At 33.8% G+C, this 72,089-nt stretch overlaps 4 protein-coding genes across 6 annotated transcripts; all 4 read left to right on the top strand.

Moving 5' to 3' along the window:
• Nucleotides 1–12,780: 12,780 nt before the first annotated feature.
• On the top strand, nt 12,781–27,056 carry LOC133307348 (protein ACTIVITY OF BC1 COMPLEX KINASE 3, chloroplastic-like). Of its 3 annotated transcripts, XR_009751024.1 has the most exons (9): nt 12,781–13,326; nt 13,425–13,652; nt 13,995–14,330; nt 14,633–15,188; nt 15,365–15,551; nt 15,656–16,022; nt 16,453–16,596; nt 16,738–16,952; nt 26,970–27,056. XR_009751024.1 is itself a non-coding variant. In XM_061507848.1 (8 exons), the coding sequence occupies exons 1-7, from the start codon at nt 12,961–12,963 to the stop codon at nt 16,570–16,572; spliced, it is 2,115 nt and encodes a 704-aa protein (XP_061363832.1). In that variant the 5' UTR covers nt 12,781–12,960; the 3' UTR covers nt 16,573–16,596; nt 16,738–17,101. The 3 variants fall into 3 exon arrangements, 2 of the variants coding, with proteins under 2 accessions (XP_061363832.1, XP_061363831.1); XM_061507848.1 differs by lacking the exon at nt 26,970–27,056 and having other exon boundaries at nt 15,410–15,551; nt 16,738–17,101; XM_061507847.1 differs by lacking the exon at nt 26,970–27,056 and having other exon boundaries at nt 16,738–17,101.
• A 6,138-nt stretch (nt 27,057–33,194) lies between these two features.
• LOC133307340 (root meristem growth factor 10) lies at nt 33,195–33,883 on the top strand. The gene is made up of 2 exons (XM_061507838.1): nt 33,195–33,311; nt 33,602–33,883. The coding sequence occupies exons 1-2, from the start codon at nt 33,195–33,197 to the stop codon at nt 33,881–33,883; spliced, it is 399 nt and encodes a 132-aa protein (XP_061363822.1).
• Nucleotides 33,884–52,518: 18,635 nt separating this feature from the next.
• LOC133307351 (spindle and kinetochore-associated protein 1 homolog) lies at nt 52,519–56,419 on the top strand. Its single transcript, XM_061507855.1, has 9 exons — nt 52,519–52,615; nt 52,718–52,842; nt 53,316–53,428; nt 53,533–53,614; nt 54,052–54,119; nt 54,605–54,710; nt 54,805–54,834; nt 54,968–55,081; nt 56,342–56,419. Exons 1-9 carry the CDS (start codon nt 52,519–52,521, stop codon nt 56,417–56,419), a joined length of 813 nt encoding a protein of 270 aa, XP_061363839.1.
• A 13,088-nt stretch (nt 56,420–69,507) lies between these two features.
• On the top strand, nt 69,508–71,330 carry LOC133307339 (2-oxoglutarate-dependent dioxygenase 19-like). Its single transcript, XM_061507837.1, has 4 exons — nt 69,508–69,753; nt 70,272–70,495; nt 70,615–70,945; nt 71,061–71,330. The coding sequence occupies exons 1-4, from the start codon at nt 69,508–69,510 to the stop codon at nt 71,328–71,330; spliced, it is 1,071 nt and encodes a 356-aa protein (XP_061363821.1).
• Nucleotides 71,331–72,089: the final 759 nt, after the last annotated feature.

Genomic DNA, 72,089 nt, shown 5'->3' with positions numbered 1-72,089 from the left:
TAATATATATATAGGGTTTATTTTTTCTCCAGTAAGTTAATACGACGTCGTTTTGGAGCGAAAATCATGGTGTTTTTGTAGTTTTAATTTATTTCAGGGTTATAATAGTCTTTATATTTATAATTTTTTGAGATTTTAATACCAAAACGACGTCGTTTTGGTATTAAAATCTCAAAAAATTATAAATATAAAGACTATTTTAACCCTGAAATAAATTAAAATTACATAAACACCATGATTTTTGTCCCAAAACGACGTCGTATTGGGCTTACTGCAGATAACTTATCTGCAGTAACTGCATAAAAAGTGAACTCATATATATATATATATATATATATATATATATATATATATAAAAGATGGTTGAAGCTATTTTAAGTATGTTTGGAAATAATTTATTTGATTTAGAAATAAAATAGTGTTTAAATAGTCCATATATTTCTACTAAGCTAATGATTTTAATTTCTACTAATATATTTCTACTTTCTAATGATTTCAAATATAAACTTTGCATACTGTTATTTGTCGATAAATCTCACGTTCTAAACCGCAAACGGCTTTGCACTGTTGGGGCCAAAAGGTTTTTTATTCAAATTCTAGGTGAAATAACTTGGAATTAATAAAAAAAATAAATTCATATTCTATCCGACGAGAGGATTAGTTTCGTACAAATAAATGAAGACACTTGTAATCGTGACCTGCGTCATTAGGAAGCAGCAGCTCAATGGCCCACAAATATTATAGTGATCATGGAAGATAGCAGCAGAAATTGAGCAGTACTGTACATTATGTCTTTTCTTTTCACTGTTTTCTGTGCCTGTAGCTGGTGTAGCATGGTGACAAAATTCAAAGACAAAGGTCTACTGATTTATTGCAATTTGTCCCTATCCCAATGTCATTCCAGTTGAGCTGTCCTCTGCTGTGTAATTTTTCTTTTGTGATACGGGAGTAAAGAAAAATTTTATTCCTATTTAAATCAATATTTTTATCTTTATTTTTTCTAAATTCCAATTTTTTATCCTTTTTAAAAAGACGTGGGGGCATAGAGATATAAATGGACTGAGTCTATATAAATTAGATAAAGAAAGTTATACTTGCAATTTTGTTTTACAACCATATATCATAATCGTTGATTTCCGTCAATCAACGGTTGTCATTTATTATGAATTAATAATTAATTAATGAGTTTAATTTGCGAAAATCATAACCGTTGATTGACGGAAATCAATTATTATGAAATATGGTTGTAAGATATAAAAAAAAAGTTGTAACTATAACTTCTCTCAAATTAGATTTATGTAAAATATTTTATGTCTAACTTAATCTGTTAATTTTGTGTAGACTCAAATTATATATATAATATGACCTGTATTTAAAAAATAAAAATATTGGCCTAAGTCTGTCAACTTGTTTAACTCTATTATGTATTTAATAATTAAAATAATATTGCTTTATTATTCAAAATTATTAATATAATAATTTTATTTAAAATAAATAATATAATATAGGCAGACCTGAAGGCTTATAGGTCCAACACGTAAAAAAAAAACTTATGACCTATTTTCTAAATATGTTATTTTAAAAGCCTGAGCCATTCAATTTGATTATATGTAACAGTCCAAATCTGGTATGATATAGGCTGGTCCGTAGGCCCTTGTTAGGCCGCCTGACTCATTTATACCCCTAGCGGTACAATAGTAGCACTAAAGATTGCAAGTTTTTTTGGTTAAATCACATGTATCCTTCGTGAGAGACAATCTTGTTCGAGACGGATCTAGGATTAAGACTTTAAGGGTATGTTTGATGCACTGTATAAGATAAGGTCTCATAGTATAAGACTTGATTGTATAAAACCTTATTAAGTTTTAATACTATCTAACGTTTGACATAATATTATATAAGATAATATCATTTAGTGTTTGGTAATACACTGTTTAATACTAGATAGGATAATAAATATTCTTTGATAAAAGTGTTTATATAATTCTTCTAAATATGTCATACGATATTAATTTTTGTTAAAATCTATTAGTCAGTGTGTCCAACAAATATATTATTTTTTATTAAAATAAAAGTATCCAATATTTTAAAAATTATAATGTTGAAAAATTAATGTTTATTTTAAAATATTAATATTAAAATAATATATTAATTATTGAGAGTTTGATTGGCCAGCGATGTTAATACATTAATCTCTTATCATGTCTAATCTCACCCCGTTAGGCTTGATTAAGTTATACATTATTTGATGTATTAAGGGACTCTGCTATATAAGCTTATATTATACGATGGTCACACCAAACAACTAAAAATGTTATAACGTATATTATAAACTTATATTATCAAGCCTTATACATCACACCAAACAACAACTAAACCCCTCCCAAAGATGGTACTTGAGAGTATCGCACACATGCTCTTACCCTATGTAACACCGATACTGACACTGGACACGTGACACGACACGACACGATACTCTGACACATTAATTCTAAAAAATGTTAGATTTTGACACATTAGGACACGTTTTAATATTAAATAATATTTTTAATTTATATAGTGTATATTATATTTAATATTCACTAATTTAACAAAAAAATGAAACTAAACTTACAATATTCATCTATTTTGCAAAGAAACATAAGATATCTCAAATATTTATATTAAATTCAATAAAATAGTAATCGTAATCCAACGAATCTAATAGTTGGAACTAAAAACTCAACGCAATGCAACCTTTGAACTTTTTTTGAATTTATATAATGCGTGTTGGAGTGTCGGAGTGTCGAAGAGTGTCGTGAAGTGTCGGACACGACATGTCAAAATTTTTGAAGTGTCGGTGCTTCATAGCTCTTACCCCTCACCTGCTCAGCTCCCATGTGCCAACTGATCCACCATCATTTGTTAAGATTGCAAGTTTTTTATTTAATGTAGGTGTTTCTTATACGGAGGAGGTTATACGTATTACCTTTTTTTCTTACTGCCTATTACTATTAAATTGTAACCGTTAATTTCTGTCAATCTAATAATTATAATTTATTGGGTCACACTTATTAATTAAATATTCTTTTCAATAAATTATAACAGTTAGATTAATGTTATCAACTGTTAAAATTTGATAGTAAGAAATAGTAAGAAAATAATAATAAATATAATCATTTCCTTCTTATATTGTAGTAGATACTTTTTTTTTTCCTTCACATATTGAAGTATATGAGACTAATTTTTTTTTTATCTTCTCTTGATATAATTTTATGTGAGTCTCACATATTTTTATGTGTATATAAAATAAAAAATATTAATCCCTACATAAAATCCTAATATTTATGTTTATTTACGGAGTTTGAAAACAATATTATCTCATGGCAAATCATTATATAATGAAAAGGGGTAGAAGAAAATTAGTATAGCCATGAGTTAACTTAAAACTCCATTAAAGGTAAGGGAAAAATGTTTTTGCAGTTACTGCAGATAAATTATCTGCATTTATTCTCATTTATTTTCAAAACGACGTCGTTTTAGTATTGAAATATTAAAAAATTATAAATATAAAGATCATTATAACCCTGAAATAAATTAAAATTACATAAACACCATGATTTCCGCTTCAAAACGATGTTGTATTGGACTTACTGCAGATAACTTATTTGCAGTAACTGCAGAAAAAGCGAACCTAAAGATAATTATAAGGGTTTTATAAGAGTTATGTTGTAGGAAAAGTGATTGTGTTATGTTATAGAGATTCGTTTTGCGTGCCAGAGTTTTTTTTTTGCTGCGGGCCCCACAAAATATTGTGTGTGTAGAAAATCTTTGTGATCATGTTAAATGATAAATGATAAACCCTAATTATAAACAGATTTTATAGATAATAATAGAAGAATTAATGATAAGATAATTGACAGAAGCATCAAATTTGGCTATAAACAAAAAGGTTTGATTTTCTCGTTTTACATGATAATTGAATTCTTATGTTGTGACTCAATTAATAGTGGGTCTCACATTTATTAAAAAGAGAAAAAGTAAAGAAAAATTTTATATGCAAATCAAAGAATCACAACATAACAATTGAATTCTTATGCAACACAACAGAAATATTTTTCCATAAATAAATCATAAAAATATTAAAATATTCCGCCAAATGAGAGAAAGTATGCAAATCTTTTATTTATTGGCTGTTAAGTCAAGTCTATTTGACCTGAGCAAAGGCTGCACATACATGTCCTTTTCAATTTCTGGGAATTGGGTAACTCTTCATGTAACAAATCTCGTTGCGTATCATACAGCATAAAAGCATAAATTGACATGACAACTTAGAACCGTTTATTTAAGTTACTTTGTTGAAAATTGAAATCATCCACGTAGCTCCCATACCACAATCTCCATCTCGGAAAAATCTTCACCGTTATCGATGCACCCAATTTCAGTGGATCGATATTTCATTTATTTTGAAATCTATAGATAAATTTTGTGCAAATTTTAAAAATATGAGAATCAGTCTATGCTAGTATAAATCAACTGCACTGCACAGTGAGCTGTTTGGCAAGGCGACCGTGTTATTAAACTTGACTCGGGCATTGAAATATTGAGTTACTGGGTCACTGATCGGACCGGTTGATCCGAATATATATATATATATATATATATATATAAAATATATATAAATATGAACATATAAATTCAATTATATTTTTAATATCTAAAATGAATTAAATAAGGTTATTAAATAAGATAAAAAACATGAAGCATAAATAAATAAAAATGCATATTATTACTATGTCAATTTAGATTGCAACTCATAATCCGCATAAACATACCTCTTAATGACATTGAACTCATATTTTTCAAATTCAACTATATTAAAAATGACATATGTTACAATCTCTTAATTTATTATTCCGCAAATTACTTCAGTATTGATAGCTGAAATTTGAGATCATTGTAGAAGAGTATACTAACAAATAAAATTACAAAAAAAAATTAAAATGAGTTCTACATTTTTTTGACAAGATGAAACAATTTTAATTTTTTGGTTTTTTTTAAATACATGACCCGACCGGGTCACTAGGTCACCGGGTCACCAGTTTTGACCGGGTTTGACCGGGTCGATGCATGACTGGTCCAATGTTTGACCCGAACCGGTCTGATCACCGGGTTCCGGGTCGGGTCGGGTCGAGTTTTACAATAATGATGACGACTTTTTTAAAAATTATGGGAAAATAGGATGGGATAAATTTATTTTCAATATTAGAAAATTGAAAATAATCTGATGAAACATTTTTTCTTATTATTCTATTTTATATATCATATTTTCACACACAAATACCATCGGATACATAGTATTTTTATTTTTCCATAGTATCAGTATAATTTTGGACCTGTTCCGGATGCCCCAACAACACAGCGGCCCAAAGGTCCAAGCCCAATCTCAACCCCCTATCCACGTCAGCCCTACCAACTCTCAGCCCCCAACCCCCAACGCGACGACACTCCCTAGGGGAAATACCAAAATGTCTCGTCTTGGGACCCCAACCCCCAAAGGTGACCTTCCCATATACCATAAGAAGAAACTGCCCTTTGTCACCCGCGGACACCACCAAGCACAGGGGGTGCATCGCCTGCTATCCTAGCAGCGCCTGCCACGCCCATCAGCGTCTGCCACCCTTAGCAGATCCCAAGGAAGGTTGAACCGCTCCTCACCAACCCACACAAGATTCACATCACCTTCCCCTATAAATAGCCCCCTTGGCACACTAAGAAGGTATCTTATGTATCGTTATTCTGCCCATTTATATTGAGTCACACATACACACACCTATCCTCATTGTTGACTGCTTACTTCATACTTGGAACAGTGCCTCTTAACTTGGTCTCTACCTATGCTAAGGGTATCATCCATATAGATCCCAACGGTACAGGACGTAACAAACAATTTTTCGTAATTTACATGAAAAAAAAATTTCTCACCATATTTCTAAAAATATTTTTTTCCAGATAAAAAATATCTCTTCTATCAAATACCCCCTAAAAATTTACTCCTCCATCTCTAGTTATTAAACAGAACCCATCGTACTATAAGGAACTTGTTTGTCCTTTTACTCAAACTCTATAAATGTGTATTATTAAGTTTTCAATATTATAATGAAAAATATATTTATCACGTTACATACAAAAATATAATTTTGTCTAATAATGCACACATAAAAAATGAGTAAAATTTATTTTTTATTCTCTTCTTCATAATAGATTCTATCCAGTTTTTATATATTGTATGAGATAAAATTATCTCATACAACATAAAAAAATATATAATAGTTGCCAACTTTGTCTCTTTCAGCCGAATTACGCCGTGTTTGGATAGGTGTTCGTGAAAAAAAAATGTTGAAATCATCTGAACTTCTTATTTTAATGTTATCATATAATATGATTTTTTATATACTTATGATTTTATCCATTATTTGATTAAATTAACAGTCAATAATTTAAAATTTTACTAATTTAATACGAGTTATAAGAAGTATATTTTTAAAAGGTAAGAAATTTAACTGCATATACATAAATTATTAAGAATGTGAAAATCTCTACTCTTATTCCCAATAAATCGCAAATATATTTTTTAAAATTAAAATATAATCATATATTCTTACAAAGCTTTCACATCTGCCACAAAATTTCTCAAGCGGTATCATAAGAACAAGCTAGAGTAGGGGTGTTCATCAACCGATCCAAACCGATTCAAGCCGCGAAAACCGATAACCGAATAAACCGAAAATCGAAAAATTGAAAACCGAAAGAAAATCGCAAATTTTAATTGGATTTGATCAGTTTTCGGATGGATTGATGAAAACCGATCCAATCCAATATATTAATTATCCTCTACCTACTTGTCCTTTCTCCAATCATAGCCCAAAAATTTCTAAACTCAAGACCCATTAACTCATCAACTAAATAAAAAAAAAAAAACTTAGTCATGTCTCATCAACTATAGTATTGTTTACTGATATTTTTGTATTTTTTTTTTTTTACAAAGTCAATATATACAAAAGATGTTATTTACACAATAATCATGAAACTAATTTTAGGATATTCAAAAAATCGAAAATCGATCCAATCCAAACCGAAAAAAATTAGATAGGATCGGATCGGATTTGAAAAAAAATCTAAACCGAATGGATGATTACATGATCAAACCGAAAGGATTGGATCAGATGAATTTTGCTTCCAAAATCGATCCAATCCAGACCGCGAACACCCCTAAACTAGAGTGCAATTATTGTGGCTGAAGGCCACGGTCAAAGAGAGTATATCCAAAACAATTCCTGATAGCTTGTTTGCTTTTTTTTTTTTTAAGGTGAACGTTAATTTTAAGTTAAATCTGAAAAAAAAAAATTAAAAATGAAACTAATTTTTTTTTTGGTGATTATATAAAATTATTAATTGTTACGAAGATTTTAAAGGAGGGTAGAAAAAATAATTTATTATTAGAATACATAATTATGATAAGATAAAAGTTATAAATACAAATTTAAAATAAAGGTAAAATTATAAAATAAATGAGGAATAAAAAAACTGACATGCATCTTAAAAAAAACTTCTTTTAAAAGCTTTTAACTTTTAATTTTTTCTTCATTATAAAAGGGGAAAAATTCAAAAACCCGGTTTCCCTTTGATCACTTAGCACAATATGCTTTTTTTTTTAATTACTTATACCCCTGCGATTTTTTTTTATCCAGATCCTTACTTAACATTGTTAAAAATTTGATAAATTTGCCTATTCTACCCTTTATATCATTTTGTTCCTCTAGCTTTGCAAGGTTTCTAATAATACAACTAAATTTTCTTTCATTATTTAGTTTCTGAAAAAATTTGTGAAGTGTCACATAACTAGTGATAGGAACATAAAAAGCTGTTGCAATGTGATTTAGTGATATAAACATAAAAAGCAGTTGCAACTTGCAATGAGATTTTAATCAAAGTGATTTTTATTAAAAATCAAATTTATAAAAAGAGTCAAATGCCAAAGCCTAAAGCCAAATTTTAACCAAAGTGTTGTTTAAACAATTTTAAATTACGAAATGCAATTTTTTTTCCTTTTCTCTTTCTATGTACGGTTCTCCCCTCCCCGTGCAAAATTTGAAGTTATTATTTTATTGTTTGCTTGAGCAGTAAGATAAATGCGAGTATGGAATTGTGCTTGTTGTCTTTCAATGCTTGCAATAGAAAGAACCCACGGGTAAACTTTTAAATGAGATGATGTGACCGATTGTTATTTTAATTTGATTTTGTGTATGCCTGAATCACTAGATCCCTTTTAAAATATGCTTGATAATGAAATTTACTATCAATCTCTTATTGGAGAGTTGGGTAGAGGAAAAAAAAATTTTAACCGAAAATCTCAATTTTTAAAAATATAATTTTTATATTTAATTTGCAATAATATTCAAAAATTAAAATTTTTAAAAAATTCAGTTTCTGAAAAATCTTAAACGCGGATAAGTGTTCTGTTGTGATGACATTCAGACTTGTTGCCTCTTTGCCAATTGAGAAGGTAACAAAGTGGTGTAAAATATGTAGGATTAGAGGTTGCACTTTGGTACTTCACGCAAAAATAGAGAATATAAACTATAAAGGGAGTTCATAAATTTTGTCTTAAACTAGAGAAATTTTAAATGGTAAAAAACACTTGTAAAATTTGGGAAAGAAAATGATATAAGGTAGCTAAAATATATTTTTGTAAAAATAACATAATAGTCATATTAATTATAAACTTTAACATTGTAAAGGAGAGACTTGGATAGAAAAAATATAGGAAGGTAAATAATAATAAAAAAATATAGGGGGTAAGTGATTTAAAGAAAAATCACAAGAGGTATTTGAATTTTTTTTTATAATAAATCTTTTTATAAAATCTATTTGACCTGATTTGAAAAACTGAAAAATTATCTCCCGACAGACATAATTTTCGAATAAGAGGTTGTGATGATCTTGGCGATACCACAGTCCACAGGTGTACACGACTCTAATTATTTGTAAATTAAACACGTTAGAGACACAAAAAATTAGAAAAAAATGTAAAGAAGATAGTGGATTTCTCCGAAACTGAAATTGACTTGTGACAGCAAAATTATCAAGAGAAAAAAATAAAATACATCTGACTTGAAAGTTAAATATGTTACCATTTTTTGTGTGTGGCTATTTTCGTTTTTGGTTCGTTTTTTATTTTATTAGAAAAGAAAACTTATTATGATCTCCTTTTATTTAATTCAAGTGCACAAAGCTAAACATTTCAAATTATTCAAAGTTTCCCTGGAATTATCAATTTTAAAACAAGAGAAAAGTGTTTATTCTTTTAAATGACACAACTTATATCTTTTCACTCTTACAAAGAAGTGGAATCCACACCTTTATTTTTTTTATTAACTTTTTCTCTTTCTCTCTCTTAAAATGACACAACTTTACATCATTTATCATTTAAAATGACACACACTTTTCCCTTGAAACAAAGTGGAAACTGCAACAGTTCGGATAATTTTTCATTTCAAAAATGATTTTTTCATTTTTTTTATATAGACCTTAATTATTTCTTTGAGTTGAGTCTCCCTTTAGATATTCTCATAAATTTTAACTCTTTAGACGAGACTAATCCCGATTTCCCCGTTTTAGTTTTTTTTTTTTGTGAAATAGTTTATTATTAGTTAAATTACCCGTGCTTTACTAGAATTTTTAGGTTTATAATTGATGACAATATGTTTTTATTTAATCAATAAAACATTTAAATTAATAACTTTAATAAAAGAGTACAGTGTAAAAATTTGAAATAATCTTTATTATTCATAAAAAAAAAAAATTAAATCTACTTACAATCTAATAAGGTATCATAGGAGGATTCATATTCAAAATTTCAAAATCATATAAATTAATTTAATTTAATACATTTGTAATAGCATTTAAATGCACTTTTTAATTGTATGTAAGCTATTTTAATATATTGAGTAACTGAATTTCATCTATTTGTTTAAAATAATATTCATATGCGTTTATAGCTATTATAATTTATGTTAACTAAGTGAATTTTTTATAACATATAATATCTATAAATTTCACTCTTTGTTTTTTTAAATATAATTTAATTTAATCTTAATTATTTTTTGATTATTTTTCTTATAATTTTAAATAAAATACTCTCATATAATATTAATATTTAATAGTTCATTTTTTACTTTTTACTTGACACGTTATTTTGTGTGAAAAAATAAGTGTCGGATACGTGTCCTGACACCGACAAGTCGGACACGAATCAAAGTTTTTCGACACACGGCCAACGCTTTGACATCTTCTGACACACTTTACCACATTCGGTCAACGTTCATATAGATCCAATTTTTTTTTTTTTAACTAAACATGAAAAATTAATTTATAAATTAAATATTTTTTGTTATGGAATTTGACATGGAAAATTAACAATAAATAAAAAATTATATTTTCTTTTATATTTATATTATGAAATTTCAATATTTAATCTGTTATATGATTATTATGGGTTGCTATATGTATTAAATATAAATTATATTATATATATTAAAAATATTTTTTGAAATCTAATATTTTTTAAAGTAAAAAAAATATTAATTAATATAAAAATGTATTGAAATTTAATATTTTTTAAAATTAATATATCAAAATATTGTGTCGTGTCGTATTCCGTGTCAGTGTCGATGCAACATAGCTTTTATATATACCTATAAAATATTGATAAACAAGTGATTCTCAATTCAAACCAAGGTAATATGATTTTATTTTAAAATTTATTCGACTTGTTTAAATTTCTAAGCAAAACTATATGAATAATCACTTTAAAACTTTATTGGTTAAACAAATACAAATATTTATAGCTGTTAGTGCAATTAAATTTTAAGACTCAAACTTTTCCACTTTTGAAATATTTGATTAGAAAATTTATTTTCCAACCAATTAAGTAATTCAACCTCTATTGAAAGTTTTGAAATTAGTTAAAAAAAATCTCATCTCTTACTAAGTAAGATTTCTAATTAATATGTTATATCATATAATCATAGAACTCTCGTATAAATAAAATTGAAATATGTTATTTATTGTAATAAAATATATATTATTTAAATGTTATTTTATTAAAATTTATAAGAGTAATATCAAAGGATAGTAGAATTTACAAGTAAGTCTAAGAATAATATTTAAAAGGTTCTTTATTAATATATATATATATATATATATATATATATATATATTTCTCCATTATAGATTAATGTATATATCAAAACATTTTTAATTTATTAAAAATTAATGCACTTTGATTATTATTATTTTGTTGGTGAAACATTATGAGTTTATTTATTGCCAAATAAAGTAGTTCTCTCAGACAGAAAATAAAAAGTAAACTTTTTTTTTTACCAAGAGTTAGGTGGAGTGGTAAGTGAGTCACGTCACATTCTTAATAGAACTCTCGGTGTGTTTGGTACACGAGAAATTTTTTGGTGACGGGGAATCATGATTAATGAGAATTCAGTAGAAATTGAGTTTACTTGGAATCTTACGAAAGATGTGTTTGGTTCGCCAAAATATTACCGGGAATATTGGATAAAAATTAATGATTCCATATTTGGTTTAGAACGAAATATGACTTGGAATATGAGGTTATTTTACAAAAATAACCCCAAACTATTTTTACTTTTGTAATTGATAGATTGGGTCTAGATTTTTATGTGTATTGGAGTATTTTTGTCTCAAGATTTAGTGTTGTGCTTTCCCTTTACTTGGTATTCTGATTGGTATTCCGAATTACCATATTATTTTTGGTAATCTGAATAGTGACTTTTCTTTATAAATCAAATTACCGGTAATCCTTGGATATCCGTGAATCGTAATTTATTCCTTCTACCAAACGTGATAATTACATTTACCAAAGAAGGATTACCGGTAATCCTCTCCAAAAACTTGAACCAAACACCCCCTCAATTTGAAGCGCTATATTCAAATTTCCTGGCTCTTAATCGATAATAGTATATGAAGGATAAGTCTCACAATAGTTTTTTTTTTTTTTTTGATAACATCACAATAGTTTTTTAATAGTTAATATTTGTGTACAATATGATCCCCATTATCTTAAGCTATATGTCAAGAAATAAAAAAATATTTAATAAAAATATAAATATTTAATATATTAAAACTTAAAAAAAGTCAAGACTTATTTTTTTAAGTAATTAAAATAAATAATAAATAATATTTCTATTTCTTAACTTATGTCTTACTTGATAGAAAAATATTAGATCCAAATTTAATGAATTTAATGTTTGTGTTTTTCTCATGGATATTTTTGTTGCCGCACTTGTATAAAAATGAGTGAGTTTCATTAATATTTTTATTTTCTTATAATAGGACAAACTCATTTTTATATATAAGCTTTTTATGCAGCAAAAGAAGATATATTTTTTCAATTTAATACTTTAAAATAAGAAAAGTGTTCAAAATTTCCTTTATTAAATACTAAAAATTCAAAACTTTTAATCCATGCAATATTTGATTTTAGGATTTTCTTATCTTGCTCAAAGTCAATAATTTTTTTTTGATAAATAATGTCAATAAAATTAATTAACGAGAGCATACGTTCAATAATCAAATTTAAAATAAATAAATAAATTAATGTAGACATTTAACGACAATTTTATCTGTAGTTTTTCTATCAATCCAAGGAAAATTAACATTGTTACTTGTCACAGACTCACAAGATCTTTCCACTTTCCAGTTTCAATTTCCATGCCGACAAGTCCCAACTCCCAGGCTTCGATTTTGTTTTGTGCCTAATTCTGAATGCATAAGGTTGTCCAAATTCATTGTTTCTTTTTGGTTTCTTAGTACATCATTTCCAATTATCCCAAAAAATTTCAGTTTTGGCTATATATCCACTGTGGTGTAAGGAACCAAACAACCATGTCTACAGTAGTAGCTATGGTATCTTCTTCCACCACGGTTCAACCCTGTTCTTCCTGGACCTGTGGCTCCTTTCCCATTTCAAAGCTCGCTCCATCACTCTATTTCAAAGCCAGAACCAGAACCAGAACAAGAACCAGCTTAACATGGTTGAATACACAACCTCGTGCTGCTTTGGCTGAGGCAGCAACACCAAGTTCAGCTCCTTCACCTGCACTCAGAAATGGGTCCCTCAAGGTGCTTGCTCTTCCAGGGGATCGTGCTGATGACCTGCAAGCTGAGGCTAGAGCCATGGTTCGTGCTGCCAATGCTTCTGTCTACACCCCTCAACTTGTTGCTTCCAAATATGGTTCTCAACCCTTCAAGGTCCTTCAATTTCTTCCAAGTTTGACTCTTTATGTCAATATCTTTTGTGGGCATGATTTGTTTTTGTGAATTGATTCGACCCTTTGTTTATTGATTAGGTGGTGGGAAGGACCCTTCAGATTCTGAGTGCATTAGGTTCATTTTGGTTGAAGTTATTGTTGGACCAAAGAAATGGAGTGCTTGATCAGAATAGAAAGATTCGTGCAATTGAGCTCAGAACTATATTCACTCGGTTGGGACCAACTTTTATCAAATTGGGTCAGGGATTGTCTACCAGGCCTGATATATGTCCACCTGAGTATCTAGAGGAGCTCTCTGAACTTCAAGTATTGAATTCTTCCCTTTTAGCTCCTTGTGATTTAATTGGAATAGACTTTTAGATTCTTCTGTAATGTAAAGCATGTTCCAGGGTTTGATTGATTTAGTATTGTGTTGAGAGTTTTGATTGGCTCAGTGACTGATGTCAAGATGCAACATAAGAAGCTCTTCCCTATTTCATTTGTGTATATGATTTCTTGTTGGAAATGAACAATGTCGATGCTATCTGATGATAATTTATTTACTGATGTAGTGTGGTAAAGTATAGCATTTATAATGTTTCTGCTATGAATTTGTTTATGAGGGAATTGGATACTTGGGTTGCTTTGATCATTTCTGTGCTTTACCAGGATGGTTTGCCAACATTTCCTGATGAGCAGGCCTTTGCTTGCATTGAGAGGGAATTAGGACTATCTCTTGACTCTATTTACTCTTCGATATCTCCATCACCTGTTGCAGCAGCCAGTTTGGGTCAAGTTTATAAAGCTCAGTTGAGGTCCTCTGGGAAACTCGTCGCTGTCAAGGTGCAACGCCCTGGCATTGAAGAAGCTATAGGATTGGACTTCTTCCTAATAAGAGGTCTAGGGTTTCTCATAAATAAATATGTGGACGTAATCACCAGTGATGTTGTTGCACTTATTGATGAATTTGCACGTAGAGTTTTTCAAGAGCTCAACTATGTGCAGGTTACTTCTTCTGTCAATACCAAAACTGTATTTTAGTTGCAGCCAAGCATGCTTGTTTGCCAATTTTAGCATCTTGGTTTTCCTTCAAGAAAAAAGAAAAAGAAAAATAAACATTGAACCCTTTGTAGCTTTACCTAACGTTAAGCAAAGGGCAAGCATAATATGATTGTATCCTTTTTCATTTGTAATTCAAATCTTCCCTAGGGTGATGTATGCCTCATGTTAACAGACAAAGTTACGTATTTGTAAATTTTTTTTTTTTTTTTTTGGGATTGAATGTTAATTTTGACAGGTTCTTGCAGGAGGGACAAAATGCAAGGAGATTCAAAAAATTATATGCTGACAAGGAAGATATCATTGTTCCTGATGTTTTCTGGGACTATACAAGTGCCAAAGTATTAACGATAGAGTGGGTTGATGGGGTCAAACTAAATGAGCAAGAAGCAATTGAGAGACAAGGATTAAAAGTCTTGGATCTGGTAAACACAGGCATACAATGCAGCCTTAGACAGCTACTTGAGTATGGATATTTCCATGCTGATCCTCATCCTGGGAATCTTTTGGCAACACCTGAGGGAAAGCTTGCTTTTCTTGATTTTGGGATGATGAGTGAGACTCCAGAAGAAGCAAGAGTTGCCATAATTGGTCATGTTGTTCACTTGGTTAACCGAGACTACGAGGCTATGGCTCGTGACTACTATGCTCTTGATTTCTTATCAAATGATGTTGATATATCTCCAATCGTACCAGCACTTCGAAACTTCTTTGATGATGTACTTAATTATACTGTGAGTGAGCTTAACTTCAAGACACTGGTGGATGGCCTGGGAAATGTTTTGTACCAATATCCATTTAATGGTGAGATGTTGCTATGCTTTTCGATTACTTATCATTGACCTATGATTTCATTTTCTATTTAGGGGGAATGATCTTATTGTGTACTTCCATAAATATTTACTGCTTATTCCTAACTTTCTTGCAGACTCTGATCAGTTGGCTTTTGTTTTTCTGTTGTTTTCCCCTTCTGTTTACAGTCCCACCATACTACGCATTAATATTAAGATCTCTCACTGTTTTAGAAGGTTTAGCATTATATGCTGATCCCAATTTTAAGGTGCTTGCTGCCTCATACCCCTATTTTGCTAAAAGGCTCCTAACAGATCCAAATCCATATCTAAGAGATGCTCTTATTGAGTTGCTTTTCAAGGAAGGGAGATTCAGGTTTGAGATGTACTATTATCTTAAATCCATAATTGTTTGAAATGGTTGATGTAGAATAATTTATGTTAGTGCACTTGAATATTCCTTTATCTGGTCCAGTGCAGATGGAATAGACTTGAAAACCTGCTAGTCCAGGGGAGAAAGGACAGAGATTTCTCCGCTAAAGAGGCTTTACAACCTGTCTTCAAGGTATTGTTGAGTCCAGATGGTGAAGAGCTGAGGACTCTAGTTATCAAAGAGGTTGTTCGTGTATCTGAAGCTTTTACTCTTGTGACAATTTCTGATACATACCCGTATTTTCCTGCCTTTGTGAGGACCCTTGTCTTCTATGGCAATGCAAATGGACCCTTCATGATGTCAGAAACGGAAAAGGAAAGCATGATAGAGCTTAGAGATCAAGTGATTAGGATATGGGGACTTCTGCAATCCTCTGATGGTTTTGATCCAGCTCTTTTGCTACCAATATTACAGGTAGCATTTAGGCTTTGCAGCATCATTGTACTTAAGCAAACTATTCTGTCTTCCGCATCTTTGCCTTCTTTTATGCTGTATTATTATTATTTTTTTTTTTTGGGAGGTGGGGCATAGAGTAATAGATCAAGGAATTTGATGATTGAAAAGATGCGTTCATGCAACCAAAATGTAGCAAACTATTACTAACCCTCAATCAGCATTTAAGCGTTTGCAATGTCATTAAGAAATAAGATGATCTCAAAACAGTGAAATGCATAGTTTTAATATAGGAAAGAGATAACATTTGAAATTTACATTAATGAATTAATTTGTTCTAAGTATTTAGTTGAATTGGAGTGAAACTTTTTCAGCCTTAATATAAAAACCTTTTTATTCAAACTTGTTTTTACTTGCAATTGTACAAAAAATGATATTTAAATATGACCAGGTCCTTCAACAACCTGAGGCACGTAAACTTGGGGGGCGTGTTGTGGGTGGGATCTCTCAACGTTTAGCAGCTCGCATTCTTCATCAAGTACTTCAGGTCCCAAGAGCAGCTTCTACATAGATTCTGTGTCACTAGAAAGGCTAGGTAAGGCATGCTTATTACTGGTTTCATCGTCATAGTTTGCAGTGGTAGTATAGTCCATTCGTTTTGATGAGCATGTGTCACACAATGATATTCTCTCCTTGCTTCTGCTAATATTTTTGTTTTGTTTCGTTTTTCTGTCAGGTTATTATAGACAGGGAAGATAGGAGTTACATTCCTAAGTCCTAACACAAGAAGAAAAAAGTAAGAAGTTGATTCTGCAAAAATTGTTTGATTCTCTTGTCAGTTTTGGATCTTCCAATTTGGTCCAAAAAACTGTATATGGGGTTTGCTCATCATTATTGATGCTGTGTCGTCAAGATCAGCATCAAGGCATCATAATATAATAATAGCAATTGGTAAGTCATTGCTCTTACGTGCACATCTTGCGGTTTCTTATTCATTATGCCACAGAGATATTTCGGTAAAATTAACAATTATAGAGCTTGATTCCATATGGAACTAGAATTTGAAGGAGAAAACATGTAGGCTTGGCAATGGCATAAATAGGGGCAGGTTTTTGCCTCAAAATAACACTAACCCACCCTTCCCCATTTTTATGAATATTTTAAATAGAAATTTATACAGTAGTCAATCTAATATGGTTGTAAGTAGTTACTGTTAGTTAGGAAATTAGTTGTTATTTAGTTAGTGTTGATTATTTATAAGAGGATGATAGAGCTATTCCTTTGTAACGACAGGTCATAAGTTCGAATTCAGAAAATAACCTCTTTACAAAAATACAAGGGTGAGGCTGCATATAAGAATTTCCTAACCTTTACCCTCCGCAAGTCGGGGTTTTGTGGGAGCTCTCTTTTACTGTTGACTATTTGCATAAAAAGGACCTAGAGGTTCCAAGTAACTTATTAGTCAATTTTATGATTTGGATGAACTTTCATCTAGGAGTCTTTCTCTCACTTGAAGAGGGATACCAAGAAGTTTTGTTCCTGACTCAGAAGAAACGTAACACTTGAAAAAGGGTATTCTGATATATTTTAGAATTGTGAAATAATATGATACAAAGAGGTCTCTATTTATAGAGACCAAAAACCCTAATTCTTGACCTAATGGGCTTGGCCCAATACAACAAATACTAATAATAATAAAAGACCAAATATTTACAACACTCCCCCTCAAGCTGAGGAATAGATATTTATCATTCCCAGCTTGCTAGTAAGTTCTTGAAATCTATCTGAAGGAAGTCCCTTTGTCAATAGATCAGCTAATTGACGCCCAGTGGGAATGTATGGAGTGGTAATCAACCCGCTATCAAGTTTCTCTTTGATGAAATGGCGGTCGACCTCAATATGTTTAGTCCGATCATGTTGAACTGGATTATGAGCTATACAAATAGCGGACTTATTATCACATAGCAGCTTCATAGGTCCCTCACATTTTATTTTGAGATCATCAAGTACAATTTTTAGCCACAGTAACTCACAAATGCCTTGAGCCATAGCTCGAAATTCAGCTTCTGCACTTGATCTGGCAACCACATCTTGTTTCTTACTTCTCCATGTCACCAAGTTACCGCAAAGAAACATGCAATAACCAGTGGTAGAACGACGGTCAGTCACGGATCCAGCATAATTAGCATCAGTGTAGACTTCTAAAGAGAGATTACCATCACGTCGGAATAACAATCCTTTACCAGGAGTAGCTTTAAGATACTGAAGAATTCTTTCTACTGCCTGCATGTGTTTCTCCTTTGGATCGTGCATAAACTGACTGACAACACTAACAGCATAAGCTAGGTCTGGCCTAGTATGGGCCAGATATATCAATTTTCCAACTAGCCGTTGATATTGTCCTTTATCAACTGGAGGACTCTCCTCTTCAAAGCCTATCTTGTGATTCTGCTCAATAGGAGTATTAGAGGGTTTACACCCGAGCTTCCCTGCTTCTTTGAGAAGATCCAAAACATATTTCCTCTGACTGACAAAAATTCCTTTGCTTGAATGAGCTACTTCTATCCCTAGGAAATATCTTAGTTTCCCAAGGTCTTTGACTTCGAACTCAGAGGCAAGTCGTGTCTGCAGAATCTGTCTCTCCACAAAATCATCACCTGTGATAATAATATCATCAACATATACAAGGAGCACAGTAAGCTTCCCATTTTGGGAGTGCTTGAAGAAAAGAGTGTGATCTCCTTGACTCTGTCTATATCCTAAGGTCATCATAACCTTAGTAAACCTTCCAAACCAAGCACGAGGTGACTGTTTCAATCCATACAAGGCCTTTTTTAATCGACAAACTTTATTTTCCCCCTTCACAGAATCAAAACCAGGCGGGATTTCCATGTAGACTTCTTCTTCTAACTCACCATTGAGGAAAGCATTTTTCACATCAAATTGATTTATATCCCAATTGTAATGGGCAGCAAGGGACAACAAGATTCTCACTGTATTCATCTTTGCAACTGGAGCAAAGGTTTCTTCATAATCAATGCCATAGGTTTGAGTGTAACCTTTGGCGACTAATCGAGCCTTGTATCTCTCAAGAGTGCCATCAGAATTATATTTCAGGGCATAAACCCATCTGCACCCTACTGCTTTCTTTCCGTTGGGTCTATCAATAACCTCCCATGTTTTATTTTTCTCCAACGCATTCATCTCCTCTTGCATGGCTTGAGCCCAATTCCCATCTTTCAAAGCTTCATGTACTGATTTTGGGATTGAAGTAGAATCTAGTGCTGAAACAAAGCTTTTGTGCTGCACAGAAAGATTAGGAGAGGAAACAAAATGGGAGATAGGGTATTGAGTACAAGAGGGACAGGAAGAACAAGTTTTCTTGGAACAAGATCTTTTTCCTTTTCTTAAAGCAATGGGTAAATCATCTGAAGCAGTAGTAATGGGTAAGTCATCCGACGTATTAACATCATGATCAGAAATATGAGATTCAGGACTTACCAGTGGTTCAGACGATTGAGGTTGTTGTTGAGGCAATGTGGGCTGTTTCCTTCTTTGATATACCAATTCAGGTGTCACAATCTTCCGTATCTCTGGTGTATTTGATGTATCAGTCATAGGAGGATCAGTCACAGAAGGATCAGACATAGACACATTAGGAACAGGAACAAGAGGAAGAGACACTGACACAGGTGAAGAAGTAGACCCTGAAGATTCAAAGAAGGAAGGTGATGAGTCTTCTGGTGAGTTATTCTCCCCCTGAAGATGAGGACCTTGGAAAAAGGACTCAGATTCCTGAAATGTAACATCCATAGAAACAAAAAATTTCCGACTTCCAGGGTGATAGCACTTGTAGCCCTTCTTATCAGGAGCATAACCAAGGAAGACACATTTAAGAGCCCTAGGATCCAACTTACTGCGATGCTGTTTATGAATATGAACAAAGACAACACACCCAAACACTCGAAGAGGAAGACTTTGCAAAGTTGGAACAGAAGGAAAAAAAGAAGTCATGGAGTGAATATGACTTACATGATCGAGAACCCGAGTGGGTAGACGATTGATCAAGAACGCTGCAGTAAGAATGGCATCTCCCCAATAGCATTTGGGTACATGTGTTTGAAACAGTAAGGCACGAGCAACTTCAAGAAGGTGACGATTTTTCCTTTCAGCAACCCCATTTTGTTGAGGGGTGTCTACACAAGTAAGTTCATGAATCATACCTTGATTTTGTATAAATTGGGAAAAAGAGTGATTGACATATTCAGTACCATTATCTGTCCTTAGTCTTTTGATATTTTTACAAAATTGAGTCTCAATCATTTTATAAAATTGAAAGAACAGTTGTGGTACCTCAGACTTTTCACGCATTAAGTAAACCCAAGTGACACGAGTGTAATCATCAATAAAAGAAACAAACCATTTATTTCCAGAAGAATGAGGGACCTTAGAAGGACCCCAAACATCAGAATGAATAAGATCAAAAGGTTCAACACTCTTAGTAATACTAGAAGGAAAAGACACACGATGATGCTTAGCAAATTCACAAACATCACAATGAAAAGACTCAACAGACTTAGACAAAAACAATGACGGGAATAAAGATTTGAGTAAACTAAATGGAGGATGACCTAAACGCTTATGATGCAGCCAAATTAAAGAATCAGCAGTTGATTGACCATGAGACATGAATGTGTGATCTATTACTTTATTTGCGGGAGATTGTGACACCAGATAGTACAGCCTACCTTGCTCTTTAGCACTACCAATCGTCTTCCCTGTGGCGAGATCCTGAAAAACACAATGGGTAGGGAAGAAGGTTACAGTACAATTCAAATCTTTTGTAATTTTGTGAATAGAAAGAAGATTCGTGGAGAGTTTAGGAACATGAAGAACATCCTTAAGATGTAAGGACTGCTGTAAGTTTATGTCACCAGAACCCGCAACTGATGTATGTGAGCCATCAGCTATGGATATTGTATGAGTTCCAATGGTAGGATGATAAGAAATAAAGGAGTCAGCACAACAAGCCATATGATCAGTAGCACCAGAATCAACAACCCAAGAATGTTGAAAATCATTACATGAAGAAATGAAAGAATGAGTTTTGGAGCTCATACCAGTCATAGCCAAAGCACTAGTATCAGATGGCTTACTCAGATAATCAAGAATGGTTCGGAGTCGTTCCAACTCATCTGGACGAAATGCAGATTGGGTCTCATTAGGTGCAGGGGTTATTTCAGAAGAAGTAAAATGCGCTTGACCACGCATCCTTGCCATCTTTTCTAAGACAGTTTGCTTTCCATAAAGGCGAAAGCATAAATCCTTGATATGACCTGTTCTTTTACAATAAGAACACCATTGATCATTTCTCTTAGGTCTAGAAGAGGTACCATCACAAAATTTTGAAAAAGAACTCCTTTGAGAAGAGGCCATACTGCACAACAAATGGTCAAAGAAAAGCTCCAAGAAGCCACAAAATCACAAACAAATACTAAACAACGTCAGATCTGACCGGAACAGTAACACAGCCGCCGAAACAGTAACACAGTGACCGGAACAAATACCGGAACAAATACCAAACAACGTCAGATCTGGTCGGAGGCAAGAAATTGGTGAAAGAACAAACTCCAAGAAGCCAAGAAATTCTGAAAAAAATACCAAACGATGTCCGATCAAAGTAGAGAGCACAGATCCAGAACCGGCTTGGAGAGACGATCAGAACCGTGGTGGTCCGCGGCCGAGAACCACCGTCACGCGCTGTCACGCGCCGGTGAAGCTGGCGGCGCGTGGGATTCACGCGCAGAGACAAGGGCGGCGCGTGGAGGCGCGTCTGACCTCCGATGGTGCTGGGTTTTTCAGGCGAAGGTCGTCCGGCGAGCGCGATGGTTTCTGTTCGGAGTGAAGAATCCACCGGAAAAAGGTTACAATCGCGATGAACAGGTTCTGTACGGTGGTTCTGTACGTTGATTCTGTGAACGTTTGCTTATGGTTGTGTAATAGACAAGAAAAAGAAAGAGGAACAGTGAAGCAATGGTCTTCTCGGTCCAAGAGGTCCCCGGAAAAAAATTTCCGGTGGCGGCTGATGGCAGCGAGAGACGTGAAAAAGAATAGAAAGGTTTCGTAGGCGCGGAAGCAGAGCCCTCTGGATCGAGAGCTCTGATACCAACTTGAAAAAGGGTATTCTGATATATTTTAGAATTGTGAAATAATATGATACAAAGAGGTCTCTATTTATAGAGACCAAAAACCCTAATTCTTGACCAAATGGGCTTGGCCCAATACAACAAATACTAATAATAATAAAAGACCTAATATTTACAACAGTAACCCACTTACAATCTTAAAATTGATCCATCATCTCATAATTTAAAACATATGTTCATTATAAGTGCTAAATCAGTGAAGACTAATTCTGTTTTGCGAATTACTTGACATGAAGAAACATTGATTCTTATTTAGATTCGGAGTCTATGGCAGGATAGATTGACCCCAAGCTCGATGGGGTGGGTTGTGGTGGGAGTGGCAAGCCTACCTAAACCTGAATTTTTATTCCTTATAGTATCAGATATATAATGCCATTATGTACTTGGAAGTAGGAAGGGTCAAATAACAATTTGCCAAATGCCACATGGTAATCTGTGTTTATAAATGATTGGATATTGTCATCCTATCAGCGGGTAACTTTCAGTGCATTTTTTGTCCACTTTATGATTTGAGCATGTATACATGCACCATGTTGGCAAGTACATAGATTCTGAACTACATTTGGGGTTATGTCTTTTTCACCACAGATTATGATCTCAATATAAATTCTATCTCAACTGTACCAACCAGAGTTTTTTGTGGTGGTTGTTCTGATTATAATATCTATTAGAGCAAGTTTATACTTTTAACAGTTCAGAATTTAACACACAAGTGGGAGGAGCTCAAACATTTCTTTATTTTAATGCTACAAAAGCTTTTGAAGGCTACCATCCAGGAGGAAGAAGGCAATGGACATGACATTTAAGAGAACATTTGGGTAGCATTAAAAAACAAGAGTTCTCTTTTTAAAAAAAAATTAAAAAGGTGTTTTGTTAAGATTTTTCTTTTTCTTTTGGCATTCTGGACAAAGGTAACATTAAACTGAAATTTGTCTCAGCCTAGGCAGCATGTAACTAAAATGATGTACCCGGGATTCATTCAATCTTCTTATGTGGAAAAGTGGTTACGTGGTTATGTTATTTGATCACAATCACTCATTGATAATGAGATAAGAGAGAGAAAAATGTATAATTTTTAAATAAATAATTGTGATCAAATAACATGATCATTTTTTTAATGAGAGGATCTATTCTAGATGTACTGTTGAAGTTTTCAGAGTTCAGCTCACCATGGGGAGTCGTCGAAAACCATAACAGTAGTTTTGCCAGCTTTGCAATGAAGTCTGTTGCATGGCTGGCATCTCCACATTGGTTATGCACTCTATTCATTCCTACGAGGAAGAGTATATCCAAGTTGGCATTGTTACAATACTTAGTTGTTAGGGGGCAAAACAGTCTCAATATCAGGCCTAAACTGCTCCGCTAACTTGTCTATATATTAAAAAGGGTTTGTCTACTTTCATGTTATAGGAAATAACACATCTAACTTGAAAACATAAAATGGTGGGGATCACCACTAAAAAAAAAATAAAAAATAAAAAATGACAGTACAAGTGTCTATGATAAAAGATAGTAGTCTTTTATAATATGAGACTATTATTTTCCTATTAAAAATGTGAATTTTTTAAATAAATTATATTTTTCATAAATGTAATGGGTATTAAATCAAGATCAAAGATATGCAAAAGTATTGTTGAAATTTTTTTTTTTTTTTTTTTTAAAAGAATCAATATTTCATCCTATGGTGGTTTCAACCCGTTTGATTTGTTGTTTTGTGGGGTGGGTTTAAACGACTGAGCGGGTTGAGAATCTCAATTTAATTCATATGTGGCTGGCTGTTTTGCCATCCATACTTGAATACATGGCAGCAATTATATAGCAGGACCTACAAATTAGCAATTTTGAGTCAACCCTGTCCACCTTCTTTCAGCACAATTAGTAGTTTGTTATATTTACATCTGGACCGGTCATGTTAATACTTTTTACTCGTGTAACCTAAAGTCTTAAGTTTATGTACATCGGGTATGACTCTTTGGAGGTGTTTAATAGGGGGACATTTCATGGAAGTGAACTTCTAAGTTATATAAAATTTAAGGATTTAATATCTCTCATGTTGTAAGAGATAATTTTATCTCATACACATATGTAATAATATATGAAGTATATATTTCCTTTTTTTCGCTTTTTTCTTCACATGATCTTATATAGGTCTTGTATATTTTTATATGTTTGTAGGAGATAATTTTATCTCCTAAACTTCAAACCCAAAATTTAAAGCAGTTTTGAGTTTGATATGATTTTTTAAAACTCTTAAAGAGGACTGAAAAGTTAATTTGAATAAATTATGATGTGAAATTAAATATTCAGTTGAATGAATTACTTGCATCAATGTCTTTTTTCCCCAATCTTTTGCTAAAAGAAAATTTAAGGTGGAGTCATTCAAGGGTATAAACTTCCAATTTCAGTGATGATTTACAAAGTAATTACATATTGCCTATTAATAAGGATTTTAAATTTAAACCTAATATATAATTATCGCAAGTAAAAGATTGATTAGGTGATCTAACTTCAGTTAGCTACATTAATGGTTTTTAGATAATAAAAAATAAAAAAAATGAAAAGATGGCTCAGTTAATGATTGAAACTCCTGCATCATACCAAGCCTTCTTTGAGTTTTTTGATTTGATTCCTAATGAATCAACTCTGCTTGGAAGAACTAGATTGCGCTTCATCTCCAGTCTTTTGGGTACGATATGGGCTTCTTATCCTTTAACCTCATATGTTGGCTCAAGCCTATTCAATATGCATCCTGGTGTGTTGCTACATGATTGATTCACTCGATTGACTAGTAATTTTTATTTTTAGAGGCCTGATCTGTTTATTCCTTTAATCTAACTATTGCACATGTAAGTTGTTAGAATCTTACTATTGTTTGTTATGTTTATGTGAAATTATTTTCTCCACCTAATGACTCATGGCATAAGTTCTACGTTAAACTTTTTTTCTCTCCACTATTTTGTAGATCTCACTTATGTCACGAGTCATTAGTGAGAAAATATTTTCCCTATGTTTACACATACTAAGCATTTTAGTACAAACTCATGGGAAACATACTAGGTTGGGGATAGGGATGTAAATGAGCTGAGCCGAGTCAAACTTTAGCTTAAATGAGCCAAGCTTATGAAAAACATTTTGAACTTGGCTTGACTTGTTTATAAAAAATTAAAGGCTTGACTTGAGCTTGACTTGACTCATTTATAATTATAAAATGTATTTTTTTTCAAACTCACATACGTCCAAATATTGAGATTATAAATGCGTCAAATTCTGTATTCCTTCATTAGAGAAAAACAATAATAGAACCCACTTAGTCCACATATATTTTAAGATCGAATAATGAGTTTCACAATTTCTTCTTAAACATCAATCCAGCTCATGAAATAGAGGATGTGGGGGAAGAATATTTTAAGAAAAATATGTAATATAGACTAACCTTTAAAATTTTTCAGTGATAACAATTTGTAATATTAAAAAAAAATAGTTATTAGGACCTTTATTAAAATAACCAAACAAACTCGACAAACAATTGAATCTCATCTCATGTCATCATCATTTCCATCCTCAAATTGGAACAAAGAGGTTAACAATTAATATTTACTGACAACATTTAACCAAAGAAAAAAAAAACTACCTATTAGCACTACTACCAGACTTCATGCTACTCTTGGGAAACTTAGCCCTTACCCCAAAGTCCATCGACACCTTTATATGAACAATTTGATATAAAAAATAGAGTTAATGATTTAGTGATATAAAAATAGAGTTTTATTAATCTCATGTTAAAGGAGATAAGTTATCTCATGTCATAGAGATACATTTGTGGGCTCCGCCACTTGAAAAATAAAAAGAAAAGAAAAGAAAAAAGTGGCACAATTATCAAAGGGTGTGTAGGAGAGAAACTTATCACATGTAGCATAATAGTAGTTTTTTCCATAAAAATATATTATTTATTATAATAATATATCGGGCCAGCTCATGGGCTTTCAAGTCAAGCCTCATTAAATTATGATTGAGCTTGTTTACTAATCAAGTTTTTTTTTTAAAGCTTGAGCCCGTTCTATTTATTAAACAAGTTAGGTCAAGCCAAGCTTAAAGAAAGCCAAGCCTTGGGCTTTTGACAAGGCGCTTGCCTCATTTACACTCTTAGTTGGGGACAAAATGAGAAAGTGTTATGTATTAGTTTTAGGGTTTAATGCTTCTAATGTTATAGGATATAAATTTAGGCTTAATATTTTTACAGTGAATGTAGATAAGTTATCTATATTCACTCCCAACCTGATGTCATTTTAGGTTGAAAAATTAAAAAATTATAATAAGAAAGACTATTATAACCTTGAAATAAATTATAATTATAAAAATACTTTGATTTTTGTCTCAAAATGACGTCGTTTTGACCTCAATGTAGATAACTTATCTAAATTGACTGAAGAAAAAACGCGAACCCATAAATTTATTTCTACACTTATATAAAAGTGTGTGGAGCCTATGTGAGGAGAAGAGAGAGAAAGAAAAAATATGAGTCTCGCTATGTAAAAAATAAATTTACCTCCAATAACATAAAAAAAGCTAAACTCTTAGTTTTAACTATGAACAACTAGTTTTCTCTATTAAAGAAAGAGTTTAATATTTTTCATATTATAAAAAATAATTTTATCTTCTATAATCATATAAGAAGAAGAAAAAAAATATAAACTCAGGCGTACACACATAAATAAAACTCATAAAGAAATGGGTATTGCTAACTTCATTCTTCATGTTTCAGTAACTGTATACAATATCATAAGGAGAGAGAGTACCGTTGAAATCTTGACCAAAAGTTAAGAATGACCATAAGAGAAGACAGAAGCACCACCACCACCTTCACCGTCGGAGAGATGGCGGCTACACATGTTCCCATGGGCATGTGCCACGTGTCCGTTTTGGCCGGTATTGACGGTTGGGACACTCAGTTGTGCCCCTTGATAAAGGAACACTGAGGCCATGCTCCCATGTATCTTTGTCTGCTGTCCCAACCTTTTCCTTTGTACATGTAGGTCCCACTATTTATTCAATATCACGTGGCTCCCATTTAATTGTTCTACACTATTGGTGCCACACCAGTTCGATGCATTTGGGATTCATTCAAATTTTCAATTTGGAAATTTGTAAGAAAATCCATGTATTTGTACAAAAAAAAAAATGCACTCGTAAAACAAACACTTATTTTGATATTTGACTTAAAAAATTAATTTTTAATTCAGTTAAAAAATTCATTTTTAATTCATACACTATTGTTAAATGTTACTTGACATGGTTAACCAACACCATAAATTACATTTTAGACAGCTTCCTTCATTAAAAGCACAAAAGGAATCCCCTTTTTTTTCAAAAAAATTGTAGTCTCTCTCTGTTTCTCTTCAATAATTGTAATAAGAATTCTTGAGTTGTGTTAATTCTTCTCAGAGTTGATTTAAGGTCAAAATCAAAATTTGTATTTTATACCATTTTTTCACATTCTTTAAATATAAAACTAATTTTTGTTTAAATTGTTAAGGGTATCTAGAATCATCTTTACTTTGTCTTTTTCTAGTGTTTCTCGATTAAAATATTAACATCTTAAAGCCTAGTTTTATTTATTTAATTAGAATGGTTGTGCTAATTCTTGGGTATTGGACCGGGAGCAGGAATAAATTTTTAAGTACAAAAACTAAATTTAACATATACAGATAAAAAAAACCATATTAATACATAGTTATTGTCTAATAGACCTTTAGTTTAAAAGAAAAGTAATTAATGTTGGACGTGTTTCTCTTTTAATATTTGGTGGCTAAATATATACTTTATTTATGAGTGCATGATTCACAACTAGAGATGTTAACGGGCCGAGCCGAGCTAAACTTTAATCTTAAAATGTTAAGCTTGTGTTTAAATGTATCAGCCTCACCAAGCCTGTTACCTGTTATGAATATAATTATCGGCCTGTGGCCTGATTTATTTACAAAAAATAAAGACCTAGTTTAGCCTGTTTAAAAAAAATAAGATAACAAAAATTTATCCAAACAAATATACAATCAACAGCACTAGTAATTTCATAAATATTCATAAATTCAATGTACATCTAAACAGCATAATATAGAACAAAATCATTCAAAAATTCTGTTTAACCAATAAAATGAGGTGAAATAGATTGAGGAGAGAGAGACAGCTACTAAAAGTAGTATAAAAATATAGGGGAAGGTTATATTTACAACCTATTTTTGTTTATAACTTCTTACAATTATATATTAACCGTTGATTTCTTCCAATCAACGATTATCATTTATTGCGAATTAATAAATAATTAATAAATTCATTTTTGCGAAAATCTTAACCATTGATTGACAGAAATCAACGGTTAAGATATGATTGTAAGAGGCTGTAAACGAAAATAGGTTGTAAGTGTAACCTTTCCCAAAAATATAAAATAAAAATAAAAATTAATATACTAGGCTAGCCTAGGAGGCTCTAAGGATGAGTTTTTGAATTGGTGCTTGAGGCCTTTTTATTAAACGAGCTTTTATACAAGTCCAAGCCTGGTTCCAACAACCAATTTTAGACATGAAAGCTCAGGCCTTCACTAGCCGAGCCAAAATCCCCTGGTTCGTTTACCACCCCTACTCACAACCACCTCAATAAATGTTGCCTATCCCATTATCTATAAAGACTCTAGAAGAAAATGTAGTTTCTTCTCACTTATATAATCACAAGAAACCTTCTGTAATAAGTTAGCGAAGCTTAGACATTGTGTGAATGTGTGAATCTTCTGAAGAGAAGTTTGAGTAAGAGACCTCTTTAGAGAAAAACTTTGTAACCATTACTGTTATTCTAGTGTGAGTAGAGAAGTTTGATCTCTTTGTAATCCTATTATTCATAGTGGAAGATTTTCTAGATTAATGTCCCATGGTTTTACTACTCAACCTTAGGGGAGATTTTTTACGTTAAAATTTGTTGTGTTTTTTCTCCATCTCTCATCTCTTACATTTCGTTGTTTTCTACATTTCTTGACTGATCGGTTACTATAATTCATTTTTGAGTTGGTACTATTTTCTAGTGTTGTCGAGCGGTAATGCTGAATTGCTGAGCGGTAAGCTTGAAGACTTCATACTGTCATATTGTGTGTGTGCCTAGCAGTAAAGCTAATTGTGCCGATTGGGAAAACTGCTTTCGCGTGAACTGATAAACCTTTAGTTTATCATGTTTTTAGGGCTAGTATCACATGAATTACATAGTCAAAGACATGAATTCTTATGTTTTATAGTAAAAAGCATGAAAGTTGGATGTTAATCTAACATATCTTGTTTTTATTGGTTTTGAAGGTAAATTGATATGAATTTGAGCAAGAATGGAGCAAAGGACTTGGAGTAGGAAATGGAAGATCAAAGAAGTCCTAGAATGCAATCAAGAAGCTAATTCAACATTGAGGGAGAGCGTTAAAGCACTATTGATGGAAAATATGAAGGAAAGCTTCAGTACGAGCGTGTTTTAACGCGCTTCAGAGTGTTCAAATGCACTAATTACATGGAAAACATAAAGGAAAGCTTCGATAAGAGCACGTTTTAACGAGCTTTAGAGCATTCAAACGCGCTAATTGCATGAAAAATATAGGAATGCCACGCCTGGCCAAAATATTTACCAGACTGCCACGCCAACAATAAATTTTCCTAGAATGCCACCTGGCATAATTCGCTACACTGTGTAGCGAAATATGCTTTCAAATAATTCGCTACACAGTGTAGCGAATTATGCCATGTTAGGCTGCACAATCAGCAATAATGACACGTGTCAAGCAGGCAGTAATTCAAGCATAATTCGATACACAGTGTAGCGAATTACTACCTGCTTGACACATTCATTTTTGCTGACTGTGCAGCCTGACATGACATAATTCTCTACACTGTGTAGCGAATTATTTGCAAGCATATTTCGCTGCACAGTGTAGCGAATTATGCCGCGTGGCATTCCGAGAATTTTTACTGTTGGTGTGGCAGTCTGGTAAATAATTTGGTGAAGTGTGGCAAAATGGTCACTGTTCCAAAAATATGAAGGAAAGCTTTGGTAGGAGAACGTTTTAACGCGCTCCAAAGCGTTACAACGCGCTGTTATAAAGAAATTTTTCCTTCGATGAGCGCATTACACTGCGCTAGAGAGCGTTAAAATGCTTTTTTCTAGTAAGAAAATCAAAGCAAGCACGTTAAAGCGCTCTAACCAGCGTTGTAACGCTCATCTGCGATCCAATAAAGGCCCAGCTCGTTGTTTTCACTTAGAGCACATATCTCACTCATATAAAAGGAAATTTCAGATCCATTAAGAGGAGCTTTTGACAATTCAGAAGAGAGAATCCTACTTTGGTGATATAAGCGCGTCTTTCATACTTTGGAGCATCAAGAGCAGGTTGATTTCAAGAACAGGCTGGAAGTTTTGAGAATTCACCTCACCATTACACCAATGGAGTTTGGGGAACCTTTATTTCTTTATCTTGTTTTTGATTTCTCTATGGTAGGCTAGATTTCTCTGTAGTTAGGGATATATGGAACTCAATTGATACTTTTTGTTATGAATTAAATTGTCTGTGTAACTTTTTTTATAATTGAATGAATTTATCTGTTATTCATGCTTTCTATGAGTTTGCTCCTTGTAGATTGATTTAGGAAAATTGTATGACAATAAGGATGTTGGTGCATGAACCTTGAATTGATAAATTCATTATAATCCTTGTGATATAGGATAGACATAGGGTAATTATGCAATTGTATGATTTTTGATCTCAATGTATATTTTTTTGAGAAATATCCGGGGAATTAAGATTCTTTCAAGATTATATTGAATTGGGGTGTCAAGGGATTGAGTCCCAATGAAATTAGAGGATTGAATTGGAAATATATTAAGGGCAGATACTTAATGATTTAATTCATAACATAAAGAGAAAATTGAGGAAAATCGAAACCCTAACTACACTTTTCTTGATTGTTAAAACCACTTCCATTTATTTTCTTATTTTTAATCTGAATTCTTATGCTTTTGATCAATTTTAGTTTTAAATTCAAAGTTTTTCATAATTGTTTTTCCAAATAAAGCACGTATTGTGAACTAGTGCTTAAACTCTAATTCTCAAGGGAACAATTTTGTATTCATGTGGATTTTTATTATTTTTATGATCGATGTACTTGCTGAAGTCGCAACATGAACTATTTAAGGGTCCTAACAATTAAGATTACATCGTACCAATTTGGGGGTTGGGGGGATGCAAATAATAAGATATTTCATTTCGAATAATAGAAGTTTCGAACGTGAATTTGTCTCTGTTTAATGCCTATACTTTTTAACATTAGTTATGGCTTGATTTGGGCAACCATATGACAAAAATAAAATAAAAAAAAGATTTAATATCTTTTATGTTGTAGGAGATAAAACTATTTCCTATTTACACATTAAAATATGTGGGGTCTATGTTTTTTCTCTCTCTTTCTTCTCTTCACATGGTTCCACATAAGCCCCAAACATGTATATGAGATAATTTTATCTACTATGATACGAGAGATACCAAACCCTAAAAATAAAGGTAGCAAATCATCTCTTTTTCTTCTTACTTAATGTATGACATCTTTCATTCGCATTTCCTTGCAGTCACACACCCACATAAGAATAAGAACGATTCTAACAACTATCCCCCACGTATCAACCCTTTTCTTTTTGGATGTCATCCATCAAGTGTTACGGCCCCTATGGATGTCTATATTAATTTGGAAATTGATTCCTCCATGTGAGTTTTTCACCGGTCATGTAAAATGACAAATATTTTTGTGTCATTCATCTCTCTCTCCGGGTGTTTGTGTGTGTGTTAAATATTTAATGTAAGAATTTTTTTTTTTTTCCTTCTATTCACAATGCCTTGCATCTATCTACTCTGTATAAACATTTTTAACAGTAACATATTCAAGTTGCATTTAACCTTGTTCTTACTACACTGAAAGTGTTTTCTAGTAATTATTGTTCAGTCAAGAGAGAAAAAAAAAGCATAAAATGATGGGGAAAAAAGTAAAAGATCATGGACGGCATTTATGGTGCAAGGTTCAATGGCCAAGAGATAGAGTTATAATTTAATATTACAAAATGATTTCTGCCAAATTTACTATATACATATGATAAGATGATGATAACACTAATTTAGAGCTAATATAGCTGACCCTCTTAGTTATCCTTCTCAAACAATGCCAAAAATGTAGTGTATTCCTAATAGCCCAGAGCTTTTCACAGCCTGTTGTACATTAATATTGACTTTGATCATTGTTCTCTTTTTTTATGGTGGGCAACGGATGTTTCAATAGGTTAATGTGGAAATTGTTCTTGTTTTTAAGTGACTAAAGATCTAAAAAGTGTTCCAACTTTCAATAGTTAGTATAATATTGTTTATAGTTCCCAAGGAGAGAAAAGGGAAGGCAAAAAGGCAAGAAACAAGGGGCACTAGCCATTCAAATTTTGATGAAGAGCCCTTAACAAAAAGACAGGGAATGAAAAGCTCCTCGGTAGAACCAATATGGGAGGCAATGGCATTCTTGATTTTGGTTCATGTTTCACTTAGCGTATCCCCTGATCTAATGAGCCTAATGTCATTTCCAGAAGTAAAATCTCTATTTTGGACACACTCTTTCTCCTTGTATATATCTCTGAAGAGGTATTTATGTTTCTTCTCTTCTTTCTCTTCCTTCTCTTGGGGCCCAATAAATTGAAATATCAAAAGGAAGGGACAAAAGAGAAGTGGCTACCATATCTTCATTTTCTCTCATTACTTCTTTCACCCCCTACAACTCCATGTTCTGCAAGAAATCTTCTTATTCCTCCTTTAGTTATTGCATTTAATGCACATTTATTTCCTTGTTACTATAAATACTTCTGCTACCTTCACTACATTTTCCCTATCCCACATTAAAGTTTTGCTCAAAAATATTTCAGACCATATCTGTCTCTTAACATGTCAATTGCATATCTTCTTCTTTTGTTTCTGTGCATTTCCTTGCATGCATGTAATGCCCGGCATCTTAGCCCTCTTGACAAGAAGCTAGAGAAGAAATCCCACATCTCTGTCAAGGTAATTTGTCTAGCTATCAAGTACAAAATTTGTTTATTACATGTTTATATTAATTGTCCAAGAGGATGAGCCTGGAGCAATGATAAAACTGCTCCTTTGACTGAGAAGTCACGGGTTTAAATTAGAAAAATAGTCTCTGTGCAAATATGTAAGTATAAGGCTACATATAAAAATTATCCTCACCTCTACCCTCGAGATTTAATAAGGAATGGTTATATTGATATTAATTGTCCATTATTAGCCTTCATATTTAAAGCTTATATGCCTCACAAAGCTTTCATTTTATGCAGAGTGATGAGAAAAATGGATTTGATTCCTCTCCAAAGGAGCTTAATGAAGGTGATAATAAAAAGATGGAGACTCGGTTTGTTGCTGACTCTGAGAAGCTGAAAAAAAGAAGCAGCACTAACCAGAGGGTGCTCAAAGCTAAGGGGAAAGCTTCAGGTGCTTCACAAAGTGAATCTCTTGTTTCAGTTTCTTGGCGTGTGCCTCACAAGAAACCTAGTCAGAAACATCCTGGGTTTAACTTGGACTATGCACCACCGAAGACACATCCTCCTCACCACAACTAAGCAACACTATATCATCCCTACTTCATTGAGGTTGTATCTGAAGCCCTGAATTGAAAAGAAAGAACAGCAATCAAGACATTCTAGCTAGGGTGAAATGTTTAGGTTTGCTAGCATATATGACTACAGAAAATTAATGTCTGTTTTGACTTAAGCTATTTTAAGTGTGCTTTTCTGAAATATCTATATAAAATGTACATCAGACATGCAAGAGCATATATATATCTATATCTCCTATGCCAATCTAAGTATAGTTCTTTATTGTAAGCAGAATTAATCATGATTACAATTCATATCCCTGGTTTTCTATTTGGTCTTCCTTTATTGACATTATTATTCTCACTATAACTTCTCTTCTCTCTCTTTCTTGATTTGCCAGTAAGATACATATACAAGTATCACAGTTATTAAAGGGATTTTCCTTTTTCTTTTTACAACTGATTACTTTATAAATATAGTAGCATGGAGATAGAGATTAGTGATGACACTGATAAGTGGTTTATCAGAACTTTGAAAATTCAGCTAAAGCACTAACCTTCCTTCTTAGTCCTAGACGGCTGTACAATTTTTTGTTTGGTTCTGATAAAATTCTAACTAATTAACTTTATATCTACAAAGAACCACGAATGCAAAAGCTTAAACTGTTGGATGAGGTTACATTAATATTTTTATATAACTTTAATATGTTCCTTCACACGAGCTGAGCTTAAAAGATGGACAATACCCAGGCCCACCTATCTGTATTAAGAAATTCCGTAAGACTTAATTAATTATTAATTAAATGGAAGGCGGTGATGATCAAACCCATGACACCGAGGCTACATTAATGATTTTATATAACTCTACCAACATCAATTGTAATCAAGGATTAAGAGAGAAAGAAAAAATATGAGACAGTGGTATAAGGGTCACGAATACTGGTTTATAATGAAGTGCATGACCATTAATGCTTTAGATACTGTTCCAACAAGTTTTTGAATCTGGAAATGTTCTCTTCAGTATAGGAAACCTTGTATACTTTTTTTCTTCTTCTTAGCATTCACACAATTGATGCCTTGAAGTTGGAGTACGTACTAGCATCATTGTCATGTGGTTGAAATTTTTTCATTCAATTGATAAGAAATAACCCAGTAAATACAAGTTGATTCTAAGACATTGGTGGTTGGTCTTCTTAAATGAGGGAGGTTGTTAGCAATAGATATATGAAGATTGAAGAAACTGACACTATATAACACGCTTTAAATTTTTATATATATAAGTACTAGACTTCATATATATTTGGATTCAACAACTATACACCACGGAAATTAGTTTTCTTTGAAGTAATTAGCAATTAAAGGTACATATATAAGCTGGGGTCGTTGGAAGAGGAATCATACTTTTTTTTTTAATATTAACTCTAATTACTTCTTTGAAGTGAGTAGGTTTCTCCGATTTTTTCCACAAATTTTGACTCTTTAAGCTGGTTATGAGATTAATCCAGTGTAAGGGACTCATACTTTTATATTTATTTGGACAAATCTGTAAAATTTTCATTATTGTACCCTATTGTTTTTAATTAAATTAACTTATTTTGTGCTTAAAATAATTTATAATAACAAAATGTCACCATTGAAGTTTGTGAAAATAAAGTTATTATTTAAATTAAGCAAATTCAAATATATGATCCGCTTGTAAATACAAATAAACGACTTTTAAATTGATCAATGGTAGAAACTCGCAGTTATGCTGACGGTGTATGTATGGTCGTTTTATTTTCTAGACTGGAGTTCGTCTGCTGCATAAAAAAAACAAATATGCACATATAGAAGTTGTCAAAAATAAAAAAAATATAATTTTTCTTAAATATATTCTTATCCATTATGCACAAGAAATTTCAAATTTAATTTATTATTATTTGAAATTTATACCAATAAAACTCAAACAAGAAAAGCAATCGACAGCGTTAAATTTATGATTTTGAGTTAAATTAAGCAAAATGAAAATTACATTCACTTTCACATTTTGTTTTATTTAGATCATAAAAATCAGAAGATGTGAATATAGCACCTACTTACAGCTTCCTACTTTAACTAAACATCGAAACCAACCTTTGTCATTATTATATAGGTAGTTACGTATGAACTTTTCAAGTTTTGAATTCTTATTATGCATGAGTTCAATTTTAATACATTATTTAATAAGTTTGACTATGTTCAAAATTACATAAGACGTCAAACTTATTAATTTATGCTTCAATATATATCATTTGATGGTAAGTGTAATTTTACACAGAAAAATTAAGTTCTTATTTTATTAGTTGAAAATTTCGTGTTAATTGTTATTGTTTATTAATGTCTTTGTGCAACTCTTAATTATGGCAAGAGCTAGCCATGGTGTTCCGTACCTAACGAGGGACATGACATTTAACAGTTTCAAGTATGTCTCCTATGAAAGCAACTATAATATGAATTGAACTCGGATGAAACATAAAATCCCAAAAAGGGCGAATTGGGATTGAGAAAAGGGAAACTAAACCTGTTTCTTGGAACTAGCACAAGCATGAACACACACATTAAAGTCTAAACGAAGGTGGCAACAACTAGAACACGGCTTTCCCAATATTATTGAAATTGTTGAATTTGTTCTCTAAACTATGTAGTTACCACCAGACAACCTTTTTGAGGTGTCTCTGTCTATATAATTTTACACGCTCATGGCTGACTTCCATTGATACATTTGTTGAATCCCGAAGAGAAATTCTTTATGTCAGAGTTGAATCCTCACTCCTTAAGTTTGATAGATTAGATTTTGTTTTTCTAAATATTAATTCTTGATACATGACCTCAACAAAAATATTATTCTTTATTCATACGAAAAAATTAATTCAGAATCTAAATATTTATTAAGAGAGATAAACATAAAATTTTCATATGACAAAATTATGAGATTTGTTATATGCAATTTTAATAAGGATATGATATTATGTAGTTTACCAAACAAAAAAAAAAGGATATGATATTATGTATACATTTTTTTTTTTTACTTATTTTTCTCCTCACGATTAAATCATAATCTCTAGATAAAAAGTTGGTTACAGAAAAGAGAAAGGGTTAAAGGTGTTGTGATCTAAGCATGCTGATAGAAATATATAAAATAGGTATGGAAAAAAAATTAAAATAATCTATCTTATTTTAATATAAGGGTTGATTCCCACTGCTAAAAACACTAATTTAAGTACCTACGGAATATTTAAATGAGAATAGGCATACTAGACAGATGACCATGTTTTGGTCTAAGCCTCTAAGGGGCTGTTTGGTAGGTGTATTTATTTTAAAAGCCTGAAAAAGTGATATTGGGATTGTGATATATCCATGTTTAGCAGAAGAAATCTAAATTTTTATCCTTGATTCCAATTTACCCATGGTTTTGATTTTAGTGCAAAATGTGGTTAGAAATGCTGTGTAAAATTACTACAAAATATGTAGTATTCCTATAATCCGGTTTGTTGGGAAAAATAAACATAATTTTGGGGACTATTGTACCCTTGCTTTTCACAGTCAGAAGCCATGAGTCCACTGGGCTCTCCTTCGTCACGCATCAATGCATCAGTTCCTTCTCCATCTTTTTTCTCAGCTTTCTTCAATAGACCAGTCCAAGTAGAAATACTTGTGGGGTTCATTAATAACAGGTGGTTATTTGATTGGATCTCTAGCTTCAGGAAAAACTTCAAATTGGATTGAAAGAAGGTACACAATAATTCTTGCTGTAGCAACATTCCTAATAGGTGTTGTGTTGATGGGGTTGATAAAGTGAACGATAAAAGACTCCGAAAGTTAGGTTATTTTTGTAAATTCTATAGATATTCCCGGTAATATTTTATTTTTAAAGGGGGCGTTTGCTACGCGGTATTTTTCAGGATTTTTGGAAAATTGAATTTTTCTAAATTTTTAATTTTCGGATATTATCGTAAATTGAATGTAAAAATCATATTTCTGAAAATCGAGATTCCCGGATAATTTTTTTTTTCTCATGTACCAAAGTCAAGCATAACATTCAGAAATTCAACTCAATATTCCCAGTAATATTTTGACCAACCAAACAACCTTCTAGTAACATTCTCGAAAAACTTATTTTCCTAGTATATTTTCAGAAATCAAAATTTCCAGATAAATTTTTTTCCTCCTATACTAAACACCCCCGAGAGAATAATCCTCTTCGGAGGCATATATTTGTTTGGTGAAATTGTGATATGTAGCTTAGCAAGTTAGCATAGTCTCCGGTTTTGTCTAAAAGCTTTACATAACCTACTCAATCTAGTTTTCTTTTTAACATACCCAGTAATTTCACTGGCAAGCACAACACTATGTTGATATAATATTTATGTTATGAAGAGTAGGAATCTGAGGGCATGTTTGAATTGTATTTCCGAAAACGGTTTTTAAATTTTTAGAAAAAAAATGTGATAAACAGTGTTTTAAAATCTCACCTCACTCTGGGGTTGACCCCTCCAGGTCACTCACTCTATGAGAGTTCGGGTTAGTAGTTAGACTTTACTTGCACGTTGACCCCTCTAACTCTCGAAACCATTCGGTTGAACCTGTGACTCTCGGGTCAGAGGGGTCATTGTATTTTTTTTTTAAAATTACACATGAAATGACGTCGTTTGATGTGTAAAATGAAAAACTCGCTGCTACCTAGATTTAGAACTAGATCTGAAATCTGAATCGTCCTTTTTCTTCTCTTCTGATCTTTTATCCCAGATCCAGATCCAGTCTCTCTGTTCCGGTGATCTCCTCCACCTTATTGGTTCTTCTCTCCCCACCGTTAATTGTCTTGTCACCGCTTCTCCTCCGCTATTCTCTATTGGGTAAGGGATATCCTTTTACATACTGTTATAGGTGCATGAGAAGGATAAGAAGGGCCTGAGTTTGATGATATATAACTTTTTATTAACTCCATTATTAGAATATGTGTTTTATACTTTGATAGTTTGATACTTTGATTCGCGTGTGAATATTGACTTGTGTGTATAATTGGTTGTATTATGTTAAGTATATTTTGAATCTTTAATGATTGATGATTTAATTTTTTTGAATTTTTCATATAGAATATATATTTATATTTTTTAATGTATAAAACCATATCAGAGAAGTGACTCCGTGACCCCCCGGTTGAACTCGTGATCTCGTGACCCCTAATCTCAGCTGAGTCAATGGCTGAGCCTGGTTTTTAAACACTGGTGATAAGGTCTGTTTTGTAAAAATAATTCTAAAAATTATAATTATTTTTTAGTTTTTAGAATCAAATTTAGAGAATATGTCTAAATTGTTTTTTTTTTTTTTGTGTTTTGACTTTTAATTTACAAAACACAAAAAAAACTCCTATTTTATTAACTATTCTACGAAACTAATTAAAAAAAAAAAAACAGAACACTACTATCAAACTGGCCCCGAATAATATTAAAAAACTGCCACTGTTTCGTTAACTGAATTTCCTATTAAATACCACGAGCATCTATATAGTTTAGCACTTTAGCGTATGAGGTTATTATATAGTAGACCTTGTGCATGTTTTGACCTGCTTAAATAATTTCTTATTTCTCAATTCTGTAAATTTTTTATTAAATATAGTTTGAATACAAAATAAAGTAACACAAAAACATACTATGCTTTCAAATTTTATTTTTTCTGTTTGAGAAGTATATTATAAAACCATTAAAACTCTATTACTTCAAATTTAAGTTTTTAAGTGAAATAATTATTTTTTATAATATCAGAACTTCTGTGATCACAACACAGGATCAAGAGTTCAATCCTCACCATCCACTTTTTAATAGAATTAAGTTAGCATAAAATATAATAAAAAAATAGACTTGTACAATATCCATGTTTCGACACCAAAGAGCTTTTGTGTCAGAAAATATATTTAAGAGATACAATATAAAATCATTCAACAGTCAATTTTTTTTTTTTTGTTTGTATTAATTCAACAGTCAATTAGTTAAGCTGTGGGTGAGAGAAGGTTGCTTAATTTGGAGTTTTCTTTGTCTCAGTTCGTATTCCTTGAAAGAGATTATACCAATGCTATAATTAAAGACATGCAGAAGGATTGGAAAAAGAGGACTTGTTTGCTCCAAATTTAACTTGGACTTTGCAATTACTGATAAAGAAGCTTGGACGCTCTCTTCCCAATTGTCTAACTATGGAAAGTTTAATTGCAAGAGGAAGCGTCAAATTGTCTCAAATTGTTGCCAGAACTGCAAGAAACCTCGTCCCAATTTACTCAAAATTGCCCTATTCGTTCTCCAGATTTTTATCAAATTAAGTCTCAACCTCATTCCAATTCCGCAAGCCCTGTTTGCTATTATTGTCAATGAATCTCCAACTTCTCCACCTGCCCCTCACACTACCTTTTTTACCAGTGATCTAGAGTCCCTTATTGAGCAATTATTTTCTAATTTTGGTACTGCTTCTATTGCCTTGTCCACCACACAAATGTTATCTCTAGAGTCCCTTATTGAACTCATTTGGATTAGCTTTTTTCTTCTTCAAAAGTTATTTTTTTTAAGAAAAAAAACATTTCTTGAAAAAAATCTGTTTGGATACCTGCTTTTAAAAAAAAATAGAAGTCATAAAAAAAATCAAAAACTTGCTTTTTTTCGGAAGTTAAAAATTTTAGTTTCTAAAAAAAACAGAACTCAAAAGCCAAATAATTTTTTTTAAAAGTCAAATGTTTTAAAAAAAATCTAAATAGCTATAGCTTTTATAAAAAGTACTTTTAAAATAAAGAAGTCATAAAAAAGACTTTTTTGATAAGTCAATACAAACGGGCTCTAAGAGTCTGTTTGGATCCTCTCTTTTTTAAGCTAAAAGCTCTTTATAAGCTAAAGTTTAAAAAAAAAACTTTTAAAAAAGCTAAAAGTTGTTTGATGACTACTTAAAATTTTCACTTTAAAAGTTATTTAAAAGCACATATTTCAAGAAAACTCTTTCTCTCTCTATACACACACACACACACACACACACACACACACACATATAGGCTTTAATATTTCTACGATGAATGTAGATCATCTACATTCATTTTCAAAACGACGTCGTTTTGGATTGAAACATTAAAAAATTATAATGAGAAAGACTATTATAACTCTGAAAGAAATTATAATTATTGTGCAAATAACATATCTTTTATATGTATCGACTTTGTAAAGTTTGTACGATGATTATTATGCAATCTAGAAGCTTTGTACAACAAAAAGTTAAAGGGAAATCATTTTCTCATGTTGTTGGAGATTGCTTTCTCATGTTGTGTGTAACACCCCGTATATATCCGGTAGTGTTATCATTACATCGTATTAAGCGGTGCTTAATTAAAAATGCGGAATATTCTTTTTCTTTTCAATTATGACGTCATTATCAATTACCATCTTGATTACTTAATCAATTTCATAAAATATCACATGTATGTAAATTGCAATAAGACATCTACTGAAATACCTCAATATATAAATAAAGTGTGTATCTAAATCACGACATTACATCTCGTAATCCAGACAATATCCTGATACATTATTACAACTCCCAAAAGACTCAAGACGAAACAATACTATGCGTCATGGACAATCCCCATGCTCACCAAATAAACAGCGTAAACAACAAGTCTTAACATAAAACTCCATAAACATGAATTGAAGCTATAAACATATAAGCAGCATGCAAATCCAGCATCCAACATGTCAGCATAAATAACAGCAAATGTAACTCAGCTCCGACCTCCTGCCGCCTGAGGTCTCAACATTACCTGATCCTAAAATAAGCATTCCCCAAACATGGGGTGAGATCTCTAAACAAGAAATCTCAGTAAGACAAGGGGTCCTCAAGGATCTTCCACCCCAAGCTCACTTACATGTGCAATATAAGTTCTAAAAGCATTTATATCATTATCAGTTCCAAAACTATGTAGTGCAACAGATATCTATGGCATGTGTGTTTATCACTATCTACTGGCCAGAGAAATGTAGGAATACGTCTATACCTACATGTAGTACAAGGAACACCGCTTGCACCTCACCCACAGCCTGACCCTACTGTATGTTCTACATACTCAGGCTTACCGTATAGGTGGAACACCTCTATGCATATCAACAAGGCACTAACATACAATAACTCAAACCATTTCCAAAACATCAAAAGCATGTAACACAACATGCATATACCATACCCCCATGATACATGGTGGAACCACTACATGGCTAAACCGAGGACACGAAAGCTTACCTTGCAAGCTAACTATCCAACCCAAGAGTCCACACTAGCTCAAAGCCCGCAAACAGTACAATCACAATCTGTTTATACAGTAAGTAATCATCAATAACCATCTATCAAGGTTACATTAAGTGATTAAGGCTTTCCATCTCATTATAAGTCATTTTATGCATTTTCTGCAGGAGGTATTCGAATACTCCTCGATGAGTATTCGAATACTCCCTGTCTCCAAAAAGTATTCGATTACTTCCATTAAAGTATTCGAATACTCGCAAGTATCTGAATACTTCCCCCCAGTATCCGAATACCAAACTGTTCTGTCCTTGAGACAGAGATGTCTAGCCCAGTCAGGCTAGTACGTTAATATTGGATCTGATGCCCTCTCCAAGGTATTATGAGAGAGATACCCTTGAGTCAAGGAGATCACTGTGCACAGAATACTATAATGGCCTTAGCCAATGGTGTGTGTGTGCACAGTGACAGCATAACAATGAGAGAGAGAATATGTGTACCTTTGGGGTTTGCCCTGGTATTTATAGAGGTTACCTGTAGATAGTTTGGATAGCTATGTTGACACATAAAGTGGATAGCTGTGCTGACACATTAAGATTTGTAGGATTTGATTAACATCAATCCATATCTTGGATTGCCCCTTGTTGGGCTTACTACTTAATGGGCCCATCATATGAGTCCATAACAGTTGTCCCTCAGCCGGGCTATCTGGGTATCCGGGTAGTCGGGATGAACCTATGAGTGCGCTTTTGTAGACTTGTACGCTCTTCTGACGAGCGAATTCTTTTTTCTCACGGGATGTTCTTTGCCCCTCTTATGCCGACGAGTCGAGTATCAACCCAGTGGGATATTTTGGGTACCCTGCAATGTTTGGACCAGGTACAATGCCGATATGTTTGGTTGCCTCCCAATGTCGGCAGACACGTTGCTTTCGGGTTCTCATCTTCCCTATGTGCAGTGTCGTTTTTCTTCGTTTTGCCTTGCTGGTTGAGCATCAACCATATTGCTATTCTGAGTGAGGAATACGCTTGAGTTTTTTTGATCCTACTTGCAGATTGCCCCCAAGTGGTATTCCTGATCTCAGAATGCATCTGCATATTGATTTGGTCAACGGTTGTGTATGATCCCGTCGGTATTTTCATGAAGAACCTGCGTCGGCATTGTACCCGGGTTACAAGGGCATGTATGTATGCCTACTGCTTCCTTGTGAAGCGGGTAGAAGCTGTGCTGAAATAACCTTGAGTTGATTATTACCCCAGCATCAGCTCCAAACTCGGTGAACAGCTGTATGTTCATACATGTTTTGTCTTATATGTAGGTTTGCGAATGATGATCATTGCGTTGTGCCACGTGTTCCAGCCTGCGTACTATAGTGTGCTGCGGCCGTTCCTATGCTGTCATTGCGTTTCGTGCGCATTTATTGCAACATCGCTTCAGCTGTCTTATCATCAAAATTTATTTTTATGTATATATATATATATATATATATATATATATATATATATTTTGTGAGGTGGCAGTTTTGCCCTCGTCCTTTAGCCTCCTCTGCGCTGTGATTTTGCGCATGATGATTGCGGTTTCCATCCACGATCGTGGCAGTTATAAGTTGAGGGTGAAAGTACTTAAATAACCCTGACCTTTGCTATTCATACTCCAGTAGTCGTTTGCTTGGCTATATAAGCCATCTTCCCCTCTCACCTGCTTTTGTTTAGCTTTTGAGCATCGTGCACCAGCATTAGTTGTTTGTTTTCGTGTACATGTTTTCTGAGTTTTATGCCCCATTTCTGCTTGGACTCTTCGTCTTCCTTCAACAGGTATTTGCACATATTTGTAGTTTTTTTTGTCGATTCTGTTGTGTGAGTCTACACTTGAACATTTTGTCTTACTAGTAAGTTTTTTTTTGGTTGAAGATGTACATGTTGCATCGTCGATTTTTGCTATATTTCTAGAACCTGTAAAAAACTTCCATAGGGTCATATTTGAAGCAGTTGTATGTTCCCTCTTGTCGTGTGGATGATCATCATCTTGCTCTTCTCCTCCTCCTTTTGCTATTTGACATTTAGTATTTTTCAATTTTGACCAAATGATGGGAAAAAACCCTTTTCCTTCAGCTTTGTGTTTTAAAGGGCAGAGGAAGGAAAATCCTGATTTTTTCAAAAAGATTCCTCCAGGTGCTCGTTTTTGGCTTTGGGGGATTCCCAGGACTAAAGAAGAAGAGCAAGAGGCTATGCTTCGAGGTTGCCGTGGTGGTAGATCTCGGCGAAGGGCCGAGGTGTCGAATAGGGAGTTAGGGTCTCAGCGGGGTAGAGGTTGTTCTTCCCGGAGTAAGTGCCTCAGAAAAAGTAGTCATTTAGTTCCATGTTCTCTACCCAAGACCACCTCAGGTTCACATTCCAACATCCCTGCTTTGCCCTATCCTTCCTCTGCCTCAGGAGGTGTCCCATGTTATTCTTGCGTCTACCTGAGTTCTAAGCTTGTCGAGCAAGGATGTGACTCGTTGGCCGAGACCACTTTGGAAAGTTGTCGGCATGGAAATTTTGTTGGATCGATGTCGGCATCTGGTGGGGCCAATGATCCGATTACTCTTTCCGACGTGGCCAGCTCTTCATCTTCTAGTGACTCATCGTCTGCTAGTATTTTTGATGCAGGTATAACCATTCTTTCCTTCTGATTTAAACTTTCTTGTTTTTCTAGGCATATATGGCATCTCCCCCTCGAGTTGAGGAATCTGGTTCTGCCGAGTCACGTTGTGGGCCTCCGCCATCCTCATTGACATCCCAGTTTCCCTGGGTGACTCATGAGGTTTTGAATACCACGTCCGAGCTTTCTCCGGAAGACGTGTCTAGACTTTCAGTTGGGTTGGTTGAAAACTTTGACATTGTAGCCCCTGTAGAAGACGAACCCGTATGTTCTGGTGGGACTGAAGAGGGTCTTTGCTTCTTTTTCTTCTACCGAGATTTCATTACTCAACTTGGAATCCGATCTCCGTTGACCGAATTTCAAATAGAGATACTCAATCATCTTCACATATGCCCTACACAACTCCATCCCAACGGGTGGGGTTTCGTTAAGGCCTTTGAGCGGTTTTGTGCCTACCTTGTTCTTCGCCCTTCCGTTATGGTTTTCTTTTTCTTCTTTCAAGTCATCTCTTGCCGAACTGGTCGCGAACCACCAGAATTGAAAGGTTGGATTACTGTCCGAGGTGTTCCTGGCCGTAGACTCTTTAAGGTCTATACAGAGTCTTTTAAGGGTTTTAAAAACAAGTTCTTTAAGGTGTGTGCGCATCCCGGTAAGGAGGTATGGTTTCTCCAATACTGTGGCACAAAGGAGGTAGAGGGAAAATTTCCCTTGTGTTGGTCACCCGATCATTTTCACTTTCCTCCTTCCAGCTACCGCTTTAAAGAATCCCAGTTAGACTGCAATGATATTAATACCGTGATCGCCATCGGTACATATCTTCAGACGCATCAACATGCTAGCGTTGCGTCTCTTATTTATAAATCTCAAGAGGAGCTTGATGCCGAATTAAGTATGTCTGATTGCTATATTGAAATGTTTTATACTCCGCTTAACAGCTGACTTCATTATTTTGCTTTATTTTGTTTGCTTTTCAGTTCCCCAAATGGAAAAGCAACCAAACACTCCTCCAAGTTGGTTGGCCGTTTTGACCAAAGGAAAGAACGAGTCTACCTCCAGGTTGCCGCAGAAAGATAGTTCCCCTGGGGTGGGGAAAAAGAGGAAGGTGTCCGAGCTGAATTCGCCCAAGGATGTTGTTAACAAGTCAAAAGCCAAGGTGACAGAAAAAGGGGAAGTTGGGAACAAAGGCAAGGAGATCCCTACCGAAAATGTTTCGTTATCCCCTCCTCGGCAAGTGATGGAACCCCCTCTTCCTACTTCGGGTTCTGGTTTGGCCAAGCATGCCGTATGGCAATCCGGGATGTCTGATGCTATCCGAGAGGCAGTTTTTCCACCTGAGTCTTTCTCCACTTTTGAAGATCCTGTTGATACTGAGCTCTAACCCGGTCCTCCTAACCGTCAGCATGTGCTTGATGATTTTGTGCATCCTAGCCATCAGTGACCTGGTGCCCCTGGTTTACCAGGTTACCAGGGTTTTCTGCATGAGGAACTTGGTGTGATTGAGCCGGGTTTCTAGGTTCTTCTCGGCCATAGGCAGGCTGGCCTTCGAAATTGGTCATTCCTGGCGCAGTTCGTCGTGTTAATCGCCGCTCCAGGTCTTGCATCCCTCTGTTATTTTCCTCTCGAATAGCCCTGAAATCTTGTTGCCGTTGCAAGTTAGTACGGGTTTCCAGCGCTGCTATTCGTTCCATAATTGCGTTTAACGCGTTGTTGGCCAACCGAGTATCCGGATCGACCGATTGAGCGACGCGCGCAGCCAGATCGCCAGGATGCTGGGCAGGGTTGCTCCTTATTGGAGCTACGTTCGCTGCAGCTCCCCCATTTTAGGGTGCCGGCGTTGAAACGGTGTCTGAAACATCGTCTTCGACCTGGACATGGTCGTAATCCACGTTGTTTCCGATCTGATTATGAGGCTGATTTATCTCCTCAATGACTGGATCCAACGACTGATTTTGGTTTGGGGGTGGCTGCTGGCTACTGCTCCTCGTCTGGATTGCCATCCCTTGTCAGATTTGGTGGGAACTTCAGATTCAAATTCAGAGAAAAGAATTCTCCACAGACGGCGCCAATGTTTTGTCCTTGAGACAGAGATGTCTAGCCCAGTTAGGCTAGTACGTTAATATTGGATCTGATGCCCTCTCCAAAGTATCTATGAGAGAGATACCCTTGAGTCAAGGAGATCACTGTGCACATAGTACTATAATGGCGTTAGCCAATGGGGTGTGTGTGCACAGTGACAGCATAACAATAAGAGAGAGAATGTGTGTACCTTTAGGGTTTGCCCTGGTATTTATAGAGGTTACCTGTAGATAGTTTGGATAGCTATGCTGACACATAAAGTGGATAGCTGTGCTGACATATTAAGATTAGTAGGATTTGATTAACATCAATCCATATCTTGGATTGCCCCTTGTTGGGCTTACTACTTAATGTGCCCATCATATGAGTCCATAACACAAACCTTACTGTATTCGAATACTTTCTAGTATTCGAATATTTCTTCAAAGGTATCCGAATACTTCTCTTCCCAGAAAAGTATTCCAATACTCCTTCAAGGAGTATTCGATTACCATAAACAAATATTCGAATACTACACGAAAAGTATTCGAATACTTCTTCAATAGAATGCAGAAATTCGAGCCAACTTCTGCATAATCCCAAATTTAAAGGTCCAAAAGCGATTGGGAGTCCAATGACTCCCTAAACAGATATAACCCAACATGCTATGAACCCAGAAACACATTCCTTTACTCAAATGGTTAAAGTTCCTCTTTTTAGTTGATTAAACAAGCTTTAAACCTCAAAATGACAAAGAGTGTTCATGGTATACCTCCAAGGCACCAAAACTCCGAAAATGAGGCACACAAGGGACACTCTACACAGCACCAAGGTTCTGACTTGAGCAAGACACAAATAGGACTACCAAGCTTGATCCTTTAAGCAAAAAGGTAGTTTCTTGAAGCTCAAGAAACCAAGAACAAGCTCCACTCACACAAACTCAGCAAGAACAGCCCCAAAAACGCCCAATACACAGCAAGCATCAACTCAGAAATACTTCACAACTCCCTCACACTGTTTACAAGCTTAGTGTTTACAACTCTAGGAAGAAAACTCTCAACAAAGGTGACTTCTTGGACCCTTTTCATGAGCAAAGACCAAGACTTCAAGGGGAAAAGAGAACGCTGAAGGGAAGTCAGCAAAAGACTCACGTAGGCAGCCTCCAATATGGCCTAGGGTTTAGTGACATTAAGCATTTATAGGTCCACTTAAAATACAACACAATATTAACAATAATAGCTACGCTTAGCATTTTAATCCCAAACTTTGAAATCTGAATCTACTCATTTTTCCAAGAATAATCATATTTTTATTATATTTTTCCGAGCAACTTTTCGATACGCGCTTTTCATAGCCAGTATCAGTTTCTGGCACCAATTCTCATTATATTAACTTGAAACTCGTTTTACAAGTCCTATATAATATTCTAGTAACTATCATGCACTTTTCATAATTTTCCGGGATACTTTTTCGGTACGCATTTATACCGACTAGAAGAATCGGTATCTGCACTTTTCCTCCGAAAAACGACTTTCAACATTCTTAATCACTTACTATAATTATATAAGCCTTATAATAATTATTAGGGTCAATTATGGAATCATTTCCTATTTTTTTGCATAATTAATTAATTAAATTCCTTAATTAACGGTGTGGGTTCTTATATTGTGAGGTATCAAGATCCGTGCTATCTTCTTTTTATTTTTTTAACAAGTGGTTGGACCTACCACTTGTTGTGTCTATAACATGAGAGATGTTATCTCATGTGACATGAGAAAAGAGAAACCCAAAGTTAAATTATCATCTTTTTTTTTTTTGGAAACAAAATTATCATCTTTTACTTCCAACAAAAAATTTATAATATAGTTGCATGAGATACGAAATAACCCAAATTTTTATTCTATAGAGGAGCTGTTGTACAACAATAAACTATGTAATAAACATATATTATGTATCTTACCAAAAAAAAGAGCATAACATAGATCAAGCATAACCCACTTTCTCCAACATGATGGGTTAATGGATCTTGGATTTAAGATTTTGCAATATGATTTTTGGGCTATGATTGAGGAAAGGCCCAAGTAGCTAGATGGTAAGGTTGGGAATCATTAGATCAGTTTGGATTGGATCGGTTTTCACCAACTCATTCAAAAACCGATTCAATCCAAATAAATTGTATGATTTTTTTTCAGTTTTCGATTTTTCTGTTTTCGGTTAATTTAGTTTTCGATTTTCGATTCGGTTACCGCGGTTGGAATCGGTTTGCATCGGTTGATGAACACCCCTAGCTAGTGTCCTCCCTTCCCTCTTCAAGTGTCAACCGATTGTCATTTGTCAATTCAAGTAAGTTGAATATATTATTTTTTATTTATTTTAATATTATTCAAATTGGATAGAAATGCGCACTTGTTACCATAGTTATAAAAAACCGGACCGACCAGGCCGGGTCGACCCAGGAACCAGTAAATCGGTCATATAACCGGTCTGGTTGAAGCAACAGACTGGCCATGCATCAGAACCGGTGCGACCCGGTCGATTTTCATGAAAATCGGTGACCCGGTCCTAAAAAAAAAAAAATTCCAAATTTTGTTTTAAAAAAAAAAATCATAATAGACATATTTGAATTTTTTTTGCTTATTGGCTTAATTACATAATTTATGTATCTACAACACTAATATTATTTCAATTGTGCATTATGTAGAAAATTTTGATTTGATTTATAGATAGAGATGTCATTTTCTGAATTTAAAACCCCGTACCACGATCATTATATTTTTATTTGATCCTTTATTGGATAATAATATGTGATTTATTATTTTTTATATTAAAATATTTAATTTTTTTTTTAGATATTTGAATATATTTATATTTTTTTAATATAAATTATAAAATTGTATATAATTACCGGGTCATGCGGTTAAACCAATGACCCACTGGTTGAACCAATGACCCAGTACATCCACTGGGTCAATGACCGGGCCAATTTTAATAACATTGCCTGTTACTGACGAGATCAAACTAGACGAATTGAAACATGCACCTGGTACTGACGTGATCAAAGTAGACTGACATGAAACGCATTCTTAGGTCTGGCGTGTCAAGACACGTACATGTTGTACACGCGTATGTCGTTAATAACGCCATAGGCTTGGTTGTGTCTCACTTTTTTCATCACACGAAATACACATGTGTTAAGTGCTCGACTAAACACGTAGCCATCTGAAACGCGTCTTTCTGCATTAATCTGATAATACATTTGACCACATAACTAATAAGGTGGAATATTTTGGAAATAACATCTGTCAGGTCAAAAAGCCTCTCTTTAGCTATGGCATCAATGATTTGCTCATAATTCACTAGGAAAAATGTTTTCCCTTATACCTCAGGGGACTCTAGGATCGATCGGTTATTTGATGAGTGTTTTCATTGTACTTCTTGCAAAACTACTAAACAACCAACATTATCTTTCAATAAAAGCACTTCCATTTCTACTTCCTCTTTTGATCCTGTGCACTTCGATGTTTTTAGAGGCTGCTTCCATGACCACTATGGGATGTTCTTAGTATATTTATTGATGATTATTCTTATTTCACTTAGATACATCTATCGAAAAAATCGTTATAAGCTACCTCAAATTTGTATTAACTTTTCCACCATGATCAAAATTCGAAACAATCTTCAAGAGTTATTAAAGCTTTTCATGGAGATAAATGGTATGGAATATCATGACATAAACTCTTGACTTTTCTTGCTGAATAGGGTACATGCACTTTGAATTCTCAAGCCCTAGCATTTCTTAGCAGAATAATCGTGTTGAGAGAGAGCATATTCAAATCCTTAACTAAGTTCTCTTGTCTCCTCCTTTTTTAAGACTTCAACCCACCTTCTATTAGCAACAGCTTTATTAAATCTTTCTTTTATGTGCATGAGGTAATGATGCTATTCATCAAACAATTTATTTTCAATATAAAATAAAGAGAAGCCATTGGTCAACCAACCTTCCCTTTTTTCATTCTTCTATGACCAAAAATACTAATGCTGATGTACGATATAGGGGTCTTCCAGGCAAGTAACACAAGAAAATGATTAGCCCTATTAATAATGATACTCTAGGATTAACTTTCACATATCATAATTAACCTTGTCTCACATGCCGTCAAACTAAATGACCTATCTACCACATACATCAAATTATCATACAACGTTCCTATTACGTTGGAGTCAATGATACCCCATATACCATGATCACATTCTTAACTAGGCATACAAGCAATTAATCATCTAACTTCTAACACATAAAAGGTTCAATATCTACTAAGAAAATGTTTAAATCATGTTATCGACATAATCAATATGGACCTCGGCAACCACTTCTTTTCTTTTTATTTTAAAGTGATGGGGTCCACATTAATTGTGTCTATAACATAATTTAAGTATTTTCCTACAACATGACATAACTATTTCCCTTTATATATAGTCTTTATTGACTTGGTGCATGTTTGGTTCAGAAATATCTGAACGCAAATAGGGCAATTGGATTAGCTCTCATATATTTGGTTATAATATAATTATGTCTATTTGGGTGTCGTTTGAAATTGAGTAACGTAATCCGACTCAATCCCTTGTAATACATCAAGCTGTGCACTTTGTTTTAAATGAAATTAAGAGAAATTTCTTAACCAAACTCGTACTTATTTAATTGGTTTGGACTTGACTTTTCTCACGACTCAATCTATATATGATCATCCCCGTTCATGACTACGAAGAGCAAACCAATATGTGTGATAGAAAGTAGTGTTATCAATCACTTCACTCTTACTGCAAAATATGCAAATTTAACATATTTTACATTGAGTATAAGACCTTTGAACATATGTTACGTAATTAGTTGATTATATTATTTAGGGCTATCAAAATGAGTAAAACCTGTTGGGCTGATCCGTTAACTCATTGAATTTAAGTGGGTTGGACTTAAAAAAATGTTAACACTTTTGGATCAATTAATTTTCAATTTCGCTCACAAGTTGAATGGGTCAGCCTCACAACAATTCTCTCGCCCACCTATTTTTTTTTTTGGAGCATTTAATCTCATGTTATAAGAGATATTCCTCTCATGTCATAGACCAACACATGATGGATCTCACCATATGTTAAAAAACAAAAAATAAATAAATAAAAAGCACGTTTGTCGATGTATGTATAACATAAGATAACTCTCTCCTATTACATAAGAGAATAATTTTCTTTTTTTTTTAGTTAAGGGACCTCTTTTGGATTCGGTCCACATTTTGAAGAACAAATTTAAAATATTGATTTGTTGCGTGAATTAAATTTGATAACATGAATTTTCTTTGAAAACTCGAAATTATTATGAGGAAAAAAAAATAGAATTAGAAGTTTGGTTTGGTCATATTAATTTTGATGTTAATAAACTTATTTTTTATAGTTTTTAATGTATAAAACTTTGCAAAAAATAAAATGGAAGGCCCGTTTAGACCTATGAACTGTACTTCAATATTATAAGGTTCATCAAATATTAGAATAAAATGTAAAAAAGAAAAAGAAAAAGAAAAAAGAAAATATACACAACTTCAAACATTGCCGCCCAAATACCATTTCAAACACAGAGAGAGAGAGAGAGAGAGAGAGAGAGAGAGAGAGAGAGAGAGAGAGAGAGAGAGAATGATGAATGCGAAGAAAGCCGGGTCATCATTGGAGTCATTGATGTCTTCCTTCAATGCTCGCATAAATCAGCTTCAAGAGCTTGTCATTGCAAGAAACAGTGAGTTCAATTAACTTCAATTTCAACCCTAATTTCTGTACATGTATCTATGTATGTATATATTGAAGAATTCACGCGCGAATCTACATGCGTGTTCTGCAGTGTATCCGGCGAGCAGCATCGCCGATCTATCGGCGGTGGATGCTGCGGTGAGTACCATGGAGCTTCAGGTGCAGGCTATCAAGGACCGCTTGCGCGAAGAGACAGAAGCCATTCCCAAAACCAAGGCACTCTCTCTCTCTCTCTCTCTCTTCCGTGTGTGTATTTATTGTTTCGAATGAAAGGTTTGGAAAATTGGATTTCTGATTTTGCTTCAAATGCTTCCAATTTGTACCTTCGTTAGTTGTCATGTATGCTGAAATAAATAATGGATGCTTAATTGGTTCTTTGTTTTATTTTTCATGTGCTGCTTCTTCGGAATTTGAGGAAAAAATTATTTACTTTTTGCAATTATTTCAATGGACTAAGTCACTTGATGAGATATGATTGGAGATTGGGATAGTAGATGTCAGCCATTAGTTAATTTAGCGAAAGAAAAAAGTGAACAATTTTTTTATGGCTTTTGCTGTTTGCTCTTATGATAGATCAGTTTTCTTTCTATTGTTTGGAAGATGAGGGGAGAAAGTTTGGATGATTGGTTTAGGAAACTGTTAATTTTCAATTGATGACCATTGAATTTGGGCTTTTTGTCTTATTGTAGAAACTGATTAATGCATCTCTGCGGCAGCAAAAGAAACTGCAGAATATGTCTCTTCACGTTCCCTCCCAAATGGCTGATAGGATGACAATGTTAAATTCGGAAACTAGTAGATGGTAATTACATTTTTATTTTATTTAATCCTGGTATGTTCTTGGGTTTAATATTTTTGAGATGTCATTTCTGCTTGAGCAGATATCTAATTGCTGTTGTTCCTCAGTTTGTTTCCTGAATTTTCTGGACAGGATTCTGGATCATTTGAGACTTTGAAACTTGAAGAGGAGCCTGCAGCAATACCTAAGGTAAGTGAAATCTGTTTTAGTGCAAATATCATTTTGTTTCACATAAAACATTGTCTCTATCCCTCCCTCTAGTTTTAGAACTCAAAAGTCTGTATATTTATCAACTGCATGCATGTTCACTATCCATTTTCTTGAATTATGCTTATACTTTCTTCTTTTAAAAAAATTGGATTAGGCTCACACATACTTTCTCTAGCTTCAATCCTCCCAACCCTTCACAAACATTAATATTTAAATCATCACAACTGGTTGATAGTTTCGAACTATTCTATTTCCTTGCGTTTCATGTTTCTCTCTTTTCTGCTTTTCTTTTTAATCTGTTTCCCACTTGAGAGTCTGTTACCGTGGTCTCAATGAAGCTACATTATTTTCTTACCCTTACTAGATATATTGTCAAATTGTGGTTTCACATTTTCTTTTGTTTTCATCATTTTTAGGAGAAAAAGGGTCGTGGTTCTCCACCAATGTGGTATGTTACAGGAAGTGAATTAGACTCCTTGTCATCGTAAGTCACTATGCATACTTCTATTGATTAGATATTTCTCTGTAAATTGTCAGTCTGAATTCAGCTAGATCATATCTAAATGCGTCATAAAATACATCTGATGATGCAAAGATGGATTGTCAAAAAACATCTATAAATTGCTTTTAAAAAGGTTTCTTCATTGACATAATGCCCTTGTAGCTTTTGTTGCTTTCCTTTTCTCAGTGCTTTTGGCTCTCAAATTAAAATCTGTTGGAGCAATCTAAAAGTATTGCTGGCAGGTGTATCATTTGAAATGTTTTCAAGAAATGTTGACTTGATCATATTGAGGCATTGACAAGAAAAGGGTTTAGTCAGTGACTGGAGTCTTAACATAGATGCTGCCATATATTTTCTTTCTTATATTTCCTATCATTTTAAATTAATTTTTTTCGTTGGTTCTACAATTCATCGTTATCCAGGTTTTATGCCTACTTCACTGCCTAACACTAGTTCTGATATTACAGATACATGAGAGGTAGGCTTACTCTAGAGAAGGTGAACGCAGCAATCAATGATATGGCATCTTATGCTGAAACAAATGCTCAACTTATCGCAGCTCCGAAGAAGAAGGTTAACGAACAATTTTCTTTGTAGTTATAAATTGCATTGGTTACAGTTTGCCCTTGTCTTGACATATATATATTTTTTTTCCTTGTTCATGAAGTTGGCAGAAAATCTTTGGGAAAAAGCCCTGGTGAGTGAAACCTCTATTTTCATTTCAACAACTATTTTCTCAAGGAATCGCGTCGTTTCTTTGGTCATGCATTTTTGTACTTACCCATCGATCTATGCCAAAAGAAAAGGTTCTTATTGTCTTAACACTGCAGGAAATAAGAGATATTGCTACCATGGAAGGGATAAAGGGAAAACACTTTTTTGTTGAAGCTGACATAAAAGGACCAGCACTCAAACTTGACAACACTGGAAAAGCAATCTTGACGGTGAGTACTCTTGTTTCTCAATCTTTCGCTTTTGGTGAATCAAAACTTGCTCTTGAATTACTTGTAAAATAATTTGAAGTTTTAAGCGGTATTCTCATTAGTATCTAAACTAATGTATTTATACTGTATGAGCAAACAAATTACCATTTCCATCTTCCCCTTTTCCCCTGTAACATAGCGTGGGATGGTTGAAGGAAAATCAAAGGTGGCTCTCTTTCTAACCCGGACTTTATTGTAAAGATAAAGAATAGAAAAATATGTAATTCGGATTTATATGTTTTACTTGCAATGCATTTTTTGTATTTCAGAAGTTTGTTGATTCTCATGAGTCATGATTACTGGTTATTCCTGGTACTCTACGATTTAGTGAATCAAATCAACGTAGTATATTTAGCCCACATCTTCCCCCATGATATCGGAGCTACTTCCACTTGAGGTTTTCATGATTTCATCAATGATCACCAAGGAAGATAGTATATTTCTGCCTTCACATGTAAATCTTCATGCTGCCTTAATATGCACGATTGCACTCAATTTCTAGCCTACGAACCCCACGGTTGATATTCTCATCTTTAGTTGCTCAAAAGATGTATCCTATTATCCCTATGCCTCCTTTTCTGTGTCAAATATGTATGCAATTCAACCACGCTGTCTGTAGATGTCCTCTCTCAATTGCTTGAGCAACCTCTTGTTTTAATAGAATCATTGTGGGTACTGGTGCTAATACTTTAAAAATCTCGTAATTCTACTCTTCATTTGCCTTCCAAACCCTTCTCTTAAAAATGTTCTGATTGTCCGGAGATCACCAAAGATCTTTGAGTTTAACAAATCATTTCTGAATCTGATAATAATGGTTATAGTATGAGTTTTTTGCATTTGGTTTTTATGTCAAGGATCCGAAAACAAATCAAGTTCTTCTCTTAGTGTATGTCCAGTTCCTGGAACATGAGATGTGAGTTGGTTCATTCCGGTTTAATGCTTGGTCAATTTTGACATCATTTTGAATGAATACATGAATGCTCAATATGGTTGCAGTAGACAGTGGTGAAGCAGATGCTGTGAAATCATAATGTTGTTATGCCATTATTCCCCGTAGTGAATATTTATCAATGAGATCCTTGTTATACACCGGATGAAAGATGACTTACAGGAAGTCCCTCGTAGAACATTTAGTGTGTGCATGGTCTTTGTATGCTTTTGTCTTTGGTTATTGCTACCCTGAAGAAATTTCACGAGTGTGTCTTCTTTGGCATTCTACAGGTTCTTCGTCACCTTGGCCGCATTAATGAGACTCGTGTTGGACATCATCGTGTTATCATTCTACAAAAGCCTCACTAAAAGACCTCGCTAGGAATTTCATACACATTGTATTAATTCCATAAAAGGGATAGCTCCCAAATTCCTCCATGGGTTATCATGCTAACTTGCACAATATTCAATTCTATGATGTGTATAGTTGAGCTCGGGAATTCAATTATGTTGCATAGCACAATGTGGATAAAAACTTTGATACTGAATTCAAAATGGGTACAAACCCCACAGGATCTCCTTTTCTGCTCCTCCATTATTTTTTGTGCTGCTGTAGACGAGCTTGCAAGGTGTGCAAGCATTGAATTTGAACCTGCATCTGTCCCCAGCCCAGCACTTTAGTCCAACCGTACTTCATTAACAAAACATGCTTCCACACCAGTAGCTTCAAACCAAGTCTACCGAAACTAGTCAATCGCTTCCAATTGCTTAACCTTCTCTTTAACCTTGTTGGGCCTTTAAGCCACACCTACTGTGCCAATTTGAAAGGTCTACTTAATGTTGCATTTTCTATCTGCCTTTGCCTTGCTACTAATGCTAGCATCCTCAGAATCAATTGCACTGAGCATTTTAGAGTGGCCACTGTTGCTTCAAGGTATTTTTTTAAAAAATTGTAATTTAAATAATAAATTATAAAATTAATGTTATTTTCAATTATTTTATGCAATTAATTGCACACAAATTGACAGCAATTAGTTGCGCATCAATTTGGGCGTTGCCATGTGGCAAGTTCTGTAGAGTTTGAGCATCAGTTTCACTATAGTTTGTCATGTGACACTAAGAGTTATAGTCAGTGTAATATAAAGGTGGTTTTAGGTGTTTGGTAAGAAAGTATTTTTTTTACTGGGAAAAAAAGATTTATAGGAATATGGTAGAATTTTTTTTTTCCGGGTAAATTATGAAAAAATATTTGGTAGACTCAAATTTTTTTTAGGAATGTTAGGTCAATTTTATGGATGCTATGGGAAAATAAAAATATCATGTATCAGATGGTATTTTTGTTTGCGAATATGATGTGTAAAATAGAATGATGAGAAATTTTTTTTTTGAGATTATTTTCAGTTTTTCATGTCATACATTGGAAACAAATTTGTCCCACTTCATTTTCTCAAGATTTCAGGGAAAATTTCCAGAACAAAGAGCCCCTTGTTATGTGGCAAGTGTGGGAAGCGCAATTCACCATAGCTTGTCACATGTAATTATGCCTAAATTAATGCGTAATTGATTGCATTATTTTTATAGATACTTATTCAATGATATTAATTTCAATTTCGTATTTATTTATAAAAAAATATATTTTTCAAATTTTTTAGCCTTTGATTTAATTTGTAATATTTTTTGTTAGCAGTTGGGATTTTATTATTATTATTATTATTTTGTTTGATAACGTCCAGTAGGGTTTGGTTACATGGTCATGTACGTGCAACTTCCGTATTTTACAGTACCGTTTTGAGCCACCATTCCTTCACATTGTAAGCATTTCAAAATTAAATAAAATCCCTGTTAGCATACAAATGAAAAACCCAGCAGAAACTTTTTTTTTTTTAATAAATCATGGATATCCCTCATAAGAGACAATCATGTTCGAGCCAATAACATCCATATCATGATGAGACTAGTTTTCTCAAAAAGAATTTTTTACATTCACAAGAACTTGAACTCAAGACCTTAATTAAGTGAAATCAAATATATATCATTTGATCCAGCTGAAACCTTTTAGTTGAAAATATTGTTTCAACTCTGTAAATTTATGGAACAGGACTTGCTTGGAAGTTGATAGTTGTTTATACTGACAATAGGTGTATTTTGAATGTCTCTCAATCTTAAATTGATCTTCCTATGGGGTTAATGTTTATCTAAAGTGAAGATAATTTCAATTTCTAAGCACATATAGATTAGAAAAATGAAAAATGAAGTACACTGAATCATATATTTGCTGGAAATAAATTTATCTTTGGTGGAGAAACCTTTTTCTTTCTATTGGAATTTGAATAATTTTGAATTATAGAAACTGATACAAGCACAATAAAAAAAATATTGGTTTACAGGAAGAGTCATTACGAATTTACGATGAAATTGGAAATTTTGGCATCATAAGATATATTAAATTTTCTTTAACTGCAGTGTCATGTGTAAGGAAGAAAGCATCTCAAGGCCAAAGAAAAAGCTGAAAAGATCAAGATCTTTCGTATCCAAATGTTAATGCAAAAATTATTTGAGCTCATCGCTAGTAAAAAATATGTTACCCATATAGAGTAATAATATGTTGGGTTTAGTATTTCTCGTGTTGTAGGAGATACATTTATCTCATATTAAGTCAAGATCTTTTTCATGTTATTATGTTAGTATCTCGAGCGGTTTTGAGAAGAGAAAATACGTAGTTGTCATGCAATCAAAATATGAGGAATTATGTCAGAACTCGCACCGTTAAATTAGGAAATTAATTAAATAAATATGAGATTAATGAAATAATTTCATAATTGACCCTAATAATATTGATAAGGCTTAAATAATTATGGTAAATGATTAATAATGCTAAAAGTCTATTTTCTGACGAAAAGTGCAGATATCGGTTCTGCCTCACGGTATAAATGCGTACCGATAAAGTATCCCGAAAAATTATAATAAGTATGAAAATATTCTTAGAAAAATATATAGAACAAGTAAAACAAGTTTCAAGTCGAAATAATGAGAATTTGTATCAGAACTGATACTGGCTAAGTAAAAGTGCGTACCGAAAAGATGCTGCGAAAAAATAAAATAAAAATATGAAAAATCTTAGAAAAATGAGTAGGTTCAGATTCCAAAGTTCGGGATTAAAATGCTAAGCGTAGCTATTAGTGCTAATACAGTGCGTTTAATACTTAAGTGGCCTATATAAGGCCTTGCACATGATCCTAGGTCATTTTTGTGCCTCCTATGTGCCTTTCTCCTTGTGCTCCAGCAGCTGAGTGCCTCCTCTTGCCACTTCACCTTTCCTCCCTCTTATGAGCCAAAGGTGCCATTTTTACTCATTGTTCCTCTACCAAAACACCATTGCCTTGGGTGAGTTGGTCTTGTGAGGGTGTGTGTTGCTTCGTTACTGAGTTGTAGCCTCTGGTTGGTGTGTTGAGGTGCTGAGTTTGAGAGTTGGGTTGTGGGAGCTTTTGTTCTAGCACTTTGAGGTTCAAGGAGTGATCTTTGGTGCAAAGAAACAACCTTTGATCACCATTTTCGTGTACCCCGAGAGTCAGAACCGTTGCAGCTGATTGGTGAGCTCCAAGAGCACCATTGTTCTATTCCAAACCTTGGTGGTAAGCACCAGCATCCTTGCCTTTGGTTTCTATAGAAAGAATGAACCTTGATGCATGTAATGATTAAAAGATAAGAAATTGAGGTTGGGTAAGGTTAAACACACGTAAAAATGCATGTTTAAGCCTCTGGAATCGTTAAAAGAACAACCTTTGGGTGTGATATCTCGCGAAATGCAGAACTGCATTCTGTCGCGAAATATCCAGATATGATATCCGGATATGGGCTTGGTGATATCCGGATATGATATCCGGATATGGCTTCGACATATAGGATATTCTAGGTATTTCAAGACAGTAATTGTACTGTTCATACAGAGTGATATTTTGGGTTTGGGGACCCATGATTGGCTAATGTGGACTTCTGTAATATTAATCTAAGTCAGAATCAAAGTGATTAAGGGCTTATGGCTTTGTGAGAAGCCTAAAGACATGGAACGTAAAAGGAAGACGTTGTCTTTATGTCATATACTTGTAGAGTATAAATATTAACAGATTGTGATTGTGATGTGTGTGGACTTTGAGCAGGTGTGGACCTTGGATTGGATTGATTGCTTCGAGGTAAGCTTTCGTGTCCTCGGTTTAGCCATTGTTGATTCCACCATACTCCATGGGGGAATGGTTTTATGCATGATGTGTTTTCATGTTTTGATGATTGAAATGCTTTTGAGCTGTTAAGTGCAAGGGTCTTATAATATGCATGTGTTGTTCCATCTAGACGGTAAGCCTGAGTATGTGGCGTCATACAATACAGTGATTCTTTGGGTGGGTGCAAGTGGCGTCTTGCACTGATGTAGGTAATAGATGTATGTAAATCCTGCATTTCTCTGGCCAATAGAATATCTTGACACACATGACATGATTATCCGTTGCATTGCACTGATTTTGGAACTGATATTGTATATTTCTTCTAGAACTTATATTGCACATGTAAGTGAGCTTGGGGTTGAAAAATCCTTGAGGACCCCTTGCCTTACTGAGATCTCACCTCACGTTTGGGGCACATATTTCAGGTTCAGGTAACTCGGGGGTTGAGACCTCGGGCGGCAGGAGACCGGAGCTTAGTTGACTGATGCATGATGATTATACTGCTTTGATTGGATGCTGCTTTATTCTTATTATCCTGTTATTGGACTTGAGACTATGTTGGGCTTTGTTTCCTTATTTGGTGAGCATGAGAGTTGTCCATGCCACATTGATTGACTATGTTTGACTGTAGTATTGAGTTATATAATTGTATCAGGATTATGGTCCGGACTATGTGTTTTAGTACTGTGACTTAGTTACTCACCTTTATTTATATATCGAGGTTATTCAGTGTATTTAGCTTTATTGCAATTTACATACATGCAATATTTTGAAAAAAGATTAAGTAATCAACTTGGTAATATTAATGACGTCATAATTGAAAAGAAAAAGTTATTCCGCATTTTAATTAAGCATGGCTTAATACGATGACATGTTAACAAATCGGGTATACACAGGGTGTTACAAATCAGGTATCTCTTCAATGGGAGAAGTGGGGTTTATATATGGGAATGAATATTCCCTAATGATGAGAGAGGGGGAAAAGCTAAGCCAAACCATTAGCCTTGCCTCCACTACTGTATCGAGGCATTTCCTCCATCGCATGTGTACGATGGTGAGCTTTACGGGGAGAAGGGGATTCTCTATGGCTCACCATGGAGTATCATAAGAAGGTTCCAATCTTGTATGTTTAGAGCCCAACTCTTTGGGCCTGTAGATGTCGGCCATAACAGAAGCCCCCCAGCTTGGTAGCCTGCAAAGTCAGGGTGTCAAAATGTATATGAACTTAAGCCCCTGCATAGTAGATAAAGTGTATAGTATGTGGATACAAAGGAGATCTGAATGGTTTTCATCTGCCTTTAGTTGTAGTGAGCTTTCATTACCGGCTGTAACCGATCAACATGCTCGTCTGATACCTCTCGATGGCAAGAAGTCCTCTATCTTTCCACCGTTCCAGAGTATATTGATATTTGAAGATTGAACACAACTCTTGATCAGTTTAACCAAGTGATCTGGGACAGATATTTCCTCAAGGGTTCACTGCAGGATTTTCTAGTTAAGCCTATTATAGGCCTTAATCAAATCAATTTTATTTGCCATGAAAGCCGTCCAACCCTTATCTTATGCATGGAAATAATCAACTCTTGCAATATGATTATATTATCCAAATTTTCCTATTGGGTTCAAAACTTACTTGGAATAGGGAGATAATTTTTGCCATCACGAGCTTCAGTTTCTGCACAAATACCTTTGTAAGGATCTTGTAGACCATCAGGCACAGTGTAATAGGTCAGAATTTGGAGATACTCTCTGGGTTCTTTATTTTAGGGATCAAAACTAGAAGGGTAGAATTAATGTCGGAAACCAGTTCAAGGTTAAATAAAATACATTAACTAAGTCACAAACTTGTAATTTCGCTTTATCAATTGCCGCTGGAAGAAAGATCACTGGGAAACCATCCACACTAGGCGTTTTATAGGCCCCCATAATAAGCAAAAGCTTAGATATCTCCTAGGTACCTGGTATTCTAATCATATCTGTGCATTCCTCTTTAGATAGGGTAGCCTAACAGTTAGCGGAAGACAACCATCTTTGGTTTGGGTCCTCTTCTCTGAACAGATTCTTATAGAAGTTGCAAACTAGGCCTTTTATCTCGATGAGGTCTTCAATCTATTGGTTGAATTCATTATGGAGCCTAGATACCTTGCTATTACTCTTGTGAATCACTATTTTCAAGTGATAAAATCTTGTATTTTTGTCTCCATCCACTATCCAATAATGCCTGAACTTCTGGAACAATAATATTTCCTCTTGTTCCCGTTTTAAGCTTAAATTCTTTTGAATATTATTCTCCAATTCTTGCAGACCAGAGTTGTCTACAATTTGCCTTCGAACTTGAATCTTAGCAAGATTTTTGTTTAGATGCGATTTCCTTCGATTTATGTCACCAAAAACCTCTTTGCTTTAACGAAGTAGAAGGGGCACGAAGTTGCTGAGCATGAGATTAATTTCTGCCTCTAAGACCCATCTATCATTCATGGGTTCTATGAATTTCGGGTGGTCTAACCATGTGGCTAAAAACCTAAATGGCCTATCCTGCCATTGGTTCTTCATTGTGTCCAAGCTCACCAGTAAGGGATTGTGGTCAGATTCCACCCTTGGCGAGGTGTGCACTTCTGCCTCCTCAAAACTGATTCTCTACATTAGATTGACATAGACCCTGTCAAGCTTTTTATACACCCTATCCAAATGATTATATTTCGGACCTTGCCACGTGAAGGTTGACCCCAAGCAACTTAAATTATCAACCTAACACTCCTTCAAGGAATTAGCATCTCGCGACACTTCTGTACATTCGGACGGGTAGCACCCTTTTTCTCATCAATACTTTTAATATCGTTGAAGTCCCCAGCCATAATCCAAAGGTCATTAATATTCAGGCTTATCCGCAATAACTACTCCCACATCACGTGTCTTTCCCCCTCACACGGGCTAACATATATAGCATTGTAAACAAAATGCCTGTGGTTTTCCAACTCGACTTTCATGCGAATAAATTGGTAAGACTGTGATATGACTTGCACCTTCACCATTTTAGAGTCCCACATGGCCCAAATGCCTCCAGCAAATCCAGCTACTTCAAAGACCGCTTGGTCAAAGTTGATTTCTCATAATTTTCCTGCTCTTCTTACTACTCATTCTTGTTTCAAGCAAAACTACCATGCAGATGACATATTTATCCACCATTATTTTTAGGGTACGACCTAAATTAGGTTTGGCCGCCCCCTATAATTACAACTAAGTCAATAAAAACAAGATGGATTTGTTGTAGGTTTCAATTGCACCTGCGACAAATGTTCCTTAGGCCTTGCCTCTATACGCATTTGCTCCCTCGATAACCCTCTTTTGCTAGGGCTCGACCGAACCTTTAGGTCTTCGGGTATAGGCTCTTGTAAAGAAAGAACGGCTAAATATTAACACAAGAGGGGGGTGAATTGTGTTGTAACTTTTTCGCAACAAATAAAGAAAAACAAAACCCTTTTTTCAAAAATACATGCAAGAGAGAGTTTAATCAATTAACAAAAATTCTCCAGCCCTTAAACATATTGAAACAATCATAAACATTGAATCAAATAAAGTTATAAGCAGTGAAAATTAAAAGGATGGGGAAAAGAGAATAAGACACCAAGATTTATCCATGTTCACTTTCCAACCACTTGAGAGCTACATCCAGACTGAGACCGACCATTTCACTATCATCAAGCTTCCAACCGGTGCTTGAAGAAACTGTTTTACAAGATAAATTTTACAAGACCTGCGATCTCCCTGATCACACTTAATCCAAACCCTCTCGGGATCACTCACTTATACACAAACCAATCACAATCACTCAAATTGTCTAGAACCTATAGAGTACCCTCCTTACGTCTAGAATTATATAACAAACCAGAAGAAATAGAAGAAGAAAAAATTTAAGGAGCTTTCTCTCTCTAGATATGATAAAAACATAAGTCTTGATCTATCTTCAAGTGTCTTCATGATTTGAGTCTTCTAGTTCATTTCTTTACTTGAATCTTTGACTTTGGTATTGACTTTACACTTTTAAGTTAATCTCCCATTTTTGCAAGTTGCCTTGGTCTTCTAGTGCCATTTGGGATTTGTTTCATTGCCTTCTAACTTGTTCATCCATGTTGAGCTTGTTGGTGCTTTATAATCATCAAAACTTCAAATGCATAGTCTTGGAAACATATGGTTCAACAATCTCCCCCATTTTGATGATGACAAACACTTTATTGAGAAATGAGATTAGTAGCATGAGAAATCAAAATTAATTGAAGAACTCCCCCTAACTATATGCTCCCCTTTACTATGTGCATAGTAAAAAGTTAACAATTTTCATAAAATGTCAACTTTCTCCCCCTATGAAAAACAATAAAGGAAACATATAATTTCTTAATCTCAACAAAAATCTTTCCCTTTTGGCAACATCAAAAAGAGCAAAGATATGAATATGCCATTAAGTAGCGAAAAGTCAACCTATAGTCAAACAAGGCTCATGTTTATCAATAATTTTGAATCAAGAACACAAAACCTTGTAAAAATGACTTAAAAATAGTGAAGAATGCATGTTTGTCAGTAATTACCAAAATGCCATTAACACGTAGTCTCATAGGCTTTAGTTTAGTGGTTATTTTCATTGTGACAGCTTGGTGAATCAAAATTCTCCTACTTATTTCACATTAATACAATAGTAAAAAAGTCAATTTTATGATTTCTTGTTAATTTTGTGGCAATTTTGAAACATCTAAATTGTGTTTAATTAAAAGAAATCATTTAATTTTGTGACATCTTGTTAATTCCATAACAATTGATAGAATCACACGATTCACACAAATTACTACAATTTGATGACTAAGAATTTTTATTACGATTGAGAACTATACAGTAAAAAATTGTGTACAAAATTAAGAAAATATAAAAAATAAATTTTTACCTATTGTATTAATAATAGAAAATAAATAATTATAATTTTACTAATTTAGAATTTAAAATTTCCATAAAATTTAAATTAATTTTTTATTAACAAAAAATAATTAGTATAGTTGTGACTTCTCATTAACACGTAGCGTTATAGGCTTTAGTTTAGTGGTCATTTTCGTTGTGACAGCTTGGTCTTGGTGAACCAAAATTCTCTGAAGAAAAATTCTCGTAATTATTTCACATTAATACACTAGTAAAAAAATCAATTTTAATCAAGGAGAGGAAATTAACTTAGTTGTGACTGTTTGTTAATTTTATGGCAATTTTGAATCATCTAAGATGCGATAGCTTGATGAATCAAATTTTTTAAATTTAATCAGATGAATTTTTTAAAATTGAATTATCAATCAAACGATACTTTTTTTAAAACAATAATCATATCTTTTCAAAAAAAATTAGTTAAACTAAATTTTCTAGACAAAATTATATCACCGTTACATATATCTTATGTAGCACCGATACGACACGCGACACGTGACACGACACGACACTCCGACACGTCAATCCTAAAAAAATATGGATTTCGACACGTTGGGACACGTTTTAATATTAAATAATATTTTTATTTTATATAGCGTATATTTCATTTAATATTCAATAATTTAATAAAAATGAAACTAAATTAATAATACCCATCAACACGTTATAAATGTGGAAGCTTTAATAAAAAAACAGGAACTGGGATGAGATAGAGAGATAATATCATATAAAGAAATCAAATCAGATTAGAGAGAGATATTAGAGAGAAGGAGATACAACAAGAGCATAATAGGAATTAACAACAATGATGCTCAGATGATCTCTTATCTACTTAAGGGGAAAAAAGGCAAAAATAAAATAAAATAGATATGATCAGGTGGAAGCTTAATTAATATATTTTAATTTAAAAAAAATAATTTAACAAAAATAATTTTGTAACGAAAATGCCATTTGACCGTGTCGGAGCGTGTCGAACACAATCAAATTCGCTTTTCGAAATGGTCAACATGTCAGAAATGTTGACCGCGTGTCAGACACCCTATCAGAACGTGTCGAAGCGTGTCGAACACGACACTCCCTATTTTTTGGAGTGCCCGTGCTTCCTTGCATATATCCTCGTTCTTAGCTAACTAAAGGTTTGATAAGCGAAAGTTCGCATGATTATATTATATTATTAATTTTATTGAAAATTAGCTCACTTTAATCAAGAAGGGATTAACTAAGTTGTGAGTTTGTGACAACTTGTTAACCCCGTGACTTTATTTCAGTTCGTTCAAGCTGCGACAGCTTGATTAACCAAACATATTTTCTAAAATCATATCTTTACAAAATATTATTCAAATACTTTTCAAATAAATGTTATATAAATATAAAATATAAATTAATCAACTCAAAAACTACTTTTAAGAACGACATAACTTTGAGTTCCTTATTGCACCAAGAATATGTCTGGAGCAAAAATTCTCTCGTCAAGTTAAAATAAATTTTCACAATTTAATTTTTATATAAATAATTATTCCATTTATTTAATTTCATTTTGGAGAATAAACAATTTTTTTTAAAGTTTAATAATAATTTAAATAATTATCTTAGGCAACCATTTTCGAAATGAATGTGTCAGGGTGCAATGAAATTACATTTTCACCGTTCCCTATGTATAATTAGACTGCTGAAATCGAATCTCAAATCTAAAAGATCAATTTTTCAAATACAAAGATTTTCAACTTTTATTAATTTGAATAAAATTGATAACGATTCCGTTAATTTGTTTTATTTTTAATTTCAATAGTTGTTTGGTCGCGATTTCGATTGCGACAACATGTTTCCATGGTTATCTCGATGGTTGCCATCGAACCCTCATGTCTTCCCTGAATTCATCTTCCATCAACATCTCATCCTCTTCCTCTGGGTCAAGATCCTCCCAGATCCATCCAATCTTCCTCTCTCTCTGTACCAAAGTCTATTCATTAGAAAAGGACCCCTCTGCTCTGCTTTGTACTTCTTAGAATTTAGAAGATGTGTTCCGTCTGCAGAATTGAAACATCTACAACGGAAAATAAAAAAAGTTCATACTATTCAAATATTGTAAAATAATTTTTTCATTTTTTTTTTTTTTTTTTTGCTGTTTATTTATTTTATTTATTTATTTTTGGGGAGGGGATTGCATGACACTCCCCATTACCTGAATATTCAGTACAGTGTTATTTTAAATGTATTAGCTTTCAGTGAGAACATGAAAGAGAACGAAAATCTATGTGTGTGTGTGAGAGAGAGATGACTGAAAGTTTCACTGAAAGAGAAGGAGAATCCATTGTTATTAATGAATCGTACAAAGCTCTGTATGTATATATAAAGAAGAAATAATGACTGAAATAAATAATGTCTCAGCACCTAACAAGCTGAATAGAATGTTGTTGACACTTGACAGCCAAGTAGCCAACAACCACCAGAGGAAAGGTATCCAGTATACCCAGTACTACAATACTAACTATACATTTATTACACGGTAATAACTTGAAGGTAGAGCAGTATCAAAATGGGTTGACACGAATACATCAACATGAGCACGATATGAATTTTTATTTATGTCAAAATCTTAAACATGAACACTGTAAAGAACTTTGGGATACATCACCCCAAAAGCTAGCTCAAATGGTAGGAGTGTCCAAAGCCTTATAAACTCCACATTAGTTGGCTCATACAATCAATGTGAGACTATATATCTCAACAAACACGATACAAATTTTTTGGTTGATACGACAAGACACAAATAACAAGCAAAATAGGTGTCAAAATAGTAATTGACAATTTTTTTAAAAAAATTGGGTCAAAATTAAAAAAATTTAAAAAAAAAAATTTAAAAAATATTGATCAACACGAACACGACACAAATTTTTTACGTGTCATTTTTACTTAACACGAACTCGAGACGATTTTTTTTACGGGTCAACTCGAATATAAATTTTCGTGTCATGTCACAAGTCAATCCGCGTGTCATAATCTATATTGACACCCCTAATATGGACCAATTTGCATCCAGATTCCTGGCAAATATTTATTTTACTTATTTAAATAGATAAATTAACATATTTTTAAAATCAACATATAGTTTAAAATAGGACATGCAGTATTTCGTATTAATAATAATTTGATTTGTGTTTCACCTTTTTAAAGAACCTTGGGATACACCACTCCAAAAGCTAGAGGGGTGAGAGTGCCCAAGGCCTTATAAAAGTCATATTAGTTGTCCATCCAATCAATGTGGGACTATATATCTCAACACGCCCCCCTTACGCAAGAGCCTTTTAGGCTAGAAATGTGGAAATTGCACAGGCCCATTTTTGGTTTACCTTTTTGTGCTTTTTTTTTTTTTTAATTCCACTTTTTTAAAGCGGGGGACGGTGAGACTCTGATACCATGTTAAGAACCTTGGTATACACCACTCCAAAAGCTAGCTCAAAGGGGTGAGAGTGCCCAAGGCCTTATAAAGGCCATATTAGTTGCACATCCAATCAATGTGGGACTATATATCTCAACACGCCCCCTTTAATTTGATTTGTGTTTCACCTTTGTAAAGAACCTTGGGATACACCACTCCAAAAGCTAGCTCAAGGGGTGAGAGTGCCCAAGGCCTTATAAAGGCCATATTAGTTGCTCATCCAATCAATGTGGGACTATATATCTCAACACGCCCCCTTTAATTTGATTTGTATTTCACATTTGTAAAGAACCTTGGGATACACCACCCCAAAAGCTAGCTCAAGGGGTGAGAGTGCCCAAGGCCTTATAAAGGTCATATTAGTTGCCCATCTAATCAATGTGAGACTATATATCTCAACATGCCCCCTCACGCAAGAGCCCTTTAGGCTAGAAGCGTGAAAATTGCACAAGCCCATTTTTGGTTTACCTTTTTGTGTTTTTTTTTTTTTTTTTTTTAATTTCACTTTTTTAAAGCGGGGGACGGTGAGGCTTTGATATCATGTAAAGAATCTTGGGATACACCACCCCAAAAGTAGCTCAAAGGGGTGAGAGTGCTCAAGGCCTTATAAAGACCACATTAGTTGCCCATCCAATCAATGTGGGACTATATATCTCAACAACCTTCCTAGCATTGGTTTGTCCTTTTATATGACTTTCACCCGGTGGTTAAAATTTGTCTTTTTATATGACTTTCACCGTTTGTTACCCACACACGCCTATATATACAAGTAGAATACCTAAAATTCATGCATCTCAATAGAACTAGTTAAAGCTTGCTCTCTCGATCTCTGTATCTTTGTAATGGCTGAAATAGCATCTAAAACCCAATTATACTCTTCCGAATCTAAATTGGATGTTGCCTCAGGTTACTTCTATGATTCTTCTCAGCTAGTTGTGGCAGGTCATCATCATGCTTATCCCTATTCAGCTTCTGATGATGAAATACCCACCGTTGATTACTCTCTGCTCTTCTCTGATAACCCTGATCAGCGATTCCTTGCCCTTGAATTCCTGCGCCAAGCATGCCACGAATTTGGCTTCTTCTATGTCAGCTCTTGAATTCCTGCTCTGTTGCATGTTAATATAATGAAGTTTTAGTGTACATATATATAATGATATATTGCATGTTATATAATGATATATTCATGTTACAAACATTTTAACAAATTTGATATATAATTTAAGTAACATAATTTAAGTAACAGGTTACGTTTACAACTTTTTTTTTATTTACAACTATTATAACTTCAGCTTTATTCTCCCGAGAGAACACTGCTGGAGAGTTTTCCCGAGAAAATATAGTTGAAGTTGTAAGAGTTGTAAACAAAAAAAAGTTATAAACGTAACCCTCCCCATAATTTAAAGACTAGGTTATATTTACAAATTTTTTTGTTTACAAACTACATTATCTTCCGGGAGAACACTAGGTACTATGTTCTCCCAAGAGAAGATAATGTAATTTGTAAAAATTTGTAAAAAAAAATTGTAAACGGATCATTTTCTATAATTTAATAATTGAATTAATGAATGGATATAACAAATAAATTTGCTTCATGTGCATACAGTTGGTAAACCATACCATCCCAGATAGTGTATTTGATGGTGTTTTGAAGGGGATTTCTGATTTCTTTGATCCAACAACGCGGGATGAGAGAAGGATTTACAGCAAAAAGGGCCCATCAGATAAAATCCGTTGGGGATTTAACTCCTCAGATATTGAAAATAGGGAATATCTCAAGGTTATTACACACCCCCAATACCATGTTCTCTCTGACTCATCAGGTTTCAGGTATTTACATAAATATTTAAATATTGTGTTCTCATTTATTCAAATTTTGATAATATTCTATTAATTTATTGTCTTGTTCCATATATTTAATTTTGCTTTTGGCTTATTTCAATCATCAGCAAAATTTTGGAAGAATATTGCAAAGAAATGAGAACCATAGTAATTGGATTAGCAAGGGCAGTGTCAATAACCTTAGGGCTTGAAGAAAACTACATAGAGAAGGCCTTCAACTTGAAATCAGGGTTTGATTCAACGGCCATGATCATTTATCCACCAAATTCTAGATCCAAAGGAGCTGTTGGTCTTCCTGAACACACTGACCCTGGCTTTGTAATTACACTTGTTCAAGATATAAATGGTGGTCTCCAAATCCTATCCCACAAAGGAAAGTGGATTAATGCTCATATTCCCCATCATGCCATACTCATTCAACTTGGTGATCATCTTGAGGTACTTCTATTCAATATAGTTTCCTTCACGTGATTAACTAATATATAGTTAATCATTTGAACAATTTTCCCCTTCCTCTCGATTTGACATGTTTCTTAACCTTAAATAAATGTAGATCTTAACCAATGGGAAGTATAAGAGTCATGTCCATCGAGTTATTGTTAACAACAATAAGTTGCAAAGGATCTCCTTGGTCACCCTTCATGGACCTTCATTGGACAAGTTCATCAGCCCGGGCATAGATTTTGTTGATGAAGAACAACCACAAAAATATTGTGGGATGACCTATAAAGATTCATTGGAAGCAACTGGGGGCGATGAGATCGATGGGCAATCATCACTTGAGCAACTTAAACTTGTGTCAAGTTTTAATAAAGTAATATAGCCCCCCCACCCCCCACAACAAACAACACCACATGAAACACACTTTATGCCATTTATAAGATATACCGGGCTTTAATTACTTGATTTGTAATTTGTAACAATAATGTGTGAGAAAATCAACTTTTTCTCACTTTTGTATTTGGTACTTATCATATATATCTTTGTTCTATTTACATGATTTCGAATAAATTTTCGTCAACTCAACAAAATTTTTTACCAAGAAACTTCAAAAATACACCAACACTAAATAAAAAAAAATCATATTTAGAGACAGAAAATTTTCTTCTCTAAAATGCTGAAATTTTGTTTCTAAAAGAATTAGACACGAAATCAGAGCTGAGCTCACTCTTGTGTCAGAATCTTGCCTCGTTAAAAAGTCTCAGACAAAATTTATTTTTTGTCTCTTATTAGAGTACTCGTCCATTTCTAAAACATAATTTTCTGTTGCTGATTAGTAATCAAAATTTGTCCACAGATGAAATGATTTTGTCTCTAGTATGAAAAAATAACAGAAAAAATGTAAGCAATTATTGCGGTTTATCACATCTATTTATTTTCTTAAAAATATATTTCCTAACGCATCTAAACAATAAAAGATCAATCACTATAGCTATCCAATTAACTAGAAAAGATATCAAGATAGTTGGTAGCATTTAGGAAGTGATTACGATATAAGAGAAACACCATTAATGGCTATTGATTTTGCAATTAGATTTTTGGTTTTATTTTTCTTATGTCACATAAGATAAATATTCTCTCT

The sequence above is a fragment of the Gastrolobium bilobum genome, unplaced genomic scaffold, assembly GCF_033153095.1.
Source record: "Gastrolobium bilobum isolate Gb01-03AN ecotype WA unplaced genomic scaffold, APGP_CSIRO_Gbil_v1 utg24366, whole genome shotgun sequence".
NCBI lineage: Eukaryota > Viridiplantae > Streptophyta > Magnoliopsida > Fabales > Fabaceae > Gastrolobium > Gastrolobium bilobum.
This window is presented reverse-complemented; position numbering and strand designations above follow the sequence as displayed.

Excerpts from the sequence above, each read along its gene's own strand:
- LOC133307339 (XM_061507837.1), top strand. The coding sequence starts at position 69,508 with ATGGCTGAAATAGCATCTAAAACCCAATTATACTCTTCCGAATCTAAA. Across the intron at positions 69,754-70,271 it reads ACGAATTTGGCTTCTTCTAT|TTGGTAAACCATACCATCCC; the intron begins GTCAGCTCTTGA and ends ATGTGCATACAG. Across the intron at positions 70,496-70,614 it reads TCTGACTCATCAGGTTTCAG|CAAAATTTTGGAAGAATATT; the intron begins GTATTTACATAA and ends TTCAATCATCAG.
- LOC133307340 (XM_061507838.1), top strand. The coding sequence starts at position 33,195 with ATGTCAATTGCATATCTTCTTCTTTTGTTTCTGTGCATTTCCTTGCAT. Across the intron at positions 33,312-33,601 it reads AATCCCACATCTCTGTCAAG|AGTGATGAGAAAAATGGATT; the intron begins GTAATTTGTCTA and ends CATTTTATGCAG.
- LOC133307348 (XM_061507847.1), top strand. The coding sequence starts at position 12,961 with ATGTCTACAGTAGTAGCTATGGTATCTTCTTCCACCACGGTTCAACCC. Across the intron at positions 15,189-15,364 it reads GTACCAATATCCATTTAATG|TCCCACCATACTACGCATTA; the intron begins GTGAGATGTTGC and ends TTCTGTTTACAG. Across the intron at positions 16,023-16,452 it reads TTTTGCTACCAATATTACAG|GTCCTTCAACAACCTGAGGC; the intron begins GTAGCATTTAGG and ends AAATATGACCAG.
- LOC133307351 (XM_061507855.1), top strand. The coding sequence starts at position 52,519 with ATGAATGCGAAGAAAGCCGGGTCATCATTGGAGTCATTGATGTCTTCC. Across the intron at positions 52,616-52,717 it reads GCTTGTCATTGCAAGAAACA|TGTATCCGGCGAGCAGCATC; the intron begins GTGAGTTCAATT and ends CGTGTTCTGCAG. Across the intron at positions 53,429-53,532 it reads AATTCGGAAACTAGTAGATG|TTTGTTTCCTGAATTTTCTG; the intron begins GTAATTACATTT and ends GTTGTTCCTCAG.